At 41.3% G+C, this 72,089-nt stretch overlaps 1 protein-coding gene and 1 long non-coding RNA gene across 2 annotated transcripts; both read left to right on the top strand.

Annotated features, from left to right (window-relative positions):
• The first annotated feature begins 5,947 nt into the window (after positions 1-5,947).
• LOC138870920 (uncharacterized) lies at positions 5,948-6,349 on the top strand. Its single transcript, XM_070148763.1, has one exon. The coding sequence runs from the start codon at positions 5,948-5,950 to the stop codon at positions 6,347-6,349; it is 402 nt and encodes a 133-aa protein (XP_070004864.1).
• Positions 6,350-42,432: 36,083 nt separating this feature from the next.
• LOC138879752 (uncharacterized) lies at positions 42,433-61,903 on the top strand. Its single transcript, XR_011402716.1, has 2 exons — positions 42,433-43,122; positions 61,618-61,903. It is a non-coding gene; the product is annotated as an uncharacterized lncRNA (long non-coding RNA).
• Positions 61,904-72,089: the final 10,186 nt, after the last annotated feature.

The following is a 72,089-nucleotide window of genomic DNA, read 5'->3' as shown; positions in this document are numbered from 1 at the left end:
ACATCATACAAGAAATAGACATGAATCTCGATCAGTTGCACATAAATTTCATGAGACACTACAGATAAAACCTTAGCTATCTATGCAAAAATCTTTGCATTTTTTTCCCAAATAATCACAGAGTAAGCAAATAAGCAGCTGGATTTTCTCACAAGCATATATATCTTCTCATACAATGACATCTAGAGGAAATGGCTTTTGGGAAAAAATGTGTATTGTTCCATAACTACTTTCCCCCCCCCCTCTATCACCTTCCAGCCTAAGGACTCCAACTCGTCTCAGTATTCCAGATCCCATTTATGACACAGGAAGAATTTGGGCAATGAATAACAGGGAAGAGAAAAGTCCCCTTTACGGGTGTAATAGATAATTGTACAATCAAAATTCTAACTTTACTAGTAAACACATAATGAAATGAACTTCTATAAACGAATACTAATCATATAAGACCAAATTGAAACTACATTATGAGTTGGGACAGAAATAAAGAGATGCAACAGAACCATTACACGAGAGCTTTTGATGATGTTATATATGAATGGGTTCTAATGGGAGAGGTAACTGATAAGGGAACTAAAAGGAAAGGAGAAGAAGTGATTAACTAACCTAAAACCAATGCACATCAATAAACACACACATACAAACATATATTCTGCTATATCTTAGTGTCGTTTTAAGCACAAATCTTTAGTCTAAACGAGAAGAGGCTACAGAAAGTAATGTACGAATCAATGAGCACTTTAAACAACTTTATATTTTAATATTTACATACAACAACATCATGCTCAAATATATTTGATTTATGCTACTGAAACCAAAGACAAACAATGAGAGGGATTCAAAGCTAGCATCAACGATTGCGCCAACTGGTCTTACAAAACTAGGCAGAAACTAACGAAAGCAATTTTTCATTTCATGATCCGATGTAAAGCAACAAAGAAGATGAACATACATATTAGCAAAACAACTAAAACTATCAAAGGAAACTTTGGAATGGGAGAAGAAATTCAGCGAGAGTAACAATAGCTCAGCAGATCAGCCAACCAAATCCAAATTGCAACCAAAAATCGGACAGAACCCAGCGACAAAACCCCAACTTAAACATCAATCCAAAACCATACTTAAAGAATAGAGATCGAAGATAAAATGCGGAGATTTGTAATTTTTGAATTCTTTTGAAATGAAGTGAAACTTGAATCAACAATCAAACTCAGACCATACTTTACATATATTTTTTTCGTTTTTGAAAAGATATCGAATTAGAAAAGAAAAGTCCTCAGAAGAAGAAAAACTTCAAAACCCTAGAAATTTTACTACTAAATTTTTTGAAGATTTTTTTGCTGATTTTTCCTTAACCCTTAGACAAGAAAACTCACCTTTTATATAACTCTCAAAAAATCTCGAAGCTTCTACCCAAATAACCGAAAATCCTTACATGTTAACGGTTTTTGGGACAAATGGAAGGCATGTATCGATTTACATCCATCCACGGCTCCCATTCATACAGAAATCGTGCAATTTTGGAGAGAATATTCTTTCTTATATGACAGAAAACCATTAGAATAAAGTGACGTGGAGAGGAAGGGACCCATTTAAGTGAACTCGCCTGAGTTTCAGGCGAGTTGAGGTTAGGCTCAGTGAGGGAGATGATGAATAGTAATGGGTGTGCGCCGTTTCTGTGTTATTTAGGTCTAGGGTTTGGATTAGGGAAATGGTATAAGGAGGCTTATATATGGAGGGAGACCGATGGGTCAAAATAGGCGGGTTTGGTCCAGTTCTTCTTGGGATGGGGCAAGGGGAGTTTTGGACGGGTTTTGGGCATCAAAATGGTCCAAACTCAAATTAAAAACTCTTTCCTCTTCTATTCCCTTTTTTCTTTTTATCTTTTTCTGTTTTTTTTAATTGAACATCCTGAAATTAAAAATCCTAAACTATCTTAAATGTGAAATTAAACTAATTAACTAATTATAAAAATTATAAATATCATTTAATTCTAAATTAAAAGAAAAAAATCAAATTTGTAATTTTCAAATTTGTTATAAAACAAATAATTACTGATTAATTCTAAAAATATAAAAACAAATCCTAAATGCAATGCATGATGTTTTTGGTACTTTTCATGATTTAAATAAAAATTAAACATGCACAGAAAAATGAAAATAATTAAGAAAATTCTACAAAAATTCATAAAATGGCAAATAATTAACAGAAAATCTATTTTCTTGGGATTTTATAGGAGTATTTCGTGTAGGGAAAAAATCACATGCTCACAGCTGCCCCTCTTTGCTCGAAAACACGAAGGATTTTCGGGCAAAGACAAAATGAGCAAACTATGAGGAATTTTTGCCCGTTTGAAACTCCATGAGAAGCATCTTTTGAAAAAACCTGACCGAACCTTACTTTAGAGGTTGCCTACATATCCTCGGCTATAAAGGAATCAGGTCAGTGTAGTTCTGGATGTTTTGATAGTTGGGACTACCGAAAACTGTGATTTCACTATTGTTGCTGTTGTTTTCTGCTTGCTGAGCTCCTTTTTACACCAAGATGAAAGATAAAAAGCTAAGCTAGCTAAGTCTATCAACTAAGAGTTACAAGTTTCCTATCTATAAACCTTCTAAGATTGATCTTGAGTATTGGATGGTTCTTCCTGTAGACTCTGACCTGAATCTTGATGCTCGTTAGCTGCAACTGCTGGTTCATTCTTCTTTTCGGATCAAGGTGGGACATGATAAACTTGTGAAGTCAATCATATCTTGGGCGGTCCGCATCTTTTCCCCGCTGCTGCACTTAGAGTTCAATTTATTTTCTTGTTCTTCCTTTCTTTTATTTGGGTTGAGACTTCTTCTTTTGATCATCTCGAACCTTGTGCCTCACGGTGAAAGCATGTTTACGCACCAAAGCGAACAAACGAACGAAATGTTTTGCCCCAGTTTTCATTAGGAAAATTTCGTGAGATATTGTAACAAAATCTAAACTATTTCATTATTGAAAGCGATGAAATAAGGATTGTGTATCCTTGAGAAAAAATATTAGGGAGTGGAGGCCTATATCCAAACTAAAATCAACTAGGGTTTGGAGACCCAATGTTGGGAAAGCAACTAGAGAGTGGAGACCCTATGTCTAAAAATAAACTCAACTAGGGAGTAAATATCCTATGTTGGAAAGGCGACTAGGTAGTGGAGACCCTATGTCTAAAAATAAAACCAACTACGGAGTGGTGACCCTATGTTGGAAAGGCGACTAGGGAGTAGAGACTCTATGTCTAAAAATAAAATCAACTAGGGAGTGAAGACTCTATGTTGGAAAAGCAACTAGGGATTGGAGACCCTATGTCCAAAAATAAACTCAACTAGGGAGTGGAGACCCTATGTTGGAAAGGCGACTAAGGCATGGAGACCCTATGTTGGAAATGCGACTAAGGAGTAGAGACCCTATGTCAAAAAATAAACTCAACTAGGTAAGGTAGACCCTATGTTGGAAAAGCGACTAGGGAATGAAGACCCTATGTCTAAAATAAATTCAACTAGGGAGTGGAGACCCTATGTTGGAAAAGCAACTAGGGAGTGGAGACCCTATGTCTAAAATAACTAGGGAGTGGAGACCCTATGTCTAAAATAAACTCAACAAGGGAGTGGAGACCCTATGGTGGAAAGGCACTAGGGAGTGGAGACTCTATATCTAACCTAAACTCAACTAGGGATTGGAGACACTATGTAGGAAAGGAGACTAGGGAGTGGAGACCCTATGTCCAAAAATAAACTCAACTAGGTAGTAGAGACCCTATGTTGGAAAAACGACTAGGAAGCGGAGACCCTATGTCTAAAATAAACTCAACTAGGGAGTAGAGACCCTATGTTGGAAAGGCGACTAGGGAGTAAAGACCCTATGTCTAAAAATAAAATCAACTAGGGAGTGGAGACCCAATATTGGAAAGGCGACTCGGGATTGGAGACCCTATATCAAAAAATAAACTCAACCAGGGTGTGGAGACCCTTAGTTGGAAAGGCGACTAAGGGGTGGAAACTCTATGTCTAAAATAAACTCAACTACGGAGTGGAGACCATATGTTGGAAAGGCGACTAGGGAGTGGAGACCCTACATCTAAAATAAACTCAATTAGGGAGTGGAGTCCCTATGTTGGAAAAGCGACTAGGGAGTGGAGACCCTATGCTGGAAAGGCGACTAGGGAGTGGAGACCCTCTGTCCAAAAATAAACTCTACTAGGGAGTGGATACCCTCTGTCTAAAATAAACACAACTAGGGAGTGGAGACCCTATGTCTAAAATAAACACAACTAGGGAGTGGAGACCTTATGTTGAAAAGACGATTAGGGAGTAGAGACCCTATGTCTAAAAATAAAATCAATCGGGAGTAGAGATCTTATGAGGGAAAGGCAACTAGGAAGTGGAGACCCTATGTCTAAAAATAAAATCAACTAGGGAGTGGAGACCCTCTGTTGGAAAAGCGACTAGGGATTGGAGACCTTATGTCCAAAAATAAACTCAACTAGGGAGTGGAGACCCTATGCTGGAAAGGCGACTAGGGGTAGAAACCCTTTGTCTAAAATAAACTCAACTAGGGAGTGGAGACCCTATGTCTAAAATAAACACAACTAGGGAGTGGAGACCTTATGTTGAAAAGACGATTAGGGAGTAGAGACCCTATGTCTAAAAATAAAATCAATCGGGAGTAGAGATCTTATGTTGGAAAGGCAACTAGGAAGTGGAGACCCTATGTCTAAAAATAAAATCAACTAGGGAGTGGAGACCCTCTGTTGGAAAAGCGACTAGGGATTGGAGACCTTATGTCCAAAAATAAACTCAACTAGGGAGTGGAGACCCTATGCTGGAAAGGCGACTAGGGGTAGAAACCCTTTGTCTAAAATAAACTCAACTAGGGAGTGGAGACCCTATGTCTAAAATAAACTCAACTAGGGAGTGAATACCCTATGTTGGAATGGCGACTAGTGGAGACCCTATGTCTAAAAATAAACTCAACTAGGGAGTGGAGACCCTATGTTGGAAAAGAGACTATGAAGTGGAGACCCTATGTCTAAAATATACTCAACTAGGGAGTGGAGACCCTATGTTGGAAAAGCGACTAGGGAGTGGAGACCCATTGTCTAAAATAAACTTAACTAAGGAGTGGAGACCCTATGTTGGAAAGGCAACTAGGGAGTGGAGACCATATGTCTAAAAAAACTCAACTAGGGAGTGGATACCCTATGTTGGAAAAGCGACTAGGGAGTGGAGACCCTATGTCTAAAATAAACTCAACTAGGGAGTGAAGACCATATATTGGAAAGGCGACTAGGGAGTGGAGACCCTATGTCCAAAAATAAACTTGACTAGGGAGTGGAGACCCTATATTTGAAAATCGACTAGGGAGTAGAGACCCTATGTCTAAAATAAACTCAACTAGGGAGTGGAGTCCCAATGTTGGAAAGGAGACTTGGGAGTGGAGACCTTATGTCTAAAAATAAACTCAACTGGGGAGTGGAGACCCTATGATTGAAAAGCGACCAGAGAGTGGAGACCCTATGTCTAAAATAAACTCAACTAGGGAGTGGAGATCCTATGTCATAAAACAAACACAACTAGGTACTCGGGTAAAGTTGAGCACAATATTTCACCCCCAGACGGACAGACAATCCAAGCGCACTATTCAGATTCTTGAGGATATGCTCCGTGCGTGTATTATAGAGTTTGTAGGTTCTTGGGATCATTTCTTGTCGCTGGCGATGTTTTCCTATAACAACAGCTATCAGTCTACCATTCCGATGGCACCGTGTGAGGCCTTGAATGGTAGGCGGTATTGATATCCGGTGGGTTAGTTTGAGCCGGGTGAGGCTAGATTATTGGGAACAGACTTGGTTTAAGATACTTTTGAAAAGGTTAAGGTGATTCAGGATACACTCCGTACATCCTAGTCGAGACAGAATAGTTACATGGACCGAAAGGTACGTGATGTTTCCTATATTATTGAAGAGCAGGTTCTGCTTCGGGTTTTGCCTATGAAGAGGGTTATGAGATTTGAGAAGAAAAGGAAGTTGAGTCCGAGTTTTATTGGTCTTTTTGAGATATTGACAAGTGTTAGAGAGGTTTCTTATGAGCTTGTCTTATCTCCCAGCTTGACAGGAGTTCATCTGGTATTTCATGTTTCGATGCTTCGGAAGTATCACGGTGATCCGTCACATGTGTTGGATTCAGTTCAGTCTAGTTGGACAAGGATATATCTTTTATTGAGGAGCCCACTAGCAAAATTGGACATGCAGGTTCGGAAGCTATGGTCAAAGAACATTGCATTAGTGATTGTTCAGTGGCAGGGTCAGTCTATCGAGGACGAATGAATGTTTTAAGAGGGGGAAAATGGAATGACCTGGCCGATCGTTTTAAGAATTAATTTCGTGATCCCCTATTAACTGCTTTCTCTGTGTTTGTTTCTGCTATTTCGATTTGTCGGGATGATCTGTTTTGAGTTTTGGAGTGTTTTGGGACACTTAGTCCATAAAAGAGAGTTTAAGCTTTTAAAATTTGGACCGTAGTCAGAGCAGTCTGAAGACGGCCTCGAAATGAAATTCCTCCGGTTCCGTTAGTTACGTGGGTGATTTCGGGCTTAGGGGCATGTCCGGATTGTGTTTTTGAGGTATGTGGCTTATTTAGGCTTGAAATACCCAAAGTTGAATTTTTGATGTTTCCGGTTCGATAGTGAGATTTTGATATCAGGGTCAGAATGGAATTTCGACTGGGGTCGTGACACTAGCTGGTTGAGTTAGGTGTCATTACGACTAGTTGGATTTTGGGTCGTGAAAGACCCGACTAGTCGTTTTGAGCTTTAGTGTTCCATTCGGTTGTTTAAAACTTTAATAAGCTTCATATTACATATTATGACTTGCCTGTATGGTTTGTTTCGGTTTTCGAGCGGTTCGAGATTGATTTGGAAGAATGATTCTCGTTTTGGAATCTTTAAGTTGGAACAGTTGACCAAGGTTTGACTTTTGGGCAAACGGACTAGGAATCAGGGTTTAATTATTCCAATAGGGTTGTATGATGATTTTGAACATGTCCACAAAGTTTGGTTAAATTTCGATGAGTTTTGGATAAGTTTGGATTGTATGGTGATTGTTTTCGGTTTCGACATTAATTTGAGTATAAAGGTTACCATATGGAGAAAATGGCCTTCGATTTGTGTTTCGGTAAACTATTATATCCGTATCGTTATTTTGGAACTATAGCAACTGAATCATCAAGTTTCGACATTGTATGAAGAATTTATGGTTATTTTACTAAGAAATAGGTTGTTAGATTTTCCAGATTAATTACGAAGTTGCCACTGAATTCGTAGTAAAAAATATGAACTATTTCCCAATATTAAAACCAACATATCTACTTCATTTTAAGGTCAAATGGAGTGATTTAAAAGCCTAACTTGACTTGAATTTTACAAGGAATGCATTGGAGGCATCAAAAGAGAGTTCAGGATATTTTGGTACATGAAATGAAGTAGAACAGTTCGGCATTTTTGGCTATTAATGTTGTTGGAGTTTTTCTCATCTTGAAAGTTTGGGATTGGGAGAATTTAAGGATGTTTTTCAAGTTTCTTCCATTAGGTAAGGCCTAAACCATAACATAAGTATTTCACTTTGATTCATTCCCTTGGTTTAAGCTTTAACCGCTGATTTTTTAAAACCCATTTAATTCCTTAAATCAAGACCTAGGGTATGTCCTAAATTTTAAAAATTTAAAATGAGTTAGAGGCATTTATTTACTGATTCATTTTGGGTTCTTATTTTCCTATATTAGGAAAATAATATACTCGAATTTGGTGAGTTTTGGGGAGTATTTCGCGAGATATAGGACCCAACTACTGTGGGTTGGACTCTTGGGTTATGAACATCCAATAGCAATATTTTTGGGAATTGGTTGAGCTATCGGACTCCAATTGAGCTGATTTTTATTTGCTTGAGTTTGTATTAGTTCGAGCTTCGCTCGGGTAAGCTTGGATTTGGAATCCAATCCGACATTGACTTTTTTGATAATATATAGATCATAGCTTTGTTTATTGTAATTGGTTTCTCTTACATTATTTGATGTTATTAAGTCATTTTTGGTTAGATTTAAGCCGTGTGGAGGCGAATTTTAGGGGATAAGCTATTTCGGAGAGTTGAGACTAGTTAAGGTAAGAGTCTTACCTAACTTTGTGTGGGAGAACTACCCATTAGGATTTATATTAATTAATTCATTTGTGCTCTATGAAAGCCGTGTACGCAAAGATACAAGTGGGTATACCGGTTGTACGTGATATTTGACCGGTTTAAGCTACTTAGACCCTTTCCATACTTTAATTGATTTGTAGTATCATGTTCTAACTTCTCACAGTCAATCTATCCGTATTTGTGTTAGTCTATTATTACATGCCTCAATTGACTTGTTTAACACTTGTTCTACATCCTATTTGATAAATGATTCTCATTCTTTAGTTGAACTTGTTGCCTCTTTTATTATTACACGTTATCTCTGCATTGTTAATTATCATTTTTTGAAATTATTGCACGTGTTATCCCTTTCATTGTTGATTATCATTACTTGGAGTTATTGTTCATGTTATCCCTTTCCTTATTGATTTCCATTATTTGAAGTCATTGTTACACATTATCTCTTCCATTGTTATACATTGTCTCTCATTGTTGAGTTATTGATGTTGAAGTTATGAAAGTCTTTAAAAAGTTAAGGCATCATTGTTATTGTTGATATTCTTGTACCCGTTGCGTGGAGCCATGAGCTATTATTGTGAAAATATTGATATTGTGATTGTTGGCAAGTTGTAATATATGGGCACTTGTGGTGCGAGTTGTTATTAATATGTGATATTGACGCGAATGCGACGGTGTAAGGCTTGGGGTTAATGTGCATGCGGCGGTATAAGGTAGGACTTATGTGTGTGTTGTTTATACGGGAACTACGTGAAGTCACGCAGCGTCATACGGTGGGCTAGAATGCATGTAGATATTTCGGAAAAACTGTTTTCAAAATCTATTTCAAAGTAAGGCTCACGTAGCGGCATAAGGAAGGATTACATGATGTTCTTTCCATTGTTAGCTTATGTACATCGACAGGTTTCTATGTGTTGTAGGTGACTTGACTTGGTCTCGTCACTAGTATATGGAGGTTAGGCTTGATACTTACTAGGTACTGTTGTGGTGTACTCATGCTATGCTTCTGCATCTTTTTGTGCAGATCCAGGTATTTGGATTGTGTTGTTGAGAGTTGCGTCTGTGCGGCGGGAAAGTTCAAGATATACCTGCTTGACATTCACATGCTTCAGAGTGACCATCTCACTTCATTATGCTATTGTTAAATTGTAATTCAAAAAAATATTGTGTTTAGAAATTCTAGTGTGTTTTAGTGGTGCTTATGACTCCGCACTACCGATTTTGGAAAATGTATAACTATTGACCTCTTGCGGCTATGTATATCATTTAATGGTTTATGATAAATGATTAAATAGTTAAATTTTGTTATTGAATCAGCATGTATTAGGCTTACCTAGTTTTAGAGACCAGGTGTCATCACGACATCCTAAGGTGGGAAATTGGGGTCGTGACATAAGGCTCCTTTTTATAGTGGCCTTCAATGCTTTAGGGTTTTAACGAATTTGAATTAGGCAGTGGAAGGTAACGAAGAGCAGAGAATGATAGCAAGGCGGGTAAAATCAGTAAAAATAGAGGGAAAATCGTGAAAGCGATTTACCTGCATATGATAATGGAGTGAATCGACCGTTGATGAGCGAAAATCCATCTGTCAAAACTTTAATGTCCCGAGCTCATTGCGTTTGACCTCTAGAAATCAAGTAACAATGATGAAGCCTGGGAAACCTTCGTGCATGCTTCCAATTTGAAAGAACATAAGAGAAACTCAGACGATTTGAGGTTTCATTTTTAGGTCTAAGGTTTTAGAATTAGGGATTTTGAATTTTGTCGTTGGAAAATGGAAACAAAATAGTAGGATTCACGATATAGGACACGATGGATGTCCTGAGATTTGATTTTGTGACCTGGAACAAATTTGTGCAAGGCCTCATTATTGATGTTGAGCAAATGAGAGAAAGGAGAGTGAAAAGAAATAGGTGCGGTGGGTTTGGTGGAGAATGACTAAGGTTAGTGACATTGGTAGGTTTAAAGTGGGTGGGTGAAGGGTAGCCGTTGGATCTATCATGACCTAAAATTCATTAAAGATTGTGATGGCGCCAGACACCGCTGTCAAGCAAGTCAACAGTAAATATATAGTTTAGTTCTCATTTTAGTAATTTGAAATCATGATTTTCCTCAATGAAATAGTAAATGATGAATGTTACAAATTAAATAATAATATTTTTAGCAAATTTCAATACTGAATAACCCATAATCATCCTGGAACCCGATGTCGAAAGTGCATGGCATCAACTATGAAAATAAAATAAAATACAACATTTGGGCGGGAAAGAAAAATATAAATACTATAAAGGAGACTCTGCTGGTTGTGGATCGTAACATAAGATGCAGCACGCCTAAATCCCCGCATCAACCATGCTTTTGCACCCCCGAGGCCACTATATGTGTATGTGCCTATACAACAAAATGCACAACAAGTGACGTATAAGTACGAAAAAATGCGTACCCAGTAAGCATCCAGTCTAACCTAGAAGTATTAGTAACGAGATGTCGACTTCGACACTTACTAGTATTCCAATAATATCAGGTACCGTAAAGAGGTAAATATATGTGAGGCAAAGCAAATAAATGAATTTAATAAACATAAAGATATGTGATACAAATTCCCCTATTTAAAAAGAACTCAAGCTTCCCATTAGAAATTCCTTCCTTAACCGGAGCACACAAAAGGGTGTAGTGGACCTCATCAAATAGATTATCATAAATTCTAATTTGAAAAACTCACCGATATACTGTCTTCTTTTCGAATAATACGCACAATTACATGAGGATATGATATAGGAATTGTCGAGGTGTACGGCCCGATCCAACATAAAAGTAAACTATGCACTGCCGAGGATCGAACGACACGAAACATAGATGCATCTATTAACCTGCCGAGGCGAATGGCCCGCTCCCATGAGAATGTTGTCACACCTCCATTTTGTACCACCCGAGAGGGGATATAAGGGAGTTTTTCCAATTTAAGTGGTATTATTCGAAATGGGATTATTTTATTTAATTCAGAGTCGTCACTTGGAATAGTTTGTTTGGTGTCCCAAGTCACCGGTTTAATCTAAAATTCCAAATCGAGGAAATTTGACTTTATTCTAACAGTTGTGAACTAGAAATTCTTAGTAATGAATTCTGTTAACCTGGGAGAAGGTGTTAGGCATTCCCGGGTTCCGTGGTTCTTGCACGATCGCTTAAACTATTAAAATTGGCCTATTATCCGATTTATTACATGTTTTAACCTATTCTGCATTTTTAGCTTAGAACCGCTTTTAATTAACTTAAAACCACTTTTAAGAAGATTCAACGTTATTTAAAACACGCCTTGAACCATGCTACATGAAATGCACCCGCGGTTCGCGACTATGATGAATTATTTAAAGAATGCGCCTAAAGCAACTATGAAGGTTCAAATCAATAACAACATTTGTGAGGGATATATAGAGTTTAATTGATGGCACACCTCGATTTTAAGAGTATTAAACTCTCGAATTAAATTTTTGAGGGCCATATATTACGGGTTTTAAGCATGGCACACCTCAAATTATTTTAAGAAAAGTGGTATATATTTTAAAGGCAATCTAAAGGTACTCTTATTTTTAGTCTAATTTAAAACTAGTTATTGCCACCACGTCATGGGAACCATACCCGTAGTTATAATAATTTAATTGCGTGCATAAAGCAAACTATAGGTATTTAAAGAATTAATTACTTCTAAGTTTGTATTACTAATAAGAGGGCCATGGGTAATTTTTAATGAAAGATGGCACGCCTCCAACCATTTTAGAAGGATTACACTTAATTAAACCTAAATATATTTACATCTAAACTTGGTCTCAAGACATTGATTAATGTATAAAGCAATGCAACAGGCCTAAGCTAATCGAGGCAGATAAGAGGGATTCAAAGCTAGCATCAACTATTGAGCCAACTGGTCTTACAAAACTAGGCAGAAACTAACGAAAATAATTTTTCATTTCATGATCCGATATAAAGCAACAAAGAAGATGAACATACCTAGTAGCAATCAACTGTAAATATCAAATGAAACTCCGGAATGGGAAAAGAAATTCAGCGAGAGTAACAATTGCTCAACAGATCAGCCAACCAAATCCAAATTGCAACCAAAAATCGGACAGAAAAACCACAGTGCCAAAGCTCCAAATCCCAGCGACAAAACCCCAACTTAAACTTCAATCAAAAACCATACTTGAAGAATAGAGATCGAAGAGAAAATGTAGAGATTTGTAATTTTTGAATTCTTTTGATATGAAGTGAAACTTGAATCAACAATCAAACTCAAACCATACTTTATATATATTTTTTCGTTTTTGAAAAGATGTCGAATCAGAAAAGAAAAGGCCTCAGAAGAAGAAAAAATTCAAAACTCTCGAAGCTTCTGCCCAAATATCCAGATATCCTCATGTTTTAACTATTTTTGGGACAAATGGAAGGCACGTATCGATTTATATCCATCCAAGGCTCCCATTCATCCAGCAAATCGTTCCATCGTACAGAAATCGTGCAATTTTGGAGAGAATATTCTTTCTTCTCTGATAGAAAACCGTTGGAATAAACTGACGTGGAGATGAGGGGACCCATTTGAGTGAACTCGCCTGAGTTTCAGGCGAGTTAAGGTTGGGCTCAGTGAGGGAGACGATGAACAGTAACGGGTGTGCGCCATTTCTGTGTTATTTGGGTCTAGGGTTTAGATTAGGGAAATTGTACAAGGAGGATTATTTATGGAGGGAGACGGGTAGGTCAAAATAGGCGGGTTTGGTCCGGTTCTTCTTTGGCTAGGGCAAGGGGAGTTTTGGAAGGGTTTTGGGCATTAAAATGGCCTAAACTAAAATTAAAAACCCTTTCCTCTTTTATTCCCTTTATCTTTTTCTTTTCTTTTTTTTAATTGAAAATCCTGAAATTAAAAATCCTAAACTATCTAAAATGTGAAATTAAACTAATTAACTAATTATAAAAATTATAAACATCACTTAATTCTAAATTAAAAGAGAAAAATTAATAAACTAAAAATTAAAAGACAAAAATGTAAAAATGAGCTATTTTTGTAATTTTTAAATATTTTATAAAACAAATAATTACTAATTAATTCTAAAAATATAGAAACAAATCCTAAATACAATGCATGATATTTTTTGTAATTTTCATTATTTAAATAAAAATTAAACATGCATAGAAAAATGCAAATAATTAATAAAATTCTACAAAAAAAATCCTAAAATAGCAAATAATTAACAGAAAACCTATTTTCTTGGGATTTTATAGGAGTACTTCTTGTAGAGAAAAAATCACATGCTCATAGTTTCCCCTCTTTGCTCGGAAATACAAAGGGTTTTGGGGCAAAGACAAAATGAGCAAACTATGCGGGATTTTTGTCCGTTTGAAACTCCATGGGAAGCATCTTTTGAAAAATCCTGACCGAACCTTGCTTCAGAGGTTGCGTTCATATCCTTGGCTATAAAGGAATAAGGTCAGTGTAGTTCTGGAAGTTTGGGTAGCTGGGTCTACTGGAAAGTGTGATTTCACTACTGTTGCTACTGTTTCTGCTTGCTGAGCTCCTTTTTACACCAAGATGAGAGATAAAAAGCTAAGCTAGCTAAGCCCAGCAACTACGAGTTAAATGTTTCATATCTTTAAACCTTCTAAGCTTAATCTTGAGTCTTGGATGGTTCTTCCTGCAGACTCTAACCTAAATCTTGACGCTCGTTAGCTGCAACCGCTGGTTCATTCTTCTTTTCGGATCAAAGCGGAACATGCAAAACTTGTGACTTCAATCATATCTTGGGCGGTCCGCATCTTTTCCCCGCTGCTGCTCTTAGAGTTCAATTTTTTTCTTTTTCTTCCTTTCTTTTATTTAGGTTGAGATTTTTTCTTTTAATCATCTCGAACCTTGTGCCTCACGGTGAAAACCAGTTCAGACACCAAATCGAACAAACAAACGAAATTTTCTACCCCAGTTTTCACTAGAAAAATTTCGTGAGTTATTGTAACCAAATTTAAACTATTTCATTATTGAAAGCGATGAAATAAGGGTTGTGTTTCCTTGGGAAAAAAAGATTAGGGAGTGGAGGCAATGCTTATATCTAAACAAAACTCAACTAGGGAGTGGCGACCCTATGTTGGGAAAGAGACTAGAGAGTGGAGACCCTATGTCTAAAACTTAAACTCAACAAGGGAGTACAGACCCTATGTTGGAAAGGGGACTAGGGAGTGGAGACCCTATATCTTAAAATAAAATCAACTAGGGAGTGGAGACCCTATGTTGGAAAAGAGACTATGGATTGGAGACCTTATGTCCAAAAATAAACTCAACTAGGGAGTGGAGACCCTATGTTGGAAAGGCTATTAGGGAGTGGGGACTCTATATCTATAATAAACTCAACTAAGGAGTGGAGACCCTATGTTGGAAAGGCGAAGAGTGAAGACCCTATGTTGGAAAAGCGACTAGGGAGTGGAGACTCTATGTCTAAAATAAACTCAACTATGGAGTGGAGACCCTGTGTCTAAAATAACTTCAGCTAGGGTGTGAAGACCCTATGTTGGAAAGGCGACTGAGGAGTGGAGACCCTATGTCTAAAAATAAACTCAACTAGGGAGTGGAGACCCTATGATGGAAATGTGACTAAGGAGTGGAGACCCTATTTCTAAAATAAACTCAACTAGGGAGTGGAGACCCTATTTCTAAAATAACCTCAACTAGGGAGTGGGGTCCCTATGTTGGAAAAGAGTAAAAAAAGAGATTGGGGGTCTTAAGCTACCATTTTTTTGAATTTTTCTTCTTATCTCCTTTTTTTTCATTTTGGTTTTTCCTTTTTTTTTATTTCATGGAATGAGTAAATGCTGGAAAGTATTTGGAGGGGACTTCCCTTCACGGATCGTTGCTACAAAGCTATTTTTAGCCCTTGCGCAGTTTCTTTTGGTTGCACCTGTTTCTTGCAAGGTTGATTTGAATTGCGCTTGTTTCATATTTTCAAACAAAGAACAAGTGTTAGTTTGAAACGGTGGTTGGTTTTGTGGCCTTGATTGTTTTCATACTTCTCTTATGAAACAAGGGACCTTGACTTTTCAAAATTTCACATGATGGTTCAACTGTGTGGGGCTTTGGCCTTTTTATCTTATTCTGCCTTTATGGGCACTTGGCTTTGGATTTCTTTCATTTTCTATAATTTTGACTTCGGAGCATCAGCCATCATGGCCAGTCGCGATCGACTTGATGCACCCGCTGAGGCTGGGTGCCTTTCTTTGCATTCGGATTTTGTCAAACAGAACCCTGTAAACCAATCTTGCTATCTTTTCTTTGTATTAGTTTCGGAGAAGAATTAAACCGAAAGCGATTCAAAGAAAAGTAAACAAAGGATAGGAAAGTTAATATAAAGAGAAGTGCCCCATTCGGGGAGGAAATAAGGACTTATCTGGAGTTCATGCAGACTTCAATAGACATGACATGCTTCTTGTTCTGGATACCCAATTTGTGCATCCATCCAATCTCGCAAAAACCCTTCATAATCCATATCTCAAAACCGAGGAACCTTGCAAGGACTCTTGTCCATGTCGATGATCTTAAGGAATTCCCTCTTTTCGATGAATGGCGCCCTTTGCGGGTTTTCACCAATTGACATCTCTCACTTATCTTATCACTGTCACCTTATAGTGCTCTTTACGAGTTTTTACTAATAACACTCTCTCATTTTCAATTTCTCTGCTCACCATCGCCTTACGGTGCCCGTGTGGGTTTTCACCAATAAAACTCTTTTATTTTATTTCTCTCATCTGGTTGTATCGGATCCAAACAACCACATTCTCCGATTCTTGAACATTCTCACCTCTTGATCAGAAGGACTTGAACAGGATTTAGGTTAAAATGAGTTTGGACTAAATTACAACTTCGGAACATTTCTGGCGAACCCTCGCCAAACCATTATAACATCTTCCCCAGCTTCGCTTTTGGGGGAAATTTGATTTTTGTTCTGGTTTGACTGAACCCCAAAGAGAGGCTACCTACGTATCCTTTCAGAATCAAGTCGAATGTAGTTCAGGAAAACTTTTGTTTTTCTTTTTTTCTTTTTTTACAAACATTTTCAGATTCCAAATAGGGTAATCAAAGAAAGGTAGCCGGCTCAAAGGGTTAGCAAAAGGGTTGAAGTGTTTGGGGTAGCGAGAAAAAAAGACTTCATCATCCCAATCGGATAATATTGGTACCACAAAAGAATTAAACGTAGTACCTTTTGACCGTGTCTGCATTTAAATCTATTTCAGAGTCATTTCCTTCAATGTCTCCCAGGTATAATGCCCCTTTTGGCAACAATTTTCTGATAATGTATGGGCCCTTCCAGTTAGGATCGAACATTCCTTTTGCTTCCTTGTGATGAGGGAGAATACGTCTCAAAATGAGTTGCCCCACTTCAAAGTTCCTAGGCCGCACTTTCTTGTTGTAGGCATGAGCCATTCTTTGTTGATACAACTACCCATGGCAAACTGCAGCCATCCGCTTTTCGTCAATCAAGGTTAACTGTTCTAGACGGATTTTAACCCACTCACTATCCTCAATCTCAGCTTCAACAATGATCCAAAGAGATGGTATTTCAACTTCTGCGGGTATCACGGCTTCAGTGTCGTAAACCAATAGATATGGGGTTGCTCCGATTGATGTGCACACAATTGTGCGGTATCCCAACAATGCAAATGGAAATTTTTCATGCCATTGCCTGGAACTTTGGATCATCTTTCTCAGAATCTTCTTGATGTTCATGTTTGCTACTTCGACAACGCCATTAGCTTTAGGCCGATAAGAGGTAGAATTTCGATGCGTGATCTTAAACTGCTCATATATCTCCCTCATCAAGTGACTATTCAAGTTTGTAGCATTATCTGTAATGATAGTTGCAGGAATACCAAAACGGCATATGATATTGGAGTGCACGAAGTCTACCACTGCTTTCTTAGTGACAACATTGAGAGTGACTGCCTCAATCCATTTTGTGAAGTAATCAGTGGCAATCAATATGAATCTATGCCCATTTGAAACTTTTGGCTCTATTGGCCCGATGATATCCATACCCCAGGCAACGAATATCCACGGTACACTGATGACATTTTCCGACAAAACTGAAGCAATCTTTTTCCATATACATCGAGTAATAGCCTGCTCGAAGGATTTTCTTTGCCAAGACGTACTCATTCATGTGGGGTCTACACACTCCTGCGTGCACTTCATACATGATTCTTCTAGCCTCTTCGACTTCAACACATCTTAATAAGTTGAGATCTGGAGTCCTTTTGTACAAGACCTCACCGCTCAAGAAGAAACTGCTTGCAAGCCGTCTAATGGTTCTCTTTTGTTCTCCACTGGCTTGCTTGGGATATTCTTTAGTTTTTAGAAATATCCTGATATCATGATACCATGGTTGAACATTTGGTTTCACCTCAACAGTATTGCAGTAACCATACCTTTCTCGGAGTTGGATTTCTAACGGGTCAATGTGGGCATTGCCTGGGCATGGCAACATCGAGTCTAGAGTAACGAGTGCATCGGCTAACTCATTGTGAAAATGAGGAGTGTACCTGAACTCGACTGACTTGAAATGCTTACTAAGATCTTCCACATGTTGCCTGTATGGAATAATCTTAACATCCTGAGTTTCCCATTCACCCTGAGCTTATCGGATAATGAAGTCCAAGTCTCCAATGATCAACAGTTCTTCAACATCTAGGCCGATTGCCATATTCATACCTATAATGTAGGCTTCATACTCGACAGTATTGTTTGTGCAGAAAAACTAAAGCCGGGCTGTGGCTGGATAGTTTTGACCAGCGGGTGAGATCAAAATTGCCCCAATCTCGACACCTTTTGCGTTTATAGCTCCATCGAAGAACATTTTCCAAGAATTGTCATCTTCTGATGTTACCTCAACTGAATTCACCTCGTCATCCAGGAAGTAAGTATTCAAAGGCTGATATTCATCATCAACAGGGTTTTTAGCTAGGTGATCTGCTAAAGCCTAGGCTTTCATTGCCGTGCGAGTGACATAGACTATGTCAATTTCAGTGAGCAGGATCTGCCATTTTGCTAACCTCCCTTTGGGCATCTGCTTCTAGAATATGTACTTTAGAGGGTCCAACCTAGTGATGAGATAAGTGGTGTAGGCCAACAAGTAATGCCTAAGCTTCTGATCGATCCAAGTTAGAGCGCAGCAAGTCCCTTCCAAAAAAGTGTATTTGGCTTCATAACTGGTGAACTTCTTGCTTGGATAATAGATTGCATGCTCTCTATTTCCGGTCACATCACGTTGCCCGAGGACACATGGGAATTCTCCAAAACTCTCAGATATAAAAACAAAGGCCTCCCCGGATCGGGTGAGACCAAGACTGGTGGGTTTGACAGATATTCTTTGATTTTATCGAAGGCTTCCTAACACTCATATGACCATTTAATTGCCGCATCTTTCTTCAATAGCTTGAATATGGGTTCACATGTGGATGTCAACTGAGCAATGAACCGGCTGATGTAATTCAATTTTCCCAGCATGCTCATAACCTCTTTCTTGGTTCTTGGAGAAGGCAAATCCCGATTAGACATTATCTTTGTTGGGTCTAGCTCGATGCCCCTCCGACTGACTATAAATACCAAGAGTTTTCTAGACGGAACCCCAAATGCACATTTAGACGGATTTAGCTTCAGATCATACTTGCGCAGATGCTTAAAGAACTTTCTTAGGTCCTGAACATGGTCATTTTGTGTCCTAGATTTGATGATCACATCGTCCACGTACACCTCAATTTCTTGGTGCATCATGTCATGAAAGATGGTAGTCATATCCCTCATATAAGTTGCCCTGCCGTTCTTCAGACCAAAAGGAATGATTCTATAACAATAGGTGCCCCCGGGTGTGGTGAAAGTTGTCTTTTCCGCGTCCTCTTCATTCACCAACACCTGATGATATCCTTCATAATAATCCGCGAAAGATTGTATCTCATGTTTGGCACAGTTGTCAACAAGGTTGTGGATATTCGGCAAAGGGAAGTTGTCTTTGGGACTTGCTTTGTTCAGATCTCGATAGTCAACACACACCCAAGTTTTCCCATATTTCTTTGGCACGGGAACCACATTGTGTGCGATGAAAACCGGGAAACCGATTCCCCCTCCCCTGACATAATGCTTCGGAGAGTGACCCCGAATGTACGAGATCTTAGGTCAGTCGCTTCCCTCGAAACTTGTCGATGCCCTGCCAAGAATAAACATCAGCCAAGGCCCCAACGAATGTAGGAATTCCCAGAGGAATGCACCCGGGGTCGATCAAATCTATTTAAGCGGCTCGACGCTAGCCCTCATGCGACGTAAAACTAACGGGGTATCATATCTCATTCTTTTTTGTCATACTAAGTATTTTGTACTAAGTTTGGGCGTCCCCTTTTCTATAAAAGGGGAGGCGCCAACACCTTGCAAGGCCGAGCTCCATTGATCCTACTAAAGTGCAATAATATCTTCTCTCTCTCTTCTCTAATTTTCTTATTCCCCTTGGTTCAAAGTCATTTATCTTCGGTCATTCTCCTTACCACTTGGTACTGGCCCGAGGCCTCCCCTATATTCATTCCTTCTTAACTTGTTCTTCATTCTATAGCTTAATATTGGCCGAAAGAACCCTATCTAATTATACTTTTAACTGTTGTCCCATCCCCGGTTGTCCCCGGTAATTCGAGATTGATACCAATGCCGACCCCAAGATCCCATCGACCATCTCTACACTCGGATAACAGGCCCCTTTGGTTTGATTACTGCCTCGTCTTAGCTCGTATTTTATCATTATACTTCACGTTCTTAGCATTAACTGCTTTAACAACTAGCTCAGGAATAGATCACTTATTTTTAAAATCTCATTCACAAATTTAATTATTGTTACCATTTTCACGGTAAACAGTTTGGCGCCCATCGTGGGGCTAAAAATAATAGGGATTATTTTCTTGCTGGTTTTGTCACATAAATGCACATAATCTTTCACACTTTTTCTTGTCAAAGATCCTTTGATTTCAGGCCAAAATGTCCGGCTCGGTAAATGGAGTTGAGAACAAAGACCGATCCTAGCGGACACAGATTCACAGGACGCACAACAAGTCGACGAAACTTCTCACACCGCCAGGAGCGTACGGCACAACGACCAACAGAAAGCACAAAAAACCCCAGCCCGGGAAGAACAAGAAGTTAGTCTTCGTGTTATTTTTGAGATGTTACAGGCACAACAACTGGCCATCACTCAGCTACAAAGCCACCCAAGAACCCCCAGCACAGCGGCACTAGAGACACCTCCTCTCACCGAGCGATTACTCAAAAGGTCAAGCAACAACGGATCCGTGGTTGATCCCGCCATCGTAAAAATGCTCGAGAACCTCACCAAAAAGATTGAATCAGGTGAGAAAATGATTGTATCCAACGATAAAAAAGTCGAGACCTACAACTCTAGGGTCGATCAGATCCCAGGTGCATCCCCAGTCCTCAAAGGTTTGGATTCGAAGAAGTTCATTCAAAGGTCGTTGTATGCGGCGAAATCAGAAGACTTGATTTCTCACTGTCGGGACATTTCGGAAGCATGCCTCGGGACCCCGAGGGTGGGAGGCCGTGACCAAGTTCCAGACCTCGGGTCTCATCGGATCCCGACTCAGAGGAAATGAAGACCGAAGCCAGGACGGAGGGGGAAGCCCCCAAGGCACATGGCTACGTCTGATAGGCCCGGCCTATCCAGAGCTTATGCTGAGGCATCACGTAAAACCATCCCATCTCCGTACTTTGTGTTTAATCTCCATACATTTGTACCATACCATGTTCCATTGCCTATATAAGGGGAACCCATACCACTTTGTAAAAGGCTGATGTTGCTCCATTTCTCCACAAGTGCAATAATATCTTCTCTCTCTCTTTTCTAATTTGATTATTCCCCTTGGTTCGAAGTCATTTATCTTCGGTCATTCTCCTTACCACTTGGTACTGGCCCAAGGCCGCCCCTGTATTCATTGCTTCTTAACTTGTTCTTCATTTTATATCTTAATATTGGCCGAAAGAACCCTATTTAATTATACCCTTAGCTGTTATCTCATTTCCGACTACCCTCGGTAGCTCGAGCTTGGCTCGAACCTTGTCCCCGAGGTCTTCATCGACCATCTCTGCACCCGGGCAACAAGCACCTTTGGTTTGATTACTGCCCCATCCTAGCTCGCATTTTATCATTATACTTCACATTCCTAGCATTAACTGCTTTAACAACTAGCTCGGGAATAGATCACGTATTTTTAGAATACCATTAATAAATTTAATTGTAAATTTAAATTTGAGGGTCAATTGAAGGAGAGAGCTTGAGGGTCAATTGAAGCACCAGCCACAATGCGACTCGGAAACTGCACCCAACAAACAGTTGAAGCGGCGAATGGCCAAGGGCGAGAGATCAAAACAAATACTACCTACGTGCACGGGACAAAAAATTCAAAGAACAAGAAGGCTCGAGTCGGATCCCGACTCGAAGACCAAGCCTAAACAACCAGGCCAAGCACGGAGGCTTCGGAACCTGCTCACGTCATAAATCATACTTAAGAGCCCCTGATTTGCTCAATCAGTTTCGAACCTACGAGGATCCCACCGAATAGCAAAACCAGCCTACGCGGTCGAAAGCAATAACAAAGCAAAAAGGTATAGAAAAAACAAAACTTCAAATACCTTCTTATATATTGCATGCGCAAAAAAGGTGCACTCCCCATTTACAGGCATATTCTGCATATATTAGAAAAAAATCGATAATAAAAAATCTACACTCCGCGCTAAAAGGGATACAACTTGTCAAAAATTGCTCTCCGCAACTTCAGCAAGATGTGACCAAGCGCCACGATTATTCCCCTGGCTCGAGCCAATTCCTCCGAGAAAACGGAACCCCTTGCACCAACCTGCTCGAGTACCTCTCCGCGGGACCTGCAACGAACATATTCCTCGATATCTCGGTCAAGGGCTCACTACAGCTCGGCTTTGGCATCAGTAGCACCCTTTATACAAATTACCATCTCCCGACCCACCTCGGTTCAGTTTAATGTCACTTTGACCCAAGCATTAATTATCTCGGCTCTAAAACTTCGGAAGATCAAATTCAAAGTTTCCCAATCATATCCGGCTAAACTTTGGTGCTGTCACAAGTCAAAAGAACATCTCGATTCCTTAGAATGGCATCTTTAAAAGGAAGAGAGGTGAGGGAAGGAGACAAGAAGTGGCTGGGTGAAAAATCTGGTTGTCATGAATCCCGCCAGTATCAAACCCACCAAGCTAGTTCTTGAGACGTTGCCTCGGCCCGGGAGGCAACAGCCAGGGGAAACCGACGTCACACCCCCCAGGAATCCAAAGTGGTGTAATGCACCACTCTGAGGGAGGAGGGTGAGCAACTGTGTATAATCTGAGCCCCCTCTTGAGCAGCGGTGAATAGTCAATAAAATACCCCCAGGGTCAGAAGGAATTGACCCTTTGCCTCATCTCCCCAAGCTGACAATGACTGCAGCAGCAACAACAACAGCAACAGCAATAGCAGCAACATCACGGCGGCACAATTCTATCCAATCAAAAAGAGATCAAGAAAGGAGTCAAGGCACATTTAGCATAAAATCTTGAAGTCTGGGGCCTCGAACACGAAAAAATGGTGGAACTTCAAATAAGGAGAGATAGGTATCAAAGACAGTCTGAGTAGAAAAGCTAGCCACAAGAAGCCTCATTTATAGGGAGAGCAAAGCAACCGACAGCAACATTACCGCCCTTGAAAAACATAACGACAGGTGCAGTCAATGTGTTCTTAGAAGCTGAACCGATAGCAACGATATGACTCCAAGGGTCGTAATATTGCGGGTGATCCCGAAGAAGCGAAAAGGTGAAGTACCTCGATACCTGTCAAAGGAGGGATGCACCATCGGCATAATACCGATATAGGGGATCGGTAAATCATATGTCTATACCATTTATTATCACTTCCCTCTAAGATACGCGAAGACTATATGTGTGTAGTGAAAACCGGGGAACCGATCCCCCCCCCCCGACGTAATGCTTCGGAGAGTGACCCCGGAAGCACGGGATCTTGGGTTGGTTGCTTCCCTCAAAACCTATCAATGCCCTGCCAAGAATAAACATTGGCCAAGGCCCCGACGAACGCAAGAATTCCCCAAGGAATGCACCTGGGGTCAATCAAAACTATTCAAGCAGCTAGACGCCAACCCTCATGCGATGTAAAACTAACGGGCTATCACATCTCATTCTTTTTTGTCATACTAAGTATTTTGTACTATGTTTGGGCATCCCATTTTCTATAAAAGGGGGGTCGTCAACACCTTGCAAGGCATAGCTCCATTGATCCTACTCAAGTGTAATAATATCTTCTCTCTCTCTTCTCTATCTTCGGTCATTCTCCTTACCACTTGGTACTGGCTCGAGGCCGCCCCTGCATTCATTTCTTATTAACTTGTTCTTCTTTATATAGCTTAATATAGGCCAAAAGAGCCCTATCTTCCCATCCCCGGTTGTCTCCAGTAGTTCAAGATCGATACCAACGCCGACCCCAAGGTCCCATCGACCATTTTTGCTCTCAGATAATAGGCCCATTTGGTTTGATTAATGCCTCGTCTTAGCTCATATTTTATCATTATAATTCACGTTCTTAGCATTAATTGGTTTTACAACTAGCTCGGGAATAGATCACGTATTTTTAGAATCCCATTCACAAATTTAATTGTTGTTACCATTTTCACGATAAACACACATTAGCTAACCATGTGGTTTATCGGACCACTCGGATCACTGATATCAGTTTTAAACTTCTTTTGTTTTTGCTGGACAGGGAGGTAATCGGGGTAAGTTGGCAACTTATGGACCACCAATTCAACACTTAGTCCTGGAATATCATCATAAAACCAAGCAAACACATCTTTGAATTTGAACAAAAGCTGGATCAATGCATCCTTGGTTCTTTCATCCGTGTGAATGCTTATCATGGTTTCTTGGACCTCTTCCGAACTAACCAAATTAACCGGCTTGGTTTCATTTAAGTTTGGCTTAGGTTTATTCTCGAATTGTTCCAATTCTTGGTTTATTTCCCTAAAAGACTCTTGTTCATCATATTCCAGTTCTTGATTCATTATTTCACAACTAGACAACCTGTTTGGATCTGGGCATGATGTCCGCAAGCATGTTATGTTATTTAAAGCCGTATTATTAGAACTGAAAGAAGAAATGAGAAAAAGTAACAAAAATCAAAAAGAATAAAGAGAGATGAACGATGAAATATTGATTTCATTTCATTGAATTTTGAAGATAATACGGTTTACATTGGAATTTAAAAATAGTAAACTAAAAGAAACATCCGAGTTACACCCTAAAATAACTGGCGATGTAGAAAAGGTGGCAAGACTGGACTACCAGGATTCCCGCCTGACTGAGAACGAAGTAGCCTTCCAGTTTTCCAACTTGGCATTGGGCCCTATATACAGCACCTCAGTAGTACTCGAGCCTTCTCCCGGATGGACCATGTGGGTTTCATACAACATCTGCCCCATGGCTCTACATATGTCCTCAATTTCCTCAGCCGTGAAAGCCTCATCTTTTTCTTCTTTGTTGTACTTTGGCCTGACAAATGTTCTGCAGAGATGCGGAACCGGTTGAGGTAAAACCCAACCATTGCTCTTTCGTTCATTTGCCTAGGTCACATCATCTTATGTGGCATGGAAACCCACATCGAAGAACTTCTTTCTGGTAGGTAAAGTGATAGGTTATGTGATACCTTGTAATGATGCCCCGAGTCCTTCCTAGGCTTATAACCAGGTTTGATTATTTCAGTAGCGACCATGATGGATGCATTTGACAGAAAAGGCTGAGGACAAGGGCTTCCCCCTCACATTGATCTACAACCACCATCTCGAAATCTTGATAAACTATATGCTCACTACCTTCCCTGGCTTCGAGACATGGGACTGATGGGTCCCGGTAAATTGACTGCTCGTCTTCTCCATGAATCACAATTTCCTGGTCCTCATATTCATATTTCACCATCTGGTGGAGAGTTGAAGGTACGGCCCCTTCCGCATGAATCCAAGGTCTTCCCAAGAGGAAATTATAAGAAGTGTCAATGTCTAGGACCTGAAATGTCACCTCGAAATCCACAAGACCAATAGACAAGATCAAATCGATCTCACATATGGTGTCTCTCTTGATGCCGTCAAAGACACGCACACAGACATTATTAGGCATAATTCTCTCAGTCTCAATCTCCATTCTTTGCAATGTTGAGAGAGGGCACATGTCGACACCCAATCCACCATCCACCATGACTCTTTTTACATAGTACCCCTCACATTTAACTGTCAAATGGAGGGCTTTGTTGTGGGCGGCCCATTCCGGGGGAAAATCATTCTTGCTAAAGGAAATTTGATTGACCGCGAAGAATCTTTCTGCCATCCTTTCCAGTTGTTCGACAGTGGTTTCAATCGGAACATAAGTGTCATTGATGGTTTTTATCAACACCTTTTGATGCTCAGTTCAGCTTATTAGCAGAGACAACAACGAGACCTGAGCGAGAGACTTTCGGAGTTGGTCAATTATCTCGTAGTCCATAGTTTTCATTTTTTGGAAGAACTCCTCTACTTCTTCCGCACTAACTGGATTTTTGATCTGGAAGCGTTTCATCTTGGCATTGTTGACTTCTTCCAGATTAAGGTATTTCTCAACTGGGTTAGTTTCATTTGCTTCTCCTAGGACCTTTTTTCCCTTGTAGGTTACTATCGCCTTGTTGTAATTCCATGGGACGGTAGTAGGGCCTGTCATGGGCTTCTGCGGTGCGCGGTCAATAACCACGGGCTCATCAGCCTTGGTGAAATTACTGTCCCCCGTACCACATAGGTCCCGTTAGGCACGTACATCTTGGGTCCCTTGTTCAACTCTAACCTTTTTGGGGGGCTTAATGTCATTTGTTCTTTCCTGTGACCCTGGGAAACGTAAAGAATGGCATCGTTTTTAGGCACTGCCCTAGTTTTAGTTTCCAATATCTTTTCTATATTTTGAGGGGTGGGTTTACTCTTCTTCTACCCCTTGTCTTGCATTGCAGCGGCCTTTGGCTTTTTCTCGACATCAGCGATTGCAATTATGGCTTTCAAAGCAGGATCAAACTCCTTATCCTCACAAATCATTCGAATAATCGGCCCGTTTTTGTGAGCCAGTAATGGGTTGTTGGTCACATTTTCAGAGTCCAACAGTTTTCAATGTCATGTCCTTCCGCTCCCGAATGGTAAGCACATCGAGTACCAGCTCGGTAGGAGGGTGACTCTAGGTTTTGCCTGGTTTGGGGTACGGGTTGCAACAAACCCATTTGGACCAGTTTAGGGGAAAAGCTAGAGTATGACTCACAAATAGGCATGAAGTTTGTTCTCTTGGGTGGCTCCCGAGCATGGGCATTGTAGGGGAAATTATATTGTGGAGGTCAGGGATTATACTAAGCTTGGTGAGGAGGGTGATTTCTAGGAAATGGAGCTCAATTTTGGTTGAACTGTTGTTGTGGCCAAGCATATGGCTGGGCCTTCATTACTGCGTACGTCTGAGGAGCCATAGCATAGGCCACATCCTGATGAGGATAATAATGTTATGGGGTGCTTTGAGGGAAGTAACCTCTAGATGAATGGGGGAATCTCAGACTTGAAGTTGCCCTTGCCACCTCTTCTTTCTTCTTTCTGTTTGTTACACCTCCAGACCCGCTTTAAATTGCTTAGGATGTAGCTCTTATGGCAGATTGACTTAATATGTGCCCTATTTTCAGACCATTCTTGACCATCTCACCAATCTTGATGGCCTCAGTAAACGGTTTCCCCATTGCAGATATCATATTCTGAAAGTAGTGAGCCTATTGGGCTTGTAGAAAAACGCTAACCATTTCTGTTTCATCCATCGGGGGCTTGACTCTGACCTCTTGTTCTCTCCATTTAACAGCATACTCTCGAAAACTTTCTAAGGACTTCTTCTTGAGATTCGAATGAGATTTCTTGTCGGGGGCTATGTCCAGGTTATATTGAAACTGCCTGACAAAATCCCAAGCCAGATCATCCCAAATGTGCCAACGAGACATGTCCTGATCCATGTACCACTCAAATGCAATGCCAACTAGACTCTCTCCGAAATATGCCATTAAGAGCTCGTCTTTTCCACCTGCACCTCATAATTGATTGCAATACCTCTTGAGGTGGGCTATGGGATCCCCGTGCCCCTCACACATTTCGTACTTTTGGGTCTTGAAACCTAGGGGTAGATGCACATATGGGAACATACATAGATCAGCATAGGATACGCTCTTTTGTCTGCTCAAACCTTGTATGTTCTTAAGGCTTTGTTCCATGCTCCTCATTTTCTGGGTAATTTCCTCTTGGTCAGGGTTCTTTGTAGCTTTCTTCCTGGCCTGCGGTAAACTCGTACCGGGGTTGGTGAGGGTAAAAATTGGTGGTGAACTGGGTAGGTTCTAGAAAAAAAGATGGTACTTGGAAGGTGAAGGATGATGGATCAAAGCTAGGCCTGGGCACCGTTGGCTGCACCGCAACCGAGGTTGGTGGTGCGGTAAATATGTTGGAGGCCACTCCCGAAACTACCTGGGGGCGAACCTCAGAAGGTGTTCCAGTGAAGTGAGTTGAAATGGTGCAGGTATCCAAGTGGGGTATTCAGGTAATTTATCGGGACATTGGAATTTCCACCTGCTCTAGAAAGTAACTCGGCGAAATCGGGTATGGCACTCAGCGGCTCTCTACCATTGGACCATGCGTCCTACATTTCTAGCACACGGAGGCGTAGTGCCATGTTCTCTTCAGCTGCTACTGGCTCTGAGGTTGGGATAAACGATAGCGGGCTATCCTCTGAGATGGGAATTATTGGTGGATGACCTTTTGACGACATTTCTACACTACCCTTAGATCTTGTAAAGTATGAGTGTGAAGCTAGGTTACCACAAACCAACTACCTTAAAAACAGAACCTATACTCAATAGTAGACAACAAATCGGTTGGTTAGAAGCAATTAACATATAGGTTCGCACATTGGGGGTGTGATGCACCTATACAGTTAAATGTGTTTCTACATGTTTTGCAATGATTGCATGGCTCATCCCAACTTTTGTTCATCTCCCCAATCTTCTCTCTTGCTCTCTTTTGAACTCCCATTTTCTCTTTTGTTCTCATTCTCTTTTCCTTGTTTTCTCTCTTTTCTTTTTGGTTTTCTCTTTTCCACACTCCCCTTTTATTTGAGTTATTTACGAAAATCATGACCGGATCCGATGAGGATTGCCTACGTATCACGATGTCGCGTGAATCAGATCATCACGTAGTTCAAGAAATAAATGCGAAAAGTAAAGAAACAATTTTTGGGGTTTTCCAAATTTTCATTAATAAAAACTTCTACTTTTCTGAGTTACAAAAGACTCCATCATACTTTTTCTAGGAATTTAAAACTACAAACAGACTCGAAACATACTAGAAACTGAAATACAAACTCAAAATGAAAATCAAAAATACATAGTGCTTCTACTCCAGGGCCCCGTGGGACATCAGTCGATCTTGTCACGGGCCTATGTGCAAGATCCCCTTGAAGACGCTCTAGGTCACTCATTATTTGGCGAACGAAGGTCATTACTGCAGAAAAGAAGGTTGTTTTAGCCATGTCTTCACATTCATGGTACTTCATGACGATGTAGTCAGCAATTGCTCTAACCATCTCCCTGATGATACCCTTTTCTTGGAGTAAACGCCCAATTTGCTAAGACCGAGCTTCTAGCACTTGGGCATCTTAATGGTTTTGAACCTACAACTGTTGCATATCTTCCTCTAGTTGGGCCATTAATGCATAGCAATGTTCCCTTTCCGCTTTAAAGTTCTTGGCTTGTTTGGCCATCTCATTTTCGAGGGTAGTTAGCCTTTTCTTCAAATTTGTGACTGTTCCCTCATATTTTATTTTCAACTGTCGTACAAACTCCGCCCGTCCCTCTACTTTCTTTGTCAATTGTGCCCGGGCTCTTGCTAGATTAACCTCGGATTTTTCCAATTCATCCTGATACTCAGATATTTTCCTTATAAGACCATTTATGAGCCTTTCATCTATTCAATTTCTTTCCTGATTCTCAGCAGCTATCTTCATATTTTGGATCTGGGCTCGAAGGGCTTTGTTTTCTTGAGCCAGATTCTTCTATTCCCCTTCATCAGCAGCGGTTTGTACACTATTTTCAAATTTGGGATCCCTGAATTGTCTCTCCAATTTGCTAATCTTGGCCCTGTAGCTTGCCTCTTTTGCCAACCAATCCTATTGCTCCCGCGAATCATTAGTGAATTGTTGGACATGGGGTCTTTTAGCAGGCCCTTTGGGCTCCCGAGGGAATTGAAAACTTTTACCAAAGCAAGTCATGTAATTAGGATCTAACTCGCCTTTAGATAGATCCCGCACCAGAGTTTTTGGCTCTAGAAATCTACACTCATTCCAAATTTGATGAACGTTTCCTTCCGAGAATACAGCTTTTGGACCTAATTCGATGACTTTTCGGCTCAGATCTTTGTCATGTGGGATAGTTTGGAATCTGCCTAGTTGGCGCAGCACCCTTTGTGGAGCGTATGGCTGAATGCTCCGAAGACCCATTAAGAGAAGATAGCATACCTCGGCTGACATGTAAATGACATCAGTGACAGGGAGCCAACCGAAAGTCCACTCAATTTTGTGTGAAGTTAAGGAACTCAAATGCACAAACTAGGCCTCTATACTTTCGGGAAATTCACAACCCACCACCCGGTTTTTATGCTCTTCAATGCAATTCAGACCAGTCATGATGTTGTTCGTGTACCCCAAGCAGTGACAAAGATGTTCCTGTATCCAAAGTTGTAGGAACATGTTACAGCCCTCGAAGAATTTTCCCCCTTCTCGGCAGATGGTTAAAGCTCGATAAATCTCCACTAAGATCATTGGAACAAGGGTGCCATTAGCTTTTTTAGTCATGACGTCGGTCATTCCTACAAGTCCCAATTCTATGTTTCCATATTTTCTTGGCAATTTAAAAACCCCAAGAATGCCACTATAAAAGCTAGTCCCCGTCGTGCTTCCCATTTATCTTTGTTTCCTGAATGAGTTAGGCTAGTATCTGGTGCCTCAAAACCATGGGGATCGCCATAACGCTGGTACAAGAAGTAGAATGTGCAAAACCCTTCGGATAGATTTCCAACTTGAACCTCCCTACTGATGCTCAGTAGCTCTAAAAACTTATGAGGAGTCACTGTTCTTGGCGCCACTGGGTACCGACTTCTGATATTCCCACTAAGACCGGCATTGCCCGCTATTTCCTCCAACGTGGGGGTTAGCTCAAAATCAGAAAAACGGAACACATTATGAGTCGGGTCCCAAAAGGGTATCAAAGCCTCAATTACATCCACCTTGGTTTGATTTTTAGAAGACCAACAAGACCGCCCAAAACTTTTACCACTGTATTTCTACTGACTTTCCCTAAGTCGTTCCACCACATATGGAGTTGTAATGGTATTTCCTCAAGAACTGTGAAGGGTTCATTTTCAATTGTGCTCATCCTACACATTTATTAGAGTTACTGGTTAAAATATCATGATTTATTTTGACTTGACAAAAAATTATCAGCTTTCAAAATTTTTCATTTCAAAACAAGGAATGCCTTTGCAAATACGGCTTCAGCACCTCTGGGAAGAAGATTTTAGGGCTGTGTTTGCTAATTGGCAAAAATTTGAAAAAGGAACCAAAGGTGTCTATTCTTACAAAAGCAGCCTTCTGGCGTCCTTTTGGGGACGTTTTGGTCATTTAGACAAGAACGACATTACCTAACTTATTTATGACAAAACAATAAAATTTTTGTTCTTTTTGGGTTATTTTTGCAAAAATTTAGTTGGACCCGGTGAGGATTGCCTACGTATCCCACATCTGGTGAGAATCAAACTTGCGTAGTTCGGGCAGTTTTGACATTAAAACAATACCAAATATTATCCAGAAGCAAAAAATTCCTTTTTTTTCTCAAAATTTTGGCAGAGTTTCGGTACTTGTGAGCACGTGATTTTTCCCCTATATAAATTACTCCTATAAAATCCAAGAAGATAGATTTTTTCTAAATTATTTGCCATTTTTAGGAATTTTTGTAGATTTTTATTAATTGTTTGCATTTCTGTGCATGTTTAATTTTTATTTAAATCATGAAAAATACCAAAATATCATGCATTGTATTTAGGATTTGTTTTTACATTTTTTAGAATTAACCAGTAATTATTTGTTTTATAGAAATTCAAAAATCACAAAAAAATAGCTCATTTTTACATTTTTTGTCTTTTAATTTTTAGCTTATTGGTTTTTCTCTTTTAATTTAGAATAAAGTATTTGTTTATAATTTTTATAATTAGCTAATTAGTTTACATTAACACTTTTGGATAATTTAGAATTTTTAATTTGTAGGATTTTAATTAAAATAAAAGGAAAAAAATAGGAAAGTAAAAGAAGAAATTGGAAAAGGATTTGTCTTGTTGAAATTGGGCCATTTCAAAGCCAAAATAATCCCAAATAATCGGGTTGGCCCGCTTACCCGACCCGGATCCCCTCTCATTAAAACCTACATAACCTAGACCTAGCGATGAAGCTCCTGGATTTCACACAAAAGAAAAACTGCGCATTTTTCCTATCATCTTCAACCCCAAATGAGAAAAGCTTCATCAGATCCCTAATCAACATAACAAAGTCCCCCCCCCCCCCCCTTTAGAAAGATCATCAACGGGGCCCCATTAGGCGTCAAAAAATAGATGCGGACACACCCAAAAGAGGAAGAAAAGAGAAACCGCAAATTCTCCTTTCTCTCTTTATTTTTGGCTCTCTCATCCTTTTTCCAGAAAAGGTGAAGAACGACCCTCCTCCAATTTTTCCCAACTCACTCATATAAATACACACAAATTCTCAAATCTGAAAAAAGAACAGAAAAACAGACGAAAAATGTATTCCATTTCCAAAACGCTTCTGTATTCGAAGTGTGAACCAGTTGTGTGTGTTTCGATTTTTCTGGGTTCTACATATCGCTGTGGTTGAAAAATTGCTGCTGATCGTTGTTCGGATCTGCTGGTCTGTTGTCCAGAGTTTGCTACTAGTTCGCAGTTTTGATTCGTTTTCTGTCGCAATTTCTTCATTTGGAGTTTGTCATCAAAAGTTGTATTTGCCAGGTTTATTTTGTTTTGGTATTTAGAGTGCTTTGACATAATTGTGTTGAATCTAAGGTTTGGGTTACATGATATTTTTATTTGTTGACACTGTGATCATGAATGCATAATTATAGAAGAGGTTCTCATGTGTTGGATTAAAGTGAGGTTGGCTTGAGGTTAGGATTGATTGGCTTACTTCTCTCATGTTAAAGTTGAAAATAAGTGTTAAATGTTTTGATGAAATTTGGCAATGAATGAAGGTTTTGTGAAATAAGTTTATGGCAGTTAGTTAATGAATTTGAGATTTAGAGGTAAAAACAAAAATGGATAGAGTTAAAAATATTTAAATAGCTTTCCTGCTGCCTCGATTCGTACTATATTATTAGTATTCTTAACTCTCGTACATCAATTTTCTTTGGATTATCCTTATCTTAGTTACTTGGTTGTTTATCTTAAGTATATTTGGGTGGACGTGACTCTAATGATTGAATTGGGTCGTAGGGAGTGATAGAAAGGCCGAAGCTCATTACCGATTAATTCGTTCTCATGTCTTTAGGAATTGGACTGGTTCGAATGCGTGAAATGAAAAGTTAAAAGGATACGAGCATGAAAACTCTTTTTTTAGCAAAAGTGTTCCACAATCACGGGCCTTTCACGCATAACTTCAAAGTAGTTTAGTAGAATAATTCATGAACATCGTAGTTTCATTTAGGCGCGTTTATAATAAAATCATCATAGCTACGGGTACGGTTCCCGTGACGTAGTTGTGATACCTAAATCCCAAATTCGGGGGTGCATTTCATGTAACCCGATCATAAAAACTTTGAACATTAATAAAATTAAAACATGTCGCGAATTGCGGGTGCATTTTCATGTAGCGTGGTTTGCGGCGTGTTCCAAAACAAACAAGTGCACGACAATCGTAACTTGTTCAAAAAATAAATCCATAAATCCTAAAAGTAGTTAAAATAATTAAATAAAAGCGGATATAAGGTAAAAATGCACAATAGGTTAAAACATGTATTTAAAATCAGATAACATGCCAATTTTAATAGTTTAAGCGACCGTGCTAGAACCACGGAACCTGGAAATGTCTAACACCTTCTCCCGGGTTAATAGAATTCCATATCTAGAATTTCTGGTTCGCAGACTTTAAAAATAAAAGTTGAATTTCCTTGATTTGGGATTTTAAAATAAACCGGTGACTTGCGACACCAAATAAACTATCCCAAGTGGCGACTCTGATAAATAAATAATCTCATTTCGAATAATGTCACCTTAATTGGAAAAACTTCCTTTTTACTACTTTCGGGTGTGTAAAAAGGAGGTGTGACAGCTCTAGCGACTCTGCTGGAGATCAAAACCCAGAACTTTGGTTCAGGGTTCAAGAATTCGAGCTTAGAATAATTGTTATACTTGGCTTTTATTTATTATCTGATTTTTATTGCATGTTTGGGCCTAATGTTATTTGAACTATACATAAAATGTTACGAAATCCTTCTCCTCTCATCTTAGGAGATGTGCACGCTGGCATGACTCCTTCTCTGTTAGTGTCAAACCTTCAATTAAAAAGAGGCTCGGACAAGTTACAAAGCCGGATGGCCTTTTGGTTCCCGGTACGTAGCTCTCCCTCGGCTCAAGTTGTCCACTCGGGTACACCAAGTCTAGAACAATATACCCAGGTTTTAAACCTAGAATAACTTAGCCTCATGTTGGATCCCTAGTAGGAACGCTTGTTTGCATCATGTGCATTTGACTTTGGGGACTCAACACAGGGATTGGGTCCGTCTAGGACAGGTGCACCGAAATAAAAAGACCATCTTGATGCATCTTATGTGTTACTTGTATAATTATCTGATTTGGCTTGCATGTTGACCGGCTTCTAGAAGAAGAAAAAAAAAAGACAACATAAAAAAAATCAATCAAAAAGGGTGAGAGGTACATATCTAGAAAATTCTAAAACTCTTCCGAAATTTTGAAAAAGGAAAGGTTATTTCAAAATGAGCCAAAATTTTCAAGTGTCATGCTTCCCTTGTTCCGTCAAAACATACCGAAATACGCGAGTTTGATTCTCACCGGATGTAAGATACGTAGGCAAACCTCATCGGTTCCGGCCCCAATTTTCAAAAATCCAAAAACAATTGTCGTTCACTTTCTTTTTTAGAAAAGTCTTTCTTTGAGACCTCAATTTTCAAAAAATCCAAAAATATTTTCTTTTAGTTCTTTCTTTAGAAATCTTTCCTTAGAAAATTTTAAAAAAAGAAGTTTTTAAAACTCAAAAAAGGTAGTTTCCTTCTTTCCGGATTATTTCATACGGGTTTTCGTTGTTTTGAAGTATTTTTCCAAAAGATAAAAAAAAAAGAATCCAAAAAAAATTCTTTTCCTTCTTTAAAAGTACTTCTTTCGTAAATATTAAAAAAAAATTGAAAATTGAATTCCAAAAATATTTTGTTTTTCTTTAGAAGTACTTTTGTAAATAAATAAAAAACTCAAAAATTCAAAACATTTTCTTGAAAGTCCCTCTTTCGAAAATTAAGAGGCAGCATCCAAAAAAAAAAAAAAATTCTTTCTTCTTTAGAAAAAGAGAAAACAATTGAAAATTCAAACAAATATTTTCTTTTTCCTTTTAAAAATCCTAAAGATCCAATCAAAAGAAAAGAAATTTTTAGAAGTCTTTCTTTCAAAAATAAAACAAAAATCAAAATTCAAAAAATCAAAAAATATATTTCCTTTCTTCTTTTAAAGCATTTCTTTCAAAAATTCCAACCAAAAAAAAGTTAGTTTATTTACTCCATTTTCGATCTTCCCGAACTATGCAAGACTGATTCATGCAGGGTCATGATATGTAGGCAATCCCCATCAGATTCAATCATAGCTATAAATAAATTGAGTGAAAATAAACTGAAAAAGGAGAGAGAGAAAAATTGGCTGAAAAAAAAGAGAAAGAAAAATTGTGTGAAAAAAAGGAAAAGAGAGTGCCAAAATAAAAGAGCGGTAGAAACAAAATAAAAAAAAATCAAGAGGGATTAAAAAGAAATAAAAGAAAAAAGATATTGAGTGAAAAAGAGAGTTAGTTAAGGTCGGGATGAAACATGCAACCGTTCAAACACACGGTAGAAGCGTTTAACTGTTAGGTACATTGCATCCCAACGTGCGATTTCTTATATGTTATATGTTTCAAAACTAACAAGGTTGTTGGATGTGCAAACTAGCCAGGTTTTGGTGGTTGGTTTTGTTGGTAGTCTAGCTTCCCCTCCTTCACAAAATTCAAAGGCACAAATGGCCTCTGTAAGCAATCTACCAATCATCGGTCCTGAAGATAGCCTAGTATCGGCTATTCTGCAGCTAGAATCAGCAGCTGCTGAAGAGAATAAGATGTTGCGTCTCCGCACATTGGAAATGTGGGACGCATGGTCTAATGGTAGGGAACCGCCAAGTACAATCCCTGGGTTCCCTGAGTTGATCCCCAGGTAAAGTGAGGTTATCAACACCCCTATGCCAAACCCGTGCATTCCATGCGGGCACCTTCCATTGCCCTCCAATGATCCTGGCATGCCTTCTGTGGTTTACCCCCAGGCACCGGCTTCGAAGGCACTGCCTCCAATGTTCCTCTTTCAGGGTCCACAGCTTCTGTCAGAAATACCATATGTGACCCCGTACTCTTTCACTCAACCTCCGCAGTATGATCTCTTGGGGGAGCAAGAAAATGTTGTTAGAAATCCCGAGCAAGAGGAAATGGCTCGGAAGATGAAGAGACTGGAACAAAGCCTGAAAAACATGCAAGGTATGAGTGGCCAAAAGAGTGTCTCATACTCTGACATCTGTATGTTTCCCCATGTCCACTTGCCAGTTGGCTTCAAGATACTAAAATTTGAAAAGTACGATGGGCATGGAGACCTGATTGCTCATCTGAAACGATATTGTAACCATCTGAGGGGTACTAGTGAAAAAGAGGAGCTGCTAATGGCCTATTTTGGGGAAAGCCTCACCGGAATCGCTTCTGAGTGGTATACGGATCAAGAAATTACTCGTTGGCCCGTGTGGGATGATATGGCCCGAGATTTTGTTCGCCATTTCTAGTATATTGTGGACATCGCTCCCGACAGAAACACTTTGTCCAATTTGAAAAATAAAATCACGGAAAGCTTCCGCGAATATACTGTCAAATGGCATGCACAAGCTGCCAGGGTAAAGCCTCTAATGGATGAAATTGAAATGGTCACGGTCTTTCTGTAGGCCCAAGAGGCTGACTACTTCCAGAACATGATGTCGGCTGTGGGTAAGCCGTTCACTGAGGCTATCAAAATTCGGGAAATGATTGAAAATGATCTAAAACCAGGCCGAATCTTGAGTCATGCTGCTTTTAAAGCCATATCACCAGATGTTCAAAATGGTTCGGAGGGTTTGATGAACGTAAATGGGGTTGAAGAGGGAGCCATGATGGTTTCAAGCTCGAGGGGGGCTCGTAGGTCATTCAGCCAATCATATGTGTCTCCTATGGTCCCACCATACTATTATCCCCTTCAAGATGATGCTTATACCATGGCAGTGTCTCCTTATGCGGTGATAAGCGCACAATCTTACACGCAGCCACAACATTATACACAAAACCGATCTCCACATCCCATAAATGCCCATCCTTACCAACCTCCATATAATCCCCAACCAGATGTTCCCCAGTACAATCCTCGCCCAAGAGAGCCTTTCAGAAATAATCAGTTCACCTTTATTGGTGAATCATATTCAAGCTTGTTCCAAAAGCTAATCAGGCTAGATCTATTGCAGCCAGTGGCCCCGAACCGGCCGAACCTCGAGTCCCCCTCACACCGAGCTGACGCTATATGTGAATACCACTATGGAGTAGTGACATAGTACAGAGGACTGTTATACCCTCAAAAGGGCAGTTGAGGATTTGATTGAAGTTGAAAGAATCATTTCCGGGATGAAGAAGCACCTGATGTGATGAACAATCTGTTGCCTGCCCACAACATTGGGCCAATAGTCGGAATGATTTTTGAAGGTGAGGAATATGATCCGGCACTGAAGGTCATTGCAGCCATGGCCGAAACAGAAGAAAAGCCAAAAAACGGTCACGAAGCCTGAAAGTTCCCCATCAGACGGGAGTCTCGGTAGCCATTCTTGATATCCTTTCTGCATCCGGATTATCTCAGGGTATGATTCGGATGTTTTATTTTATTGTCTTACTTTCCGATGTAAACTCTTCTATCTTCAAAAAATTGAAAAAAAAATCAAAAATCAAATGAAATTAATATTTCATTGTCATGGAATGTTTCTTTTCTTATTCTCTTTTTAGTTATGTTAAATGCAGATTTCAATAATATGACATGCTTGCGGACTTCATGCCCAGATCCTGAAATACTGTCAGACCTCGAAATAATGAATCAAGAATTAGATCGCAATGAAGATAAGCTTAAGGAAATAAAACATAGAGTTGGAACAACTAAAGGAAATTGGCTCCAGATTGGAAATATCCATACATGGTAACAAAAGTACTGCCAAAGAGAGCGTTGTACCTGGGGAACATCGAAGGAAATGTCCTTGAAACAACTGTCAATGCAAAGGCAGTCAAAAGGTACTATGTTGGATCCTTTATATAGTATTAATGTTCTCCGGTTGGGATGAAGAAGGCTTTTATTCTCGCTACCCAAACATTACCAACCATTTGCAAACCTTTTGAGCCAGTTACTTTTCTTTGAATACCCTCTTTGGAACCTAAAAGTGTTACTAAAAAAATCGAAAAAAATGAAATAAAAAAGGAGAAGAAAAAGAAAGATACAAAAAAAGGGGAAAAAGACAAAGAAAATGAAATAAAAAAAAAGAATGAAAAAAAGAGAGGAAAAAGGAAAGGAAAAAGAAAGAGAAAACAAAACAAAAGAAAATCAAAAACAAAGTTTCCTGAACTACGTTCGACTTGATTCCGAAAGGATACGTATGCAGCCTCTCTCTTGGGTTCAGTCACACCAAAACAAAATTCCAAATTTCTCCAAAAGTGAAACTGGGGCAGCTGTTATAATGGTTCGGCGATGATCTCGCCTGAATGGTTCCAAAGTTGTAATTTAGTCCAAATCATCTTTTTCCCAGATCCAGTTCAAGTCCTTCCGATCAATCAGTGAGATTGTTTAAGGATCAGAGAATGCAGATACTAGGATCTGATTTAGTCAAAATGAGATAAATAAAATGAGAGAGTCTTATTGGTGAAAACCTATACGGGCACCGTAAGGCAACATTAAGTAGGGAAACTAGAGATGAGAGAGTCTTGATAGTGAAAACTCGCAAAGAGCACTATAAGGCGATGGTGAGAAGAGAAATAAGAGAGGTCAGCTCGTGAAAACCCGTAAAGGGCGCCCCTGACGATTCTCGTAACCATCAGCAACAATAGAGTCCTGGCGAGTTTCCTCAGTTTCAAGGCAAAGTTGTGATGAATTTCTGAGAATCAGACGATTTACACAGATCAGGCATCCATTCCAAAAGGCATGTCATGTTCGTTGAAGTCCGCATGTACTCTAGATAAGTCATTCTTTCCTTTCCCCGAAAGGGACACTTTTTCTTTTAAACTCATTCCCCATTCCATTGTTTGATTCCCTTTCGGTCTAACTCTATTCTGAAACTAAGACAAAGAAAAGATAGTAAGACTGATTTACAGGGTTCTCATTTGATACAAGCTAATATGCAAAAGGCACCCAGCCTTATCGGGGCATCAAGTCAACCTCGATCGGCCATGGCGGCTGATGTTTTGAAATTGAAAAACTCCTGAAAAGAAAGAAAATCAAAGTCAAATGCCCACAAGGCAAAATGAAGTTAAAAAGGTTGAGTCCCACGTGACTAACTGTCTTGGCAAGGGTTTGAAAAGTAAAAGTGCCTCGAATGCTCTGAAATTGAAGTTGGAAGAAAGAAGCCAAAAATGAAAGGCCTACGAAGGAGAAATAAAGTTGGAAAAGGTTAAGTCTCACGTGACTAGCTGTTGCGACAAAGTTTGCGGAGTCAAAAGTTTCCCAATGCTCCGAAGTAAAAATAAATTAAAAAAAGAGTCAAAAGGGAAAAGCCTATGAAGGCAAAATAAAATCGAAAAAGGTTGAGTTCCACCGACAAACCGTCATGTCAAAGTCTGGAAAAATTAGAGGTTCTCTAAGGCCTGAAATGAAATCGGTCCTCAGGGAACGAGCAGTTGCAGTTGAGATCTTCATCAAAGAAGTTGGGCCGAGAGTAAGTGATTGAAACAGTCAAGGCCACAAAACCAACTACAATTTCAAACTGACAGATTGTTCTTTGTTTGAAAACATGACACAGGTGCAAATCCAAAGCAACCTTACAAGAAGCAGGTGCAACCAAAAAGAAACTGCGCAAGGGCTAGAAACAACTTTGCAACAATAATTAATCCAAAAGGGAAGTCTCTTCCAAATTCTTTCCTGCATTTTTACTCATTTTTCTTAAATAAAAGTAAAAAATAAGGAGGAAGAAGAAAAAGAAAGAAGAAAGAGAAAAGAAGAAGAAAAATTCAAAATCATGGTAGCCTAGGGTCCCCAATCTCTAGTTGTGTTTTCCCAACATAGGGTCCCATTCCCTAGTCACTCGCAGCATAACCTGGTAGTCTTTTCCATTAGAGGGTTCTACTCCCTAGTTGATCCCCGACATAACCCGAGGACCTTTTTCTTTTTCGGCAAAACCCGATGACTTTCCCGGCATAACCCGTGGACTTCCCCGGCATAACCCGAGGACCTTTTTTCCTTTTTCCAGCATTACCAGATGACTTTCCCAGCATAACCCGTGGACCTCCCCGGCATAACCCGAGGAACTTTTTCTTTTTTAGCATAACCCGATGACTTTCTCGGCATAACCCGTGGACCTCCCCGGCATAACCCGAGGACCTTATTATTTTTTTGGCATAACCCGTGGACCCTCGCCGGCATAACCCGAGGACCTTTTCCGGCATAACCCGATGATTTTCCCGGCATAACCCGAGGATGTTTTTTCTTTTTTGGCATAACCCGATGACTTTCTCAGCATAACTTGTGGATCTCCCTTGCATAACCCGATAACCCGAGGACCTTTTTCCTTTTCCGGCATAACCCGATGACTTTCCCGGTATAACCCGTGGACCTCCCCGGCATAACCCGATGATATTTTTCTTTTCCGACATAACCCGATGACTTTTACGACATAACCCGTGGACCTCCCCGGCATAACCCGATGACCTTTTCTTTTTTGGCATAACCCGATGACCTTCCCTGGCATAACCCCAGCACCTTTTTCCTTTTTATCATAACCCGATGACCTTCCCCGGCATAACCCGAGGACCTTTCCGGTATAACCCGATCATTTTCCAGCATAACCTAGTAATCTTCCCAACATTAGGGATCCAATCCCTGAGTTGAGATTTTTAGACATAGGGCCTCCATTCCCTAGTCGCCTTTTGCCAACATAGGGCTCCAATCCCTAGTTGAGATTTTTAGACATAGGGCCTCCATTCCCTAATCGCCTTTTGCCAACATAGGGCTCCAATCCCTAATTGAGATTTTAGACATAGGGCCTCTATTCCCTAGTCGCATTTTGCCAACATAGGGCTCCAATCCCTAGTTGAGATTTTAGACATAGGGCCTCCATCCCCTAGTCACCTTTTGCCAACATAGGGCTCCAATCCTTAGTTGAGAGTTAAGACATAGGGCCTCCATCCCCTAGTCGCCTTTTGCCAACATAGGGATCCAATCCCTAGTTGAGAGTTTTAGATATAGGGCTCCATTCCCTAATCTCTTCTTCCTAAAGATACATAATCCTTATTTTATCGCTTTAAAAAAAAATTATATCTTAGTTACAAATAACTCAGAAATGTTCCTAGTGAAAACTGGGGCAGAAAAATTTCGTTCGTTTGTTTGTTTTGGTGTCTGAGCAAGATTGACCTCGAGGCATAGGGTTCGAGATGACCAAAAGAATGAGTCTCAATGCAAAATAAAGAAAAAGAACAAAAAGAACAAAAAGAAATGAACTCAAAGTGTTGTAGTGGAGAAGGATGCAGACTGCTCAAGATATGATTGAAGTCACAAGCTTCGCATGTCCAACCTTGATCCAAAGCTGAAGAGTGAACCAGTTGTTACAGCTGACGAGCATCAAGATTCAGATCGGAGTCTGTAGCAAGAACCAGTCAAGACTTAAGATCAAGCCTCAATAGATTTATAGATAAGAATCTTGTAACTCGTAGTTGATAGGCTTAGCTAGTTAGTTTTTATTTTTCATTTTGGTGTAATAAGGAGTTCAGCAAGCAGTAGCAGCAGCGACAACAGTGAAATCATAGCTTCCCGGTAGTCCCAGCTACCAAAATTTTTAGAACTACACTGACTTGATTCTTTTGCAGCCAAGGATATGTAGGCAAGCTTTGAAGCATGGTTCGGTCAGGCTCTTTTAAAAAATGCTTCTCATGGAGTTTCAAACGGGACAAAATCCCTCATAATTGCTCATTTTATCTTTGCCCGAAAACCCTTCATGTCTCCGAGCAAAGAGGGGCAGCTGTGAGCATGTGATTTCTGCCCTATATGAAATACTCCTATAAAATCCAAGAAGATAGATTTTTTTCTTAATTATTTTCCATTTTTAGGAATTTTTGTAGATTTTTATTAATTGTTTGCATTTATGTTCATGGTTAATTTTTATTTAAATCATGAAAAATACCAAAATATCATGCATTACATTTAGGATTTATTTTTATATTTTTTAGAATTAACCAGTAATTATTTATTTTATAGAAATTCGAAAATCACAAAAATTAGATCATTTTTACATTTTTTGTCGTTTAATTTTTAGCTTATTGATTTTTCTCTTTTTTTAGAATTAAGTATTTTTTTATAATTTTTATAATTAGCTAATTATTTTACTTTCACACTTTTGGATAATTTAGGATTTTTAATTTGCATGATTTTAATTAAAAGAAAAGGAAAAAATTAGAAAAGTAAAAGAAGGAATTGGAAAAGGATTTGTCTTGTTGAAATTGGGCCATTTCAAAGCCAAAATCAGCCCAAATAATTGGGTTGACCCGCTTACCCGACCCGGATCCCCTCTCATTAAAACCTACATAACCTAGACCTAGCAATTGAGCTCCTGGATTTCACACAAAAGAAAAATGGCGCATTTTCCTATCATCTTCAACCCCAAAATGAGAAAAGCTTCATCAGATCCCTAATCAACATAAAAAAGATCCCCCTTTTTAGAAAAATCATCAACGGGGCTCCATTAGGCGTCAAAAAACAGAGGCGGACACACCCAAAAGAGAAAGAAAAGAGAAACCGCAAATTCTCCTTTTTCTTTTTATTCTTGGCTCTCTCATCCTTTTTTCTAGAAAAGCTGATGAACGACCCTCTTCCAATTATTCCCAACTCACTCATAATACACACAAATTCTCAAATCTGAAAAAACAAAAGAAAAACACACGAAAAATGTACTCAATTTCCAAAATACTTCTATATTAGTGTGAACCAGTCGTGTGTATTTCGATTTTTCTGGGTTCTATATCGCTGTGGTTGAAAAATTGCTGCTGATCGTTGTTCGGATCTGCTAGTCTACTGTCCAGATTTTGCTACTAGTTCGCATTTTTTTTCGTTTTCTGTCGCAATTTCTTCATTTGGAGTTTGCCATCAAAAGTTGTATTTGCCGGTTTCCCCACTATTATTAAAGATTTCTGTTCTTGCCAGGTTCATTTCTATCCTTTTCTTCCTCCCTTTTACTTCTATTTTATGTGACTAAAATATGATAAGTGCCTGTAAAAGACTATGCTAAGCATTACTGGTTAGGATCATTCTTTTATTTTGTTTTGTCATTTAGAGTGCTTTGACATAATTGTGTTGAATCTATGGTTTGGGTTACATAATATTTTTATTTGTTGACACTGTGATCATGAATGTATAATTATAGAAGAGGTTCTCATATGTTGGATTAAAGTGAGCTTGGCTTGAGGTTAGGATTGATCTGCTTAGATCTCTCAATGTTTGAAAGTTGACAATAAGTGTTAAATGTTTTGATGAAATTTGGCAGCGAATGAAGGATTTGTGAAATAAGTTTATGGCAGTAAGTTAATGAATTTGAGATTGAGAGGTAAAAACAAAAATGGATAGAGTTAAAAATATTTAAATAGCTTTCCTGCTGCCTCAGTTCGTACTATATTATTAGTATTCTTAACTCTCGTACATCACTTTTCTTTGGATTATCCTTATCTTAGTTGCTTGGTTGTTTATCTCAAATATATTTGGGTGGACGTGATTCTAATGATTGAATTCGGTTGTAGGGAGTGATAGAAAGGTTGAAGCTCATTAGCGATTAATTCGTTCTCATGTCTTTAGGAATTGGGTTGGTTCGAATGCGTGAAACGAAAAGTTAAAAGGATATGAGCATAAAAACTCTTTTTTTTAGCAAAAGTGTTCCACAATCATAGGCCTTTCACGCATAACTTCAAAGTAGTTTAGTAGAATAATTCATGAACATCGTAGTTTACTTTAGGCGTGTTTATAATAAAATCATCATAGCTACGGGTACGGTTCCCGTGACGTAGTTGTGATGCCTAATTTCCAAATTCGCGGGTGCATTTCATGTAACCTGATCATAACAACTTTGAACATTAATAATAAAACATGTCGCGAATTGTGGGTGAATTTTATGTAGCGTGGTTTACGACGTGTTTCAAAACAAACAGTGTACGACAATCGTAACTTGTTCAAAAAATAAATTCATAAATCCTAAAAGCAGTTAAAATAATTAAATAAAAGCGGATATAAGGTAAAAAATTCATAATAGGTTAAAACATGTATTTAAAATCAGATAACATGCCAATTTTAATAGTTTAAGTGACCGTGTTAGAATAACGGAACCCGGGAATGCCTTACACCTTCTCCCGGGTTAACAGAATTCCTTATCTAGAATTTCTGGTTCGTAGACTTTAAAAATAAAAGTTGAATTTCCTCGATTTGGGATTTTAAAATAAACAGGTGACTTGGGACACCAAAGAAAATATCCCAAGTAGCAACTCTGATAAATAAATAATCCCAGTTCAAATAATATCACTTTAATTGGAAAAACTTCCTTTGTACTACCTTCGGCTGTGTAAAAAGGAGGTGTGATAGTACTTTTGGACACCAGTTTTTTAATGACAGGAAATTATCTCTCTCAATCCTCAACTTGATTTTTCCCAACTTTTCTCCATTAATCATAAGTCGGTTAACATGCAATCCGAAGCAAATAAATGCACAAGTAGCAAGTAGAATGCATCAGGATGGTCTTTTTATTTCGGGTACACCTGTCCTAGACGGATCCAACTCCTGTGTTGAGTCCCCAAAGTCAAATGCATGTGATGCAAACAAGCGTTCCTACTAGAGATCCGGCATGAGGCTTTGTTATACTAGTTTTAAAACCGTGGGTGTATTGTTCTAGGCCTGGCTTACCCGAGCGGACAGCTCGAGCCAAAGGGGGCAGCGTAGTGGGAATTCAAAAGCTTCACCGGCTTTCCAACTTATCTGAACCTCGTTCTAAAATTGGGATATGACTCTAACAAAAAAGAAGTTACACGAAGTGCACACTTCCCAGATAATTTAGAAGACTCAGAGATAAGAGGGTTTCGTAACAATTTTATATACAGTCCAAACAATATAAAAGCGGTAAAAAGCGGCATTTAGCATATTAGGCTCAAACATATAAAATCAGATAATAAATAAAGCCAACTATAACAACTATTCTAAGATCGAATTCTTGAACCCTGAACCAGAAGTTCTGGGTTTTTGTCCCCAACGGAGTCGCCAGAGCTGTCATACCTTCTTTTTTTACCACTCAAAAGGGGATATAAGGGAGTTTTAAGTGACATTATTTGAAATGGGATTATTTTATTTATTTCAGAGTCGCCACTTGGAATAGTTTGTTTGGTATCCCAGGTCACCGGTTTATTTTAAAATCCCAAATCGAGAAAATTTTAACTTTATTCTAAAAGCCTGCGAACCAGAAATTCTTAGTAAAGAATTTTGTTAACCCGGGAGAAAGTGTTAGGCATTCCCAGGTTCTGTGGTTCTGACACGGTCGCTTAAACTATTAAAATTGGCCTATTATCCGATTTATTACATGTTTTAACCTATTGTGCATTTTTAGCTTAGAACCACTTTTAATTAACTTAAAACAACTTTTAGGAAGATTCAACACTATTTAAAACACGCCTTGAACCACGCTACATGAAATGCACCCGCGGTTCGCGACAAGTTCTATTTAACATTGTTGAGAAATTGAAATTTTGGTCACATTAAATGTACACCCGGAATTCGTAATTAAAAATTACAACTACGTCACGGGAACCGTACCCATAACTATGAAGAATTATTTAAAGAACGCGCCTAAAGCAACTACGAAAGTTCAAATTAATAACAATATTTATGAGGGCCATGGAGAGTTTAATGGATGGCACACCTCGACTTTAAGAGTATTAAACTCTCGAATTAAATTTATGAGGGCCACATATTATGGGTTTGAAGCATGGCACACCTCAAATTGTTTTAAGAAAAGGGGTATATATTTTAACGACAATCTAAAGGTACTTTTATTTTTAATCTAATTTAAAACTAGTTATCACCACCACGTCATGGGAACAATACTCATAGTTGTAATAATTTAATTGCGCGCCTAAAGCAAACTACGGGTATTTAAAGAATTAATTACTTCTAAGTTTGTATTACTAATAAGAGGGCCATGGGTAATTTTTAATGAAAGATGGCACACCTCCAACTATTTTAAAAGGATTACACTTAATTGAACCTAAGTATATTTACATCCAAATTTGGACTCAAGCCATTGATTAATGTGTAAAGCAATGCAACAGGCCCAAGCTAATCGAGGCAGGAGCTGGGCCAACGGTAGGCCCGGTGTATTATTTCACGCTTCTCCTCTTCTTTTAAAAAAAGAGATGGGCATCATTACTCATTGGGCTTAGAATTGAGCCCAGGTGCAAGTTATGCAATTAAACCCAAACGCAGGCCAAAAGAGATTCCCTGCTACAGGCATAATGAGTTGGCTACTGCATAATTGACAAAACAAGAGGAAATTCAAACGTCCTCACTACATTAGAACCTCTGACATGCTGGCAAACATATACACATAGTAACAAAAATAGTAAATACAAGAAATCACTCTTTACAAACATATGTGACTAGCCTGCACACATTCATTCTTCTAATTAAGGATTAAACATTAGTCTTTCAATTTTACCTGACTGATAGTGAATGAATCAACATCAGAAATACACATAAACAGTACTCGCACACACACGTCATACAAGAAATAGACATGAATCTCGATCAGTTGCACAGAAATTTCACGAGACACTACAGATAAAACCTTAGCTCTCTATGTAAAAATCTTTGCATTTTTCCCCCAAATAATCACAGAGTAAGCAAATAAGCAGCTGGCTTTTCTCACACGCATATATATCTTCTCATAGAATGATATCTAGAGGAAATGGCTTTTGGGCAAAGATGTATATTGTTCCATAACTACTTCCCCCCCCCCCCCATGTATCACCTCCAGCCTAAGAACTCCCACTCCTCTCACTATTCCAGATCCCGTTTATGACACAGGAAGAATTTGGGCAATGAATAACAAGGAAGAGAAAAGTCCCCTTTACGGGTGTAATAGACAATTGTACAATCAAAACTCTAACTTTACTAGTAAACACATAAGGAAAGGAACTTCCATAAACAAAGTCTAATCATATAAGACCAAATTGAAACTACATTATGAGCTGCGACAGAAATAAAGAGATGTAACAGAACTATTACACGAGAGCTTTTGACGATGTTACATATGGAGGGGTTCTAATGGGAGAGGTAACTGATAAGGGAACTAAAAGGAAAAGATAAGAAGTGATTAACCAACTTAAAACCAATGCTCATCAATAAACACACACATACAAACATATATTCTGTTGTATCTCAGTGTCGTTTTAAGCATGAATCTTTAGTCTAATCGAGAAAAGTCTACAGAAAGTAATGCACGAATCTATGAGCACTTTTAAACAACTTAATATTTTAATCTTTACATACAACAACATCATGCTCAAATATATTTGACTTATGCTACTGAAACCAAAGTCAAACAATGAGAGGGATTCAAAGCTAGCATCAACGATTGAGCCAACTGGTCTTTCAAAACTGGACATAAACTACCGAAAGCAATTTTTCATGTTATGATCCGATGTAAAGAAACAAAGAAGATGCACATACCTATTAGAAAAACAACTGAAAATATCAAAGGAAACTCTGGAATGGGAGAAGAAATTCAGCAAGAGTACCAATAGCTCAACAGATCAGTCAACCAAATCCAAATTGCAACCAAAAATCAGACAGAAAAACCACAGTGCCAAAGCTCCAAATCCCAGCGACAAAACCCCAACTTAAACTTCAATCCAAAACCATACTTGAAGAATAGAGATCGAAGAGAAAATGCGGAGATTTGCAATTGTTGAATTCTGTTGAAATGAAGTGAAACTTGAATCGACAATCAAACTCATACCATACTTTATATATATTTTTTTCTTTTTGAAAAAATGTCGAATAAGAAAAGAAAAGGCCTCAGAAAAGAAAAACTTCAAAACCTTAGAAATTTTACTACTAAATTTTATGAAGCTTCTTCCCAAATATTCGAAAATCCTCACGTTTTTGAACGATTTTTGGGACAAATGGAAAGCATGGATCGATTTACATCCATCCACGGCTCCCATTCATCCAGCAAATTGTTCCATCATATAGAAATCATGCAATTTTGGAGAGAATATTCTTTCTTATCTGATAGAAAACTATTGGAATAAAGTGACGTGGAAAGGAGGGGACCCATTTGAGTGAACTCGCCTGAGTTTCACGTGAGTTAAGGTTGGGCTCAGTGAGGGAGACGATGAACAGTAACGGGTGTGCGCTGTTTACGTGTTATTTGGGTCTAGGATTTGGATTAGGGAAATGGTATAAGGAAGCTTATATTTGGAGGGAGACGGGCGAGTCAAAATAGGCGGTTTGGTGCGGTTCTTTTTGGCTGGGGAAAGGGGAGTTTTGGACGGGTTTTGGGCATTAAAATGGCCCAAATTCAAATTAAAAACCTTTTCCTCTTTTATTCCCTTTTTTCTTTTCATCTATTCTCTTCTTTTTTCAATTGAAAATCCTGAAATTAAAAATCCTAAACTACCTAAAATGTTAAATTAAACTAATTAACTAATTATAAAAATTATAAACATCACTTAATTCTAAATTAAAAGAGAAAAATCAATAAACTAAAAATTAAAAGACAAAAATGTAAAAATGAGATATTTTTAAAATTTTCAAATTTTTTATAAAACAAATAATTACTAATTAATTCTAAAAATGTAAAAACAAATACTAAATGCAATTCATGATATTTTTTGTAACCTAGGCTCGTGAGACCTATGTAACCTAGGCTCTGATACCAACTTGTCACGACCCAATCCCCGAACCCGGTCGTGATGGCGCCTCTCGTGAAGACAAGGCCAGCCAGACCAAAACGGAACACCTTTTTTAAACAGTTAATCATCATAAACAGTAATAACATATAATATAACACTCATAAATTGCGGAATTTTAACGTTAACAACAGCAAGAACCATCCAGACACAGCCCAAACTGGGGTGTCATAAGTTATGAGCAACTAAGAAGTCCGGATGTAAGTCTACTGAACACAAAATTCGATACCATAGTTCAGAAAAAAAAACATGGAAATGATAGGATAAGGGAGGCACGGGGCTGCGAACGCCAACAGCTACCTCGTAGTCTCCAAATCACTGCCTGGACAGGGAGAAATCAGCACTCAGGAACGGACTCTGCGATGCCTGAATCTGTACACATGGTGTAGGGAGTAATGTGAGTACTCCGACTCAGTGAGTAACAATTATAAATAATAGCTGAAAGTATGAAAACACGTAAAGACACAAAGGAATTCCATATTAAGCAGAAAAATCACTTAAAGCAGTAAATCAGTGAAGAATCAAATGATATTCCCTTTTAAAACAAGTAAACCAGGTAATGTCACAGGTAAATAACAAGTAGAAATCCGCCCCTCGGGCACAGTATCAATCTCTCAGCATAGTATCAGCCCCTCGGGCTCACTCTCAGTACAGTCTCAGCCCCTCGGGCTCACTCTCGGAATAGTATCAGCCCCTCGAGCTACCTCACAATCACTCATATCAGCCCCTCGGGCATAGCATCAATCACCCAGAACAATGGGTACCCGCTCTCACTGTGGGTGTGCAGACTCCGGAGGGGCCCCTTACGACCCAAGCGCTATATCAAGCCACCTCGTGGCATCATCACTCGGCACTCAACCTCACATCACTCAAGCCACCTCGTGGCATATAAAGTATCTCAGACCCTTGGCCTCATATCACTCAGCATATCCTCACATATGGCCCTCGGCCTCACTCAGTCCAAAATCATCACAAGCCCCTTGGGCATTAGTAAAACAGTAGTTCTCAGCCCAAAACATGATGTAGAAATATCATTTAAGTTTCAAATCTGAGTAAAAGTGGTTGAGTTTGTAAAATAGTAGATATCAATAGGACTGAGTTCAAATTATAAATCAAGCAGTGAGAAAAGCAGTGATAAAAATCCCCGAAGGGTTCAAATAGTTGGCACGAAGCTCAAATATTGCAATCAACCCAAATCATGATGATAACGAATGAATTTCAGTCAAATATTCGGTAAAATCATCAATCAGGATGGACCAAGTCACAATCCCCAGTAGTGAAAGACCCCACGCTCATCATCCAGCGAGTATCTTGCCTCAATATAACACTACGTTGTGCAATCTGACGTTTCAAACCCTCAGGACATCATTTACAACCATTACTCACCTCGAACTTGCTAATCTCTAGCTCGCGATGCCTTTGCCCCTCGAATTGGCCTCCACGCGCGTCGAATCTATACAAAATCAGAACAAATACGTCACAATATGCTAAGGGAACAAAGCCCAAGCGAAAACATTCGAAAAATATCAAAAATCTCGAAATTAGCAAAACCCGAGCCCCGGGCCCACGTCTCGGAATCGGGTAAAATTTACATTTTCAGAATCCTCATACCCTCACGAGTCTAACCATACAAAAATTATCCAATTCCGATACCATTTGGTCCTTCAAATCATCATTTTACATTTTTTGAAAGGTTTCACAATTTTCTCCCCAAATTTCATCTGAAATCACGAATTAAATGATGAATTCAGTGATAGATTCATGTATTCTAGCCAAATCTGAGTTAAAATCACTTACCCCGAAGAATTTCTTGAAAAACCTTCGAAAAATCGCCAAAATCCGAGCTCTCTAGGTTAAAAAATTAAATAAAACCCAAGACCTCGTATTTATAGGTACCCCTCAGGTTTCAGCTACCGCGGTCGTGCCCATTTTTGTGCGGTCCGCGCGACGCCTACCGCGGCCGCGACCGCTGTTGTGCGGTCCGCGCGATACCTATCGCGGCCGTGCTCACTTTTGTGCGGTCCGCCCGACGCCTACCGTGGCCGCGCCCGCTTTTGTGCGGTCCGCACAGCAGTCAACGCGGACGCACTTATTTTTGTGCGGACCGCGTGAGTGAGTTCTGGGGCCTGCAATCTCTGTAGACCTGCTACAACTATGATTTTTGCACTAAAACATCCAGGGACCTACCCGGAACTCTCAGAACTTCAAACCAATTGCACCAACACATCCCATGACATCGTTCAAACTTTCTCAAAACTTCAAAATGCTCACAACAACATCAAATCACCAATTTAACATAGGAGTCAAGCCTAAGAACTCCAAGAACTCTTAAATTATTTTTTCGATCAAAAGGTCTATCAAATCTCGTCCGAATGGCCTGAAATTTTGCACACACATCCCAAATAACACAATGAAGCTACTACAACTCTCTGAATTCTATTCCGACCCCTATATCAAAATCTCGCCTATCAACCGGAATTTGCCGAAATATCAATTTCGCCAATTCAAGCCTAAATCTTCTCTACAACTCTAAAACCCATTTCGATCGATCTCCTAGGTCACAAATCACCTCCCAAAGCTAACCGAACCATCGGAACTCACTTACGAGCCTTCTAACACATAAGTCAACACCCGGTTGACTTTTCCAACTTAAGCCTTCTTAAAAGAGACTAAGTATCTCATTTCTTACCAAATCCTCTCCGAACTCGAACTAATCAACTCGATCACATAAAACACGGATAACGAAACGTAAAGAAGCTGAAATGGGGGAAACGGAGCGGTAACTCATGAGACGACTGGCCGGGTCGTCACATCCTCCCCAACTTAAACAAACGTTCGTCCTGGAATGAGTCAAGAAATATACCTGAAGCCTCAAACAGATGAGGATATCTGCTCTGTATCTCCTGCTCAGTCTCCTAGGTAGCCTCCTCCACGGGCCGACCTCTCCACTGCACTTTCACTGAAGTTATATCCTTTGACCTCAACTTCTGAACCTGGCGACCCAAAATAGCTACTAGCTCCACATCAAAGGTCAAATCATCATCCAACTGAACCATGCTGAAGTCCAAAACATGAGACAGATCCCCAATATACTTCCGGAGCATAGAAACATGAAATACCGGATGCACACTCGACAGGCTAGGTGGCAAAGCAAGCTCATAAATCACCTCCCCAATCCTCCGAAGCACCTCAAAAGGCCCAATGAATCGAGGACTCAACTTGACTTTCTTCCCAAACCTCATAACACCCTTCATGGGCGAAACCTTCAGCAAGACCTTCTCACCGACCATGTAGGACACATCTCGAACCTTCCGGTCTGCATAACTCTTCTAACGCGACTGCACTATACGAAGCCTCTCCTAAATCACCTTCACCTTCTCTAAGGCATCCTGAACCAAATCTGTCCCCAATAGTCTAGCCTCGCCGGGCTCGAACCAACCAACCGAAGATCTACACCGCCTCCCGTACAAAGCCTCATATGGAGCCATCTGAATACTCGACTGGTAGCTATTGTTGTAAGAAAACTCTGCAAGTGGTAGAAACGTATCCCATGAACCTCCAATGTCAATAACACAAGCACGCAACATGTCCTCCAATATCTGAATAGTACGCTCGGACTGTCCGTCCGTCTGAGGATGAAACGTTGTGCTTAACTCTACCTGAGTACCCAACTCTCTCTGCACGGCTCTCCAAAACTGCGAAGTAAACTTAATAACTCTATCTGATATGATGGAGATCGAAACACCGTGCAACCGAAAAATATCCCGGATATAAATCCCTGCCAACCGCCCAGAAGAATAGGTAGTACACACATGGATGAAGTGCGCAGACTTGGTCAGCCGATCCACAATCACCCAAATAGCATCGAACTTCTTCAAAGTCCGAGGAATACCACTCACAAAATCCATGGTGACCCTCTCCCAGTTCCACTCGGGAATAGCAATCTGCTAAAGCAAGTCGCCCGGTCTCTAATGCTCATATTTCACCTGCTGACAATTGAGACACCGAGCTACAAATCTCACGATATCTTTCTTCATTCTTCTCCACCAATAGTGCTGCCTCAAATCCTGATACATCTTCACGGCACCCGGATGAATGGAATACCGCGAGCTATGGGCCTCCTCCAGAATCAACTCTCTAAGCCCATCCACATTGGGCACACAAATCCAGCCCTGCATCCTCAACACACCATCATCACCGACGGTCACATCATTGACATCATCATGCTAGACTCTGTCCTTAAGGACAAGCAAATGCGGATCATCATATTGGCACTCTCTGATACGATCATATAAGGAAGACCGAGAAACCACACATGCCAACACCCGACTGGGCTCCGAAATGTCCAATCTCACGAACCGATTGGCCAAGGCCTGAACATCAACTGCAAGGGGTCTCTCCCCAACTGGAATATATGCCAAACTCCCCATACTCACTGCCTTTTGGCTCAATGCATCGGCCACCACGTTGGCCTTTACCGGATGGTACAGAATAGTGATATTATAATCCTTAAGCAACTCCAACCATCTCTTCTGTCTCAAATTAAGATCTTTTTGCTTGAACAAATGCTGAAGACTACGATGATCAGTGAACACCTCACAAGATACGCCATACAAGTAATGCTTCCAAATCTTCAATGCATGAACTATGGTAGCCAACTCCAAATCATGAACGGGGTAGTTCTTCTTATGGGGCTTCAACTGACGAGAAGCATAAGCAATAACTCTACCCTCCTACATCAACACACAACCAATCCCAACTCTTGAAGCATCACAAAACACAGTATATGAACCTGAAGCTGATGGCAAAACCAACACTGGAGCAGTGGTCAAGACTATTTTGAGCTTCTGAAAGCTCTCCTCACACTCGTTCTACCATACAAATGGAGCACCCTTCTGAGTCAACTTGGTCAAGGGCGATGCAATGGATGAAAATCCCTGAACAAACCGGCGATAATAGCCTGGCAGCCCAAGAAAACTATGAATCTCTGTGGCTGAGGACGGTCTAGGCCAACTCTGAATAGCCTCTATCTTCTTTGGGTCAACTCGAATACCCTCGCTGGACACCACGTGTCCCAAGAAAGCCACTGTACTGAGCCAAAACTCACACTTGGAGAACTTTGCATAAAGCTTCTCCTCCCTCAATCTCTGCAACACAACTCTCAAATGCTCCGTGTGCTCCTCCTGACTACACGAGTACACTAGGATATCATCAATGAATACTATCACAAATGAATCAAGATAAGGCCGAAACACGTTGTTCATTAAATGCATGAATACTGCTGGGGCATTGGTTAGCCCGAAAGACATAACAAGAAACTCATAATGACCATATCTGGTCCTGAAAGCAGTCTTAAGAATATCTGAATCCCTGATCTTCAACTGGTGATAACCCGAATGGAGATCAATTTTGGAGAATACCCTCGCTCCCTGAAGCTGATCAAATAAATCATCAATGCGAGGAAATGATGCTTGTTCTTAATTGTTACTTTGTTTAATTTCCTATAATCAATGCACATTCTCATCGTGCCATCCTTCTTTTTCACAAATAAAACCGGTGCACCCCAAGGGGACACACTAGGCCGAATGAACCCCTTATCTAGGAGTTCCTGAAGCTGTTCTTTCACTTCTTTCAACTCTGCTGGTGCCATACGATATGGAAGAATAGAAATGGGCTGAGTTCCCGGCACCAGGTCAATACCAAAATCAATGTCCCTGTCCGGTGGCATGCCCGGCAGGTCTGCAGGAAACACATCGGGAAAATCCCACACAACTAGGACAGAATCGATACTAGGAGTCTCAGCTCCAACATCCCTTACAAATGCTAGATATGAAAGACAACTCTTCTCAACCATACGTTGGGCCTTTAAGAAAGAGATCACTCTAATAGGGATATAATCAGTCATACCACGCCACTCGATCCGCGGTACACCCGGTATAGCCAAAGTGACTATCTTGGCATGATAGTCTAGAATAGCACGACATGGAGATAGCCAATCCATGCCCAAAATGACATCAAAATCCACCATGCTCAATAGCAATAGATCCACTCGGGTCTCCAGATACCCAATAGTCAGCACACATGACCGGTATACACGTTCTACAACAACAGTATCGCCCACTGGGGTAGATATATGAATAGGTAAAGCAAGAAACTCACGGGGCATACCCAAATAATGAGCAAAGTATGATGACACATAAGAAAAGGTGGAACCGGGATCAAATAATACAAAGATATCTCTGTGGCAGACTGAAACAATACCTGTAATGACAGCATCCGAAGCAATGGCATCGGGTCTACCCGAGAGTGCATAAAAATGGGCATGACCGCCCCTGATCGACTTCCCCCTATGGGGCGACCCCTGGCTGCCTAACCTCCACCCCCAGTTGGCAGGCGGGTGGTGAAGTAACTGGAGCAGAAGTCGAGGGCTGACCCCTTTGCTGGGACGAACTAGCAACACGTTGAGGACACTGCCTCCACACATGTCCAAACTCCCCACACTCAAAACAACTCTCAGGTGTTGGAGAAGGGGACTGAAGGGAACCTCTCGCACCGGAGTGACGAGCTGATGTACTCGGCATAGAAGAACCCTGAGCTGACGGGGCATGAGATGAATACTGGGATGGAAGGGCACTGAGTGATGACTGGCCCCGCTGAGATCCATGATGACTATGACCCGAAGATACCCCGCGATACTCTGGGCGGGCTGACTGAGCAGGCCTGAAAGAACAGCCCCTACCATGCTAAAACTGGCCCCTCGAAGAAGCACCACTATAACTGCCAAATCGTCGAGGCCTCTTGGCCTCCCTCTCCTCTCGATCCTGACGGCGAACCATCTCAATCTCACAAGCATTATCAACCACCTCCTCGAACGTAGCACCCAACACCCTCTCTCGGGTCATAAGAATACAGAGGTGATAGTTAAGGCCATCAACAAATCTCCTGATCCTCTCACGATCTGTCGGAACCATCCAAATGGCATGACGAGCAAACTCAGAAAACCTCGACTCATACTATAACACAGTCATATCCCTATGTCGCAACCACTCGAACTGTCTATGCAGCTCCTCTCTGCGGGACTGCGACACATGCTTCTCTAAGAAGAGAGTGGAGAACTGCTGCCAAGTAAGGGGCACTGCTCCAACCGGTGTACGCCTCTCATACGCCTCCCACCATGTGAAGGCAGCCCCAGTAAACTGAAAGGTGGTAAATTTCACACCACTAGTCTCAAGAATCCCTGTTGTACGGAGCATCCGCTGACACTTATCAAGAAAACCCTGGTCATCCTCGCCCTCGACACCACTGAATGATGGAGGCTGGAGTCTACCAAACCTCTCAAGATGACACTGCTCATCATCCGGCATAACTGGCACAACAAACTCTTGAGCTGGTGCAACCGGCTGAGCTAGAGGTGCCCCCGGTGTCTGTAGTCCCTGCACTACCTGCTCAGGTGTGCGAGCAGCGGGGGTCTGATTGCCTCCCCCAGCGTGTGAAGTAGTTGTTGCTGTAGTGGCTGAAACTGCCTGAGCCAGGCCAGTGCAAACTGATGAGATCTGTGCCAAAGCCTCCTGAAGACCCGAAACCACGATGGGCACAGCTGGTGCCTGAACTGGTGCTGCTGGAGCATCCATAGTGGTAGCCTGATCTGGAGCCGGGGCAGCTGGTGGGTCAACAGATGCTGCCCTCGCTGCTCTGCCTCTGCCACGTCCACAACCGCGTCCACGGCCTCTGGTGGCCTCAGTGGGTGGCACTGGTGGTCGTCCACCTCATCCGGTAGCGCGAGTCCTCTCCATCTGCGAGAGAATCAAATAACAGAAGTTTAGCGTTCAGATCAACAAGTTCGCACGACAGGAGTTTCAAGAATATGAAGTTTTTTTCCTGAAGGTTCTGCAGCCTCTCGAGGATAAATACAGTCGTCTTCATACTGATCCGCGAGACTCTACTAAACCTGCTCATGACTCGTGAGACCTATATAACCTAGGCTCTAATACCAACTTGTCACGACCCAATCCCCGAACCCGGTCATGATGGTGCCTCTCGTGAAGACAAGGCCAGTCAGACCAAAACGGAACACCTCTTTTAAACAGTTAATCATCAACCCGGGGTGTCACAAGTCATGAGCAACTAAGAAGTCCGGATACAAGTCTACTGAACACAAAATCCGATACAATAGTTCAGAAAAAAAACATGGAAATGATAGGATAAGGGAGGCACGGGGCTGCGAACGCCAACAGCTACCTCGTAGTCTCCAAATCACTGCCTGGACTGGGAGAAATCCGCACTCAGGAGCGGATCTACGATGCCTGAATCTGCACACATGGTGTAGGAAGTAATGTGAGTACTCCGACTCAGTGAGTAACAATTATAAATAATGGCTGAAAGTATGAAAACACGCAAAGATACAAAGCAATTCCATATTAAGCAGTAAAATCACTTAAAGCAGTAAATCAGTGAAGAATCGAATGATATTCCCTTTTAAAACAAGTAAAACAGGTAATTAAACATGTAAATAACAAGTAGAAATCCGCCTCTCGGGCACAGTATCAATCGCTCATCATAGTATCAGCCCCTCGGGCTCACTCTCAGTAAAGTCTCAGCCCCTCGGGCTCACTCTCGGAATAGTATCAGTCCCTCGGGCTACCTCACAATCACTCATATCAGCCCCTCGGGCATAGCATCAATCACTCAGAACAATGGGTACCCGCGCTCACTGTGGGTGTGCAGACTCCGGAGGGGCCCCTTATGGCCCAAGCGCTATATCAAGCCACCTCGTGGCATCATCACTCGACACTCGGCCTCACATCACTCAAGCCACCTCATGGCATATAAAGTATCTTAGGCCCTTGGCCTCATATCACTCAGCATATCCTTACATATGGCCCTCGGCCTCACTCAGTCCAAAATCATCACAAGCCCCTTGGGCATTAGTAAAACAGTAGTTCTACGCCCAAAACATGATATAGAAATATCATTTAAGTTTCAAATCTGAGTAAAAGTGGCTAAGTTTGTAAAACAGTAGATATCAATAGGACTGAGTTCAAATAATAAGTAAAGCAGTGAGGAAAACAGTGATAAAAATCCCCGAAGTGTTCAATTAGTTAGCACGAAGCCCAATTATGGAAATCAACCCAAATCATGATGATAACAAATGAATTTCAGTCAAATATTCGGTAAAATCATCAATCGGGATGGACCAAGTAACAATCCCCAGTAGTGAAAGACCCCACGCTTATCATCCAACGCGTATCTTGCCTCAATATAGCACTACGTTGTGCAATCCGGGGTTTCAAACTCTAAGGACATCATTTACAACCATTACTCACCTCGAACTGGCTAATTCTCTAGCTTGCGACGCCTTTGCCCCTCGAATTGTCCTCCACGCGCGTCGAATCTATCCAAAATCAGAACGAATACGTCACAATATGCTAAGGGAACAAAGCCCAAGCGAAAACATTCGAAAAATATCAAAAATCTCGAAATTAGCAAAACCCGAGCCCCGGGCCCACGTCTCAAAATCAGGTAAAATTTATATTTTCAGAATCCTCATACCCTCACGAGTCTAACCATACCAAAATTATCCAATTCCGATACCATTTGGTCCTTCAAATCATCATTTTACATTTTTTTTGAAACGTTTCACAATTTTCTTCCCAAATTCCATCTCAAATCACGAATTAAATGATGAATTCAGTGATAGATTCCTGTATTCTAGCCAAATCTGAATTAAAATCACTTACCCCGATGAATTTCTTGAAAAACCTTCGAAAAATCGCCAAAATCCGAGCTCTCTAGGTTAAAATATTAAATAAAAACCAAGACCTCGTATTTATAGGTACCACTCAGGTTTCAGCTACCGCGGCCGCACCTATTTTTGTGCGGTCCGCGCGACGCCTAACGCGGCCGCGCCAGCTTTTGTGCGGTTTGCGGGACGCCTATCGCGGCCGCACCCGCTTTTGTGCGGTATGCGCGATGCCTACCACGGCCGCACCCGCTTTTGTGCGGTTCGCGCAGCACTCAACGCGAGCGCACTTATTTTTGCACGGACCGCGTGAGTGAGTTCCGGGGCCTGCAACCCCTGTAGACCTGCTACTGCTATGATTTTTTGCACTAAAACATCCCGGAACTCCTAGAACTTCAAACCAATTGCACCAACACATCCCATGACATTGTTCAAACTTGCCCAAAACTTCGGAACGCTCACAACAACATCAAATCACCAATTTAACATAGGAGTCAAGCCTAAGAACTCCAAGAACTCTTAAATTATGCTTTCGATCAAAAGGTCTATCAAATCTCGTCTGAATGGCCTGAAATTTTGCACACACATCCCAAATGACACAATGAAGCTACTGCAACTCTCGGAATTCTATTCCGACCCCTATATCAAAATCTCGCCTATCAACCGGAATTTGCCGAAATATCAATTTCGCCAATTCAAGCCTAAATCTTCTCTACAACTCCAAAACCCATTCCGATCGCGCTCCTAGGTCACAAATCACCTCCTGAAGCTAACCGAACCATCGGAACTCACTTCCAAGCCTTCTAACAGATAAGTCAATACCCGGTTGACTTTTCCAACTTAAGCCTTCTTAGAAGAGACTAAGTGTCTCATTTCTTACCAATCCTTTCCGAACTCGAACTAATCAACTCGATCACATAAAACACGGATAACGAAGCGTAAAGAAGCTGAAATGGGGGAAATGGAGCGGTAACTCATGAGACGACTGGCCGGGTCGTCACAAATATAAATTAAACATGCACAGAAAAATACAAATAATTAAGAAAATTCTACAAAAATTCCTAAAATGGCAAATAATTAAAAGAAAATCTATTTTCTTGGGATTTTATAGGAGTATTTCATGTATGTCAAAAATCACATGCTCACAAGTATGGTACATAGATTCTGCAGAGGCGAACAATCCGATCCCATAAGAATGAAATACATAATCTCGCCAAGGTGAACAACCTGATCCCATAAGAGTAGTGGAAATTTACCCCGCTCGCATAACATAATTGCGATGCAGTTACACATATAATTTCTCAAATAATTATTATTATAATATTCTTTAATTCTTTTCAACATATGAAATCCAAGTGAAAATTTTCAAGTCCCGAAATCCTCAGTTTCAAATCTTTTCAAGGCATTTATTAAGCATTCTCGATCTAAATTCCTTTCAAGGCACGTAAATAACAAGATCAAATAATGGTATCAGCAAATCATGGTGTGAACCTAGAACTACCCGAACATAGGCATAATTAATAGCTATGTACGGACTCTCGTCACCTCGTGCATATGTAGCCCCCACAAATAGAAGCATGTATCAATTTATTTCACATATGAGATTAATTTGCTCTTACAAGGTTAGAAAGGAGACTTACCACGCTCCGAAGTTCCACGGTCGGCTCCCAAGCCTTTCCAACAATTCAAATCGATTCCCAATACCCCAAAACTAGTCAATAAATGTGATAACCCATAAAAATATACTCTAATACTCACAAAAATTCGATTTAAACAAATTCCCAACTCCGCTCGAAAAGTTGATAAAAATCACCCTCAGGCCCACGTGCCAGGATTCCAAAAATTTTCAAAGATAAACTTTACCCATAACCTCACGAACTTAAATATATAATTTATTCTCAATTCCATGCCCAAATTCGTGGTCAAAATCCAAAATACCAAATTCTAGGTTTCCTATCAAAAAAGCACAATTTCTACTGATTTCCATGTTTAAATCCATATACAAACCATGTATTTAACTTATAATAAATGGGGATCACTTACCTTGAGTTGCTTGATGAAAATCTCCCCTTAAAGCTCTCCAAAATCGCCCAAACCAAACGAAAATGGGAGAAAAAGGGTCCAAGTCCCATTGAAAAGAAAACCTCACTGCCCAAGGACTTTCCACTCCTGCAGACTACTTGGCTGCATCCGTGCTTCCACTTTTGCAGCTTCTTCTTCCGCACCTGCGGCCCTTTGCGCTTCTGCAGTTCTCAGCAACTGGCCCCTTCCACTTTTGCGAGTCATTGCCTGCACCTGCAGGGTCGCACCTTTGGCCCTCTTCACGCAGGTGCGGTTACACCAGATGCACGAGTTCTTCAACTCTTTCTCTAAATCCAAATTCGATCCGTTAACCACCTAGATCCCACCTGAGGCCCCCATGGCCCCGTCTAATTGAGGATACCAAGAGATCCCTAGCACGTATATTGAGGATGCCAAGATATCCTTGGGATACCAAGAGATCCTCGGGATACCGAGAGATCCTCGGGATACTAAGAGATCCCTAGCACATATTAAGGATACCGAGAGATCCTCGGGATACCAAGATATCCCTATCATATATTGAGGATACCGATAGATCCTCGGGATACCAAGAGATCCCTGGTATATATTAATGGTACGAAGAGATCCTCGGGATACTGAGAGATCCCCGGTTATTATCCTTATGAAGAATGATGTATCCTTGTAATTGTTTTTGCCTCTATTTCAATTATTGAGTTCCTTATTTTCCTACATTAAATTCTTATTGTTAGCTTTCAACTGTACTTCTTATCTTATTCTGTCATACCTTATACTTTTATTTTATCTCAGTAGGGCCCTGACCTTCTTCGTCAGTACCTGACTGAGGTTAGGCTTGGCACTTACTAAGTACCACTGTGGTGTACTCATGCCCTTTCTGCGCATGTTTTTCATGTGCAGATCCAGGTACTTCGACCCAGCCCTATCACCCTTGAGGCGAGGCGACTACTCCAAAGATTTTGAGGTATATCTACCGCGTCCGCAGATCGAGGAGTCCCTTTCCATTCTATCTTGTAGTGATAGCCCTTCTATCTTTTCTATTGATGTAGACATTCCAGAGTTAGAGAATTTTTATTATATTCGTAGATTTTGATTCATGGGTTTCTGGTTTTGGGAAAGTGTATTAGTTTTTGAGAGTTAATATTATATATGCTGAGCGGCACTTTTAAGCATTGTTTGATTCTCTATTTCTGTTTTAAATTTTTTTCTTTAGCAAATTGGTTTATCTTCCACGTTTTAGGTTTACCTAGTCATAGAGACTAGGTGCCATCACGATGGTTCATGGAGGGAGGACCGGGGTCGTGACAAGTTGGTATCAGAGCTCTAGGTTCATAGGATTTATGAATCACAAGCCGGTTTATTATAATCTCGTGGATCGGTACAGAGACGCCTATACTTATTTGCGAGAGGCTATGTAACTATAAGAAAAATACCACTTCATTTGATTTCCTTGTTGTGCGAGATTTGATGTCACAATTCTAAACTTCTGTCTTCTATTCTCTCATAGAAGGTGAGCACATACGCTACCTGAGATGATCAGGCACCCGTGCCCCCTACTGCAACCCTCAGAGGCCGGGGCTGGTGTAGAGACCAAGGACGCGCACATGGTGCAGCTAGAGCACCTACGCGAGCTGCCATCGAGGTACCACCAGCAGTTCCAGTAGGAGTCCAGGCACCTGATATGCCTACTGCTACTACCACTCTAGCACTTCTGGAGACTCTGGCACAGTTCATGAGCATGTACACCACTTTGGCTAAGGTAGGGTTGCTTCCCCTTGCTGCAGCTACATCTCAGGCGGGGGGAGGAGCACAGACTCACGCCGCCCTAATTCCTGAGCAGTGAGTGCATGTTGAGTAGATCACTGAGATTATTCCTATATAGCCTGTAGTCCGAGATTAGCCCGAGGACAGGGCAGCGATTTCTGAGGACGAGCAACTGAGGCTTGAGAGGTTCAAGAAGTACAAGCCTCCTGTATTTAGTGGTCTAGCATCGGATGATGCTCTGGGATTTCTAGATGAGTGTTACCGCATTCTCCATATAATGGGTATATCAGGGTCGAGCGGGGTTTCCTTCACTACTTTCCAACTTTGAGGAGCCACTTATGATTGGTGGCACACCTATGAGTTAGACAGTCCGAATGAGGATGCCTGGTTGACTTGGACTCAGTTTTAAGATCTGTTCCTGAGAGAGTATGTTCCTCAGAGCCTTAGGGACGAATGGTGCGCAAAGCTTGAGAATTTGTGCCAGGGTGCTATGACTGTCTCAAAGTATGCTGTCTGTTACACTAGTTTGGCTAGACATGCACCAGCCTTGGTTTCTACTGTTCGCGAGAGGGTTCACCGGTTTATTGAGGGTCTTATTCCCAGCATCAGGTCTAGCATGACTCGTGAGTTGGAGATGGATATTTCTTATCAGCAGGTGGTGAGCATTGCTAGGAGGATTTAGGGTATGCATTCTAGGGAGAGAGAGGAGAGGGAGGCCAAGAGGTCGCGAGAGTTGGGACATTATTCTGGTGCCCGTGCCCCAGTTGTAGGTCGTCATAGTAGGGGTTATATGAGTTGCCCAGTTCATTTAGCTCTTCCATCAGCCATGGTATTCCAGCTCCTCCTAGGCCTTAGGAGCCTTATTATGCACCTCCAATATCTAGTACGCCTCCTGCGGGGGGTGCTTTTAGAGGTCAGTCTAGCAGACCAAGCCCGAGCCAGTCATAACGGACACGTCCTCCCAAAGCTTGTTTTGTGTATGGTGACACACTCCATGTGGTTAGGGATTGCCTAGACTTAGGAGGAGTGCACCTCCGCAGACTGCTCAGCCATAGCGCGCCCCACAGAGTTCTTAGGCTATGGTTACAGCTCCAGTTGCAACCCCACCAGCTCAGCCAAAAAGAGGTGGAGGTCAAGGAGGTAGAGGTCGCCCTAGAGGGGGAGGCCAGAACCGATACTATGCCCTTCCTGCCCGTACCGAGGTTGTTGCCTCCGATTCTTTCATCACATGTATTATAATAGTTTGTCATAGAGATGCATCAGTTCTATTCGATCCAGGCTCCACTTACTCTTATGTGTCTTCTTATTTTTCCCCGCATTTGGGTGTACCTTGGGATTCTTTGAGTTCCCATATTTATGTTTCTACTCCTGTGGGAGATTCTCTTGTTGTGGACCGCATTTATCGGTCGTGTTTGGTTGCTCTTAGTGGTTTTGAAACCATAGCCGATTTATTGTTTCTCATCGTGGTAGATTTTGATATTATCTTGGGCATGGAATGGTTGTCGCCCCTGTACGCAGAGAAATCAGAAGATTTGATTTCTTGCTATCAAGACATTTTGGAAGCATGGCCCGGGACCCCGAAGGTGGGAGGCTACGACCGAGTTCTTGGCCTCGGGGCTCGTCGAAGCCCGACTCGAAGGAAATGAAGAATGAACTTAGGATAGAGGGGGAATCCCCCTAGGCACATGGCTACATCTGATAGGACCGGCCTATCCGGAGCCTATGCTGAAGCATCACGTCAAGCCATCCCATCATCGTACTTTGTAATTAATCTCCACTTGCTTGTAGCCGAGTCTCCCCTCCTATATAAAGGGGACTCACCCTACCTTGAAAAGGCCTGATGTTGATCCATTCTCTCCACAAGTGCAATAATTTCTATCTCTCTTCTTCTTCTAAGTTGTTCGCTCTCACTGGCCCGAGGCCGCTTTAGCATTTATCATTCTATTATTTGTTCTTCACTACTTTGCTCAATATTGGTAACATAGAGCCTTGATCGATCATATCTCTCCCTGTTATCCCATTTCTGACTTCCCCCGATAGTTTAAGATCGATATTAACGCCTGCCCCGAGGTCCCATCGACCATCTATGCACCCGGGCAATGGCCCCCCTTCGGTTTGATTACTGCCTGGTTTTAGCTCGCCTTTCATCATTATACTTGGCATTCTTAGCATCAACTGCTCTAAAAACTAGCTTGAGAATAGATCACGTATTTTTAGAATCCTATTTACAAATTTAATTATTGTTGCCATTTTCACGGTAAACAGTTTGGCGCCACCGTGGGGCTAAAAATAATAGTGATTATTTTCTTGCTGGTTTCACTGCAAAAACGCGAGTTATATTTCACATTTCATCTTGCCTAGAATGTTCACTTTTAGGGCAAGACGCCTGGCTCGGCTAGTGAAATTAGAAGCCGAAACCCCAAAAGCGACGGAAAAGAGGACACGACCAACCTAGAGTCCGGTGCACCCCCGGGTTCAATCCGAGCGAAATGAAGGGGTCCCAAGCATAGTGTCCACATGATTATCAGAGGAACTAATGATCTCCAAGGACCCAAGTCCAAACGAACAAAAACATTTGCTACAGAAGAGGGACTGGCTCGAAAATACTTATCCAAAGAAACCCTCATATTCAGCAAAGAGGATCTCGAGGCCATGGAGGAACCGCATAACAATGCGCTGGTGATCTCGTTTCTCTTAAAAAACACAAGGATAAAGCGTGTGCTTGTGAACCCATGTAGTTCGACCAACATAATCAGGTCAGAAGTAGTAGAATGGCTGGGGTTGCTCGATAAAGTTGTTCCCATCCCTCGAATCCTCCACGGTTTCAACATGATCGGAGAAGCAATGAAAGGAGAAATCACCCTCCCGATCAACACATCCGGCACGACCCAGAACACCGAGTTTCAGGTCATCAACAGTGACATGAGTTACAACGCCTTGCTTGGCAGGTGTTCGATACACAATATAAGGGCATTGCCCTCGACCTTGCACTAGGTGATAAGGTTCCCCACAAGGGATGACATCACGACGATACATAGAGAACAACGGGCAGCAAGGGAAATATTTGCAGTCCACCATGAAACACCAACCCCCATACACTCGGCCTCAAACGAGGAGAGAAGCATGCAGACTCTTGGAGACGATGAGGAAGATTTCTTCTCCCCCCGAACATTCGTCTTCCCCAAAGAATCGGATGCGACCAAGTAAATAGTCGAAGAGCTGGAGCAGACCATTCTGATCGAGAACCTCCCAGATCACAAGGTATACCTGGGAACGGAGCTGACCCCTGAACTCATGACATGGTTTATTCAATTTCTTAGTAACAATATCGACTATTTTGCCTAGTCCCACCTTGATATGACAGGTATCCCACCGGAAATAACCTCTCACCGGCTCCATGTTGATCCCAAATTCAAACCTGTGAAGTAGAAGATGAGACCACTGTCCGAGGTAAAACACGCCTTCATCATAGAAGTGGTGGCGAAACCTCTTAAAATCGGATCCATATGGTAGGTAAAGTATCCAGAATGGCTAGCTAACGTAGTGGTAGTGCCAAAAGAGGAATAAACTAAGGATGTGCATAGATTGTAAAGCTTTAAACAAGGCATGCCCCAAAGATTCCTTCCCACTGCCTAATATTGATCGTCTGATCGATGCCACGGCCAGCCACGAGACCCTCACCTTCCTCGATGCCATGAAATATGGTACATATTGCTATAACGTGATGCCCTTCGAGCTAAAAAATGCAGGAGCTACATACCAACGCCTAGTTAATAAAAGGTTCGAGCATCAAACATGTAAATCGATAGAAGTATACATTGATGATATGCTAGTTAAATCCCTGCACGCAGAGGACCATCTTACCCATATGCAGGAAACTTTCAACATCCTCAGAAGCTACAACATGAAGCTTAATCCCAAAAAGTGTGCCTTCGGAGTAGGCTCGGGCAAATTCCTGGGCTTTATGGTCTCAAACAGGGGAATCGAGATCAACCCCGACAAAATAAGGGCCATCGAAGAAATCACATTGGTGAACAATGTGAAAACTGTCCAACGGCTAACCGGGCGAATTGAGGCCCTGTGAAGATTCATATGAAGATCGTCATATAAGAGCCACCACTTCTTTGCCCTACTCAAAAGAAAGAGCAACTTCGAATGGACTTCGGAATGCCAACATGCCCTGGAAGAACTGAAACGGTACCTGTCAGACGACCATTAAATCCCATATCCTGGCCGATTTAGTGGCCGATTTTTTGCCATCCCTCATCCCCGAGGTAGAGAAGGAACTTTTACTAACATCAAGCACGTCCTCTAGGGTATGGACCCTATTCACAGATGGTGCCACAAACGTCAGAGGATCCGGACTCGGTATAGTCCTAAAGCTGCCCATCCGCGGCATAATCTGAAAGTCCATAAATATCACAAAGCTATCTAACAAAGAAGCCGTATGAGGATATGATTGCAGGTTTGGAGTTGGGCAAGAGCTTGGGAGCCGAGGTTATCGAGGCAAAATGCGATTCGCTCCTCGTGGTAAGTCAAGTCAATGGGAGCTACGTAGGCCGGGAAGACAGGATGTAGAGGTATCTGGATAAGATCCAAATAACGTTGCACCACTTCAAATAATGGACCTTAGTCCGTGTACCCTGAGAGCAGAACAGCGAGGCTGATGCCCTGACGAACCTAGGATCATCTGCTGAGGAGAAAGACCTGCTCCCCGGAGTTGTTGTCCAATTAATCAAGTCCGTGGTCGAGGAAGGTCACGCAGAAATTAACTCCACCAGCCTGACATGGGATTGGAGAAACAAATACATCGTTTATTTGAAGGACGAGAAACTGCCCGCCGATCCAAAAGAATCAAGGGCCTTGCGAACCAAAGTGGTCCGGTTCTCACTCGACGAAAATGGGGCCCTGTACAGGAGAACTTTTGATGGCCCCATAGCAGTATGCTTGGGACCAGGCGACATGGATTATGTGCTCCGAGAGATCCATGAGGGCACCTACTGAAACCACTCCGGGGCAGACTCCCTAGTTCGAAAGGTAATTAGAGTAGGATACTACTGGGATAGAATGGAAAGGGATGCCAAGGAGTTTTTCCGAAGGTGAGACAAATGTTAGAGATTCGCCCCCATGATCCACCAACCCGGCGAACAACTACATTCCGTTTTATCATCATGGCCCGGCACAAAAACCACGAGGCGCACGGGGTCACCAGCTCAAAAGAATGACAACCATACTATTCGATAGAGATCGCAATCAAGTATCATCGAGCGGTCAGGTTCGAGTCCAGCTCCAAGGGAGGAAGGAAATCGGGAAAAATGAAGCTGACAAGCCACGACATATTGCTACAACGGTAAAGGGCGTCGACAGCCTTCAAAGATCCATAAAGTGTAGAGTGAAAGTGCTCATTGCCAGGAAAAGACTGGTCTAGGGAATATACTCGAAGGACACCCTTGCATCCAAGGTGGTCCGATCAATTATACCGACGATGTTAGGCCAAAGCCAATAGGGCAGTTCGGACTAACGAACCAAATCACTCCCACACCTCGAATCTTTGATGGATTCCAGACGCCGATCGCCACAACGATCAAGATGGCCGCTCCCTCTATACAGCACGCCTGAACTCGAGCTGGAACGCCGAGCTCGCAAAACACGAACGTTTTATTCAGATGAAAACGGGCATACCGCTTGGGGGTGACTTCGACCCCACTTCGCCAAAGGGATGAAACGCCCCGACCGAGATGAGGCTAAAGCATTCAACAAGGAGCTACACGCGCCGAGAGGAAATCCCTCACCACATGACCCATCGTTGGCGTCAATGCCTCCGCCCTCGAAGGGATCAAAGGGTATGCAGAACCACATCTTCGGCCAAGCCTGGTCGAACATAGTAGAAGGTTGTATCAGGGCTCATGCCTCAAAACGTCGCCTACGCATCCCACAACAAGGAAGAACTACTCTGCTCCTTTGTTGTTTCTTTTCTTTTATTGACCTATATGCAGGCAATTAGCCGAGGCATTCAGAAGTTCTGAACTCCACTCGGAGATCCTCTAGAGGCCCTGGATCTCCGAGTGGGCTTCTAACCTAAAGGAGGTCCCACCAGCAAGATTATTAGCATAGCAGTGTACTCCCCAGAAAGGGATCCAACGAGATCGCATTCCTTTCTTCTACAGTCAGACGACGTGCGATGACCTTCTTTTAGGGACACTGTCCCCCCAGAAAGGCCAATAAATGGCAGGCTAAGTTTCAAAACAGAAATATGTAAACAGATCAGATGATCGAAGGAGCAGCGCCCATGCGGGCCGAGCTCACAACAACGGGACAACATGTGTTTGCAGCATATATTTATGCCAAGCAATAAAGAATACCTTTTCGGCATTTCATACTTCGAAAAAGGCTATTTCGGCATATTCACGGTGAAGGCCTCTCCGCCAAGTATGTCCTGCGATACTCGGAGACTTAAATAATTCAGCGCCCACACGACCCCAGGGTCGGTACTCCAGGCTCATCAAGCCCCTATAAGGCAACTCCGGGCTCATCAAGCCCCTAGAAGGTAACTCCTAGCTCAAGAGAAACGGTCTTCAAGCTTAAACAAACTCGATGACTCGGAGACTGCCGTTGATCGCCATACGACTGGAAAACTCGAAAATGTAAGACCCCTAGCGGGTGGCCTCGGCGTTACCCGATCTATTCTACATGACAAATAAATTGTAAGACATCAATAGGCATGACAAACTGTAAGACCTCAACAGGCATGACAAACTGTAAGACCCCAATAGGCATGACAAATTGTAAGACCTCAACAGGCATGAAAATCCCGAAATTTAGGCTACACGTCGCATTTTTAAGAATCCCTAAAGGGCATACCCTCGAAATAGACGCCTAAGCTCTCACTTGGGATCAAAAATGGCTACGGCCAAACACACATAACTATGGTCAAAACGGCTGATACTGCCAAAATGCCGCAGCTTGGGGACGCTTGACTGTCGCTAAAAAATCACAAGTCATTACTCCGAATATACTTCGGAAAGAACCGGTTAAAACATGCTTCCTCTAACTGGCAAAACCTAGCTCCGACCATGTCGGCTCAAAATTGCAAGAGCGTCGATCTACTCGACCTATGACCTATGAACCTTATGAGGTGCCTGAAACATCGCCGACAACGACTTAAAATCGAGGTTCCTCTGGAACCGATGACGGGTCAGGAAAACAAAAATACTCTAAAAGACCTTAACAAGTGGAAACAAAGCCTACAAAAAATCCCATGGGAAAAAAATAATGTAAGAGCCATTGTCGCCAGCTAAGCAAGCCTACGGGCCTCATATTGAAAGGTCTCTATGACCAAACAACGTAAGAGCCATTATCGCCAGCTAAAAATCCTGATAACTTGAGGATTAAATTGGCTCAAATCGTAACCCGATTCGGAGACTGGATCCAAAATAGTTAACTATGCAAGCCTCCGGGCCACATACTAAAAGGTCTCAATGACCAAACGACACAAGTGCCATTGTCGTTAGCCAAAAACTCAAGGGAATTTAAGGGTTGATTACAGCTCTAATCGCAATGCGACTCGGATACTGGACCCGGAAATTGCAATATGCCTAAGGTCACGGCATAAGTGCCACTATCGCCGGCCAGGAAATCAAGGAAATTTAAGGGTCGTTTATAGCTCGAATCACAACGCGACTAGGAGACTAGACTTGGAAATTGCAATATGCCTAAGGGCACGGCATAAGTGCCACTATCGCCGGCCAGGAAATCAAGGAAATTTAAGGGTCGATTACAGCTCGAATCGCAATGCGGCTCGGAGACTAGACCTGAAAGCTACAATATGCCCATGGGCATGGTATAAGACCACAGTCGCCGGCCGAGTAAACCTCCCGGCCACGCGTCTGTATGGTCACATCGACCCAGAGCACAAAGGTGCATCATCATCATCCGCCCATGCAGGTAGGAAAGACCTTGAGGGTCAATTGAACCTCAAGTCACAATGCGACTTGGAGAGTGGACCCAAAACAGTTGGAATGGCAAATGCCAAAGGGCAAGAGATAGAAACGACTACTACTTGCCCGCAAGGGAACAAAAAATTTGAGGACAAGAAAGATTGAGTCGAAGTCCGACTCGAAAACTAATCTTAAACAGCCGGACCAAGCACGGAGGCCCCAGCACCTGCTCACATCAACAATCATGCTTAAGAGCCCTCGGATCTGTCCGATCAGTTCCGGACCTACAAGTATCTTGCCAAACACCAAAACCAGTCTGCCTGATCGAAAGCAATGATAGAAAAAAGGTACAGGAGATACAAAGCTTCAAGTTTCTTCTTATATATTACATGCGTGAAAAAGCGCATTCTCCTCCTACAAGCATGCCCTACATATATCAGAAACAAAGCAACAAAACGACAAAATCTACACTATGCGCTAAAGGGCTACAACTTGTCAAATTCGCCCTCCGTAGCATCAACAAGAAGTGACCGAGCATCACGCTCGTCCGCCCTTGCTCGAGCCAACTCCTCCAAGAGAACGAAGCCCCTTGCACCGACCTTCTCAAGTACCTCTCTCCGGGATCTACAACGAACATATTCCTGGATCCTTCTCTCCCGGTCGAGGGCTTGCTTCAGCTCTGCTTGGGCATCAACAACATCTTTCGTACGAATCACCATCTCACGATCAGCCCTGGTTTGGCTTCATGCCGCTTCTACCCGGGCATCAATTATCTCGGATTTGACCTTCGAGAGATCAGAGTCGAGTTTCCCAAGCATATTTGCTTGAACTTTGGCACTGTCATCAGTTAAACTTAGTTGGACCTCGAAGACAGGGACCTTAACCAAGGCGCTCATCTCCTCTAAAGCTTGAGCCTGCACTGGAGCCCTTAGCTCCTCGCAAGCAACTCTAACGTGGTTGATGTCGCCTTTAAGGCACTCCAAGGCCTCTGCCTTTTTCTACAACTAATACGGCAAAAGGGAGTTAGCCTTGAGGTTAGAAAGGAGCGAAGCACGTACTATAGGAAGTTACCTGCTCCATCAAACAACTCTCATAGTTCGATCTCTGATACGCCTCATATCGCCAATGCTGCAGCTCAACTTCCTTCTCCTTGCTAAGGAGCCTAAGGGATTCGCCCTCATCCAAAATTTTCTGGAGCTTGGCCCCTTGATGGAGTAGCTCAGACCTAAGCCTATCACAAGCCTGCACAAGAAAGGTTCAATAGAGGCAGGAGGACACGAGATACTGGGAAACTGTGCATAAACTCACCATAAAGTGAAGCCGGCGGACTTCCTCGAAGTCAGAACACACTTTTGTTGATCCTGCCCCCACGGCCCTAGAAGAATCTATCTCGAGCACAACATGTTCGCTCAAAGAACTTCCGGCCGAGAGTCAGGCACTCCGGGAGTAGCAGACTCGGGTGACGCCCCTTCCTCGTAAGTGTGAGCCCGACAAGCACCGCTAAAGGCTTTGTCGCGCCACTGGTAGCGATCCTTCTTCTTGCCATCGTCCCTCGGCCCGGAGGCCAATGATTCCTTCCCCTCTTCAAAAAAAACATTGCCTCATCCTAAGGAACTACCTAATATTTGCAAACGGCGAATCCAGTGCAAATGAAAGGAGAAAGTATTACCT

This window comes from Nicotiana sylvestris, chromosome 1 (assembly GCF_000393655.2).
Source record: "Nicotiana sylvestris chromosome 1, ASM39365v2, whole genome shotgun sequence".
Taxonomy (NCBI): Eukaryota; Viridiplantae; Streptophyta; class Magnoliopsida; order Solanales; family Solanaceae; genus Nicotiana; species Nicotiana sylvestris.
Note: the sequence above shows the minus strand (reverse complement) of the source record. Positions and strands in the feature narration are given on the sequence as shown.

Coding starts and splice junctions, on each gene's coding strand:
- LOC138870920 (XM_070148763.1), top strand. CDS start 5,948: ATGGACCGAAAGGTACGTGATGTTTCCTATATTATTGAAGAGCAGGTT.